At 38.1% G+C, this 72,089-nt stretch overlaps 2 protein-coding genes across 2 annotated transcripts; both read right to left on the reverse strand.

Annotated features, from left to right (window-relative positions):
• Positions 1–5,625: 5,625 nt before the first annotated feature.
• Positions 5,626–6,616, reverse strand: LOC128527212 (cysteinyl leukotriene receptor 2-like). The gene has a single exon (XM_053499585.1). It carries the CDS (start codon positions 6,607–6,609, stop codon positions 5,626–5,628), a length of 984 nt encoding a protein of 327 aa, XP_053355560.1. The 5' UTR covers positions 6,610–6,616.
• A 4,660-nt stretch (positions 6,617–11,276) lies between these two features.
• sema3fa (sema domain, immunoglobulin domain (Ig), short basic domain, secreted, (semaphorin) 3Fa) lies at positions 11,277–58,871 on the reverse strand. The gene is made up of 19 exons (XM_053498360.1): positions 58,541–58,871; positions 57,388–57,554; positions 28,965–29,125; positions 28,275–28,337; positions 27,875–27,994; positions 26,416–26,505; positions 24,620–24,713; positions 24,287–24,406; positions 23,665–23,804; positions 22,480–22,594; positions 19,837–19,906; positions 18,921–19,065; positions 17,610–17,832; positions 16,483–16,571; positions 16,334–16,375; positions 15,232–15,389; positions 14,922–14,989; positions 14,694–14,827; positions 11,277–13,840 (listed from the first exon to the last, which is right to left on the reverse strand). The coding sequence occupies exons 2-19, from the start codon at positions 57,521–57,523 to the stop codon at positions 13,415–13,417; spliced, it is 2,394 nt and encodes a 797-aa protein (XP_053354335.1). The 5' UTR covers positions 57,524–57,554; positions 58,541–58,871; the 3' UTR covers positions 11,277–13,414.
• Between the last annotated feature and the right edge of the window lie 13,218 nt (positions 58,872–72,089).

Below are 72,089 nucleotides of genomic sequence, written 5' to 3' on the forward strand. Positions count from 1 at the left end.
GTGTGTGTGTGCGTGTTTGGTTGGGGGGGGGTTGTCCCAGGAGACTTGACCTGCACGCAAGGCAGGGTACAATCGAGACTCAAACCTGAATCCTGGAGGTGCAAGGTGACAGTGTTAACAACGATGCCACTGTGCCACCCTGTTTTTATTAATTTATTTATTCATTAATTTATTTGACATTAGAGAGTTGTCCACCACCACTATCATTATGAATGCAGTACATAAATGTTAATAAAGTGCTAGAAAGTGTTTTAAAACTCATACAATAACTGTCCAATCAAAAGCTTCCCAGATAGCACTGCATTGTTGGCCCAACATCAGCAAAAATTTGCCAACCTTTTGCCAGGGCGAAAGTTGGGCAAACGGCAGTGTATTTTAAACCAGTTGTCCTAAAAAAAAAAAAAAGTGATGCCTAAATGTTTTTTTGCATCACTTTTTCCATTGGCCCACTGTTGGCCTATTGGTGGGCCCAGAGATAGGTTGGCTCAACATTGGTTAAGTAAATAATAGCAAGGTTGGAAATTGGAAATTAAATTATATTAATGAAGCTTTGTGCAGCAGGCTGTCCCAATGATGCAATCACATCAGAAGATCTTATGAGGGTTGGTTACCAATCTAGTATTGATCGAATGTTGGTCCAATAATGCCTGTGTTGCTCTAATTCTCCCCAATAGGCGGCGACACTTCTCTGTGTTTGCTGGCTGACCAATGCTGTGTGTGTGCACATGTCAGGAAGTATTACCACTTTTCACGTGTGAGCAATGTGTACAAGTACAGACATTGCTTGTATGCTGCCAAAGAACTTTTAACAATATTACTGGAAATATATGTCCTATTATCATAAATTATATTTAAATAGATTTGCTGTGATATCAGCTTAACAATGGTGATAATGTGTAGTTTATTTACATTTATTTTCTTATGTTTTCTAAAATGATGAATGTTAAATTCAGTGTGCTTTGTGCTCAACTGTGAACACTGTCAAACAGCTGACTAGATGGCACTTATTGCTGGGAGGAACCTAAAACCACCACCGAGGCTAGGTGCTGCACATTGGGTCAGCCAAGCTAAACACAAGCTAAAGTTTTGTACCTCTTTGTGCTTAACTACAGCTGGGTTAATATTCTTTCAAATTAGATGGAAATATCCTTGAGTAAAGGTATTGACAAAACATGAATGCAGTTAGTAGTCTTGCTGTAATGTGGTGAAAAAAATGTTTCGCTATGCACTATTATGCTAGGCTTATCGACTTGTTGCCAGTGAACGCAGTAGCATAAGAATCATAGAGAGGTTAGAACCATAGGGATTGTTGCCATAATAAGTGCCAGAAGTGTTAAAGGGTTAATATACAGTACATATTGATTTGCTTTAGGGCACTGCATTTTTGTATGTCTATGTGGTTGTCGAATATATGGCCCCGCTCTTAGGTCAGCTGATCAGCTTCTCCTGGAAGTACCAAGATCCAGGAGGAAGCTTAGAGGGGATAGGGCCTTCGCCATCGTGGCGCCCAAACTGTGAAATAACCTGCCTCTGCATGTTAGAACAGCATCTTCACTGTCAATTTTTAAAATACGTCTTAAAACCCATTTTTATTCTTTGGCTTTTGGCCTCAGTGAGACTTAGTTTCTTTTATTTATGAATGTAGATTGTTTTAGTTTTTAATGTAAAGCAGTTTGTGTCAGCTGTGGCTGTTTTAAAGTGCTTTATAAATAAAGTTGATGATGATGATGATATATGTACTAAGGTAGTTGGCATGTGAAACCTATAATTTGGCAATTTTGCTAGGTTATTTACTGTTTGAATTGCTGTGTTTACTTTGTTTCATCTGGATAAAAAATGTGTGATTGTAATACTGGAACTGCTGGAAAGTTTTTCTCACCATTTTGCTGGTTGTAAAGGAATACAGTGGAACCTCGGATTGCGAGTAACCGAGCTTGGGAGCGTTCCACAAGACGAGTAAAAATTTTAAATAAATTTTGACTTGAAAAACGAGCGAGCCTTGGTTTATGAGTACCAAGTACCATCTAGTACCATGTGGCATTCATGTGCTTCTTGTTTTGACGCCGAGCGTTACGCGATCACAACTGAGCCAATGTTTTTTCTCTTTCTAGTGCTGTAGAATTGTGGGTGATCGTCTCCCATGTTGAGTCTTAGTGCGTGTTTCTCACTCGTTTAGTCAACGAGTAAGTTGACCTTTCACATGCACGTGTTTATTATAACACACGTGTCATTAGAAAGGTTAAAGATCTCTCTCCATACTCTCCATTTTCTCTCTCTCTCTCTCTCTCTCTGTCAGCTACACTGATTCGGTTAGTGTGTGTGTGCGCGTGCATCATTGGACAGCGTGCTCCTTTCCTCCTCTTCCCGCTTACACACACACACACACACACACACACACACACACACTAAGAGCTCTGTTCGCAATCTCTTTCAAGTAAAGTGCAAGTTAACTTGTTTTATTTTTACTTTACAGCAGTGATTTCGTTAGTTAGTGCACACGCTTGAGTGTTTCTCTGTTTATTTCCCAGTAAAAACATGTTTCTGTATATTATCGACTAACGATATATATATCGTTAGTTAGTGTGTGCGCTCGAGTGTCATTAGAGCCAGGGGCCAGGGGTAGCTCAGTGGTTAAGGCATTGGACTACAGTTTGGAAGATCCCAGGTTCAAACCCCACAACCACCAAGTTGCCACTGTTGGGCTCTTGAGCAAGGCCCTTAACCCTCAACTGCTCAGATGTGTAATGAGATAAAAATGTAAGTTGCTTTAAATAAGAGCATCTGCCAAATATTATGTAAATTAGAGAGGTTTCTCTGTTTATTTTCCAGTAAAAACATGTTTCTGTATACAGTATCTCTAAAAAGTGAGTGCACCAATCACATTTTTGTAAATATTTTATTATAATAGACACTGCTAAAGATATGAAACTCAGTGTACAGCTTGTATAATGGTGTAAAGTTGATGTCCCCTCAAAATAACTTAGCCATTAATGTCTGAACTGCTAGCGTGAGTACACCCCTAAATGAAAATGTTTAAACTGTGCCCAGTGTCAATATTTTGTGTGGCCACCATTATTTTCCAGCACTGCCTTAACTCTCTTGGGCATGAAGTTCACTAGAGTTTCACAGGTTGCCACGGGAATCCTCTTCCACTCCTTCTTGATCACGCCATGAAGCTGGTGGATGTTAAACACCATGTGCTTCTCCACCTTCCGTTTGAGGATTTCCCGCAGATGCTCAATAGGGTTTAGGTCTGGAGACATGTTTGGCCAGTCCAGCACCTTTAACCTCAGTTTCTTCAGCAAGGCAGTGGTTGCCTTGGAAGTGTGTTTAGGTTCATTATCATGTTGGAATACTGCTCTACGGCGCAGTTTCTGAAGACAGGGGATCATGCTCTTTTTCAGTATGGCACAGTACATGTTAGCATTCATGGTTCGCCCAATGAACTGTAGTTCCCAGTGCCAGCAGCACGCATGGAGCCCCAAACCATGACACTCCCACCACCATGCTTGACTGTAGGCAAGACACATCTGTCTTTGTACTCCTCACCTGGTCCCCGCCACACACGCTTGAATCAAATAAGTTTAGCTTGGTCTCATCAAACCACAAGATATTGTTCCAGTATTCCATGTCCTGTCTGCTTGTCTTCAGCAAACTGTTTGCGGGCTTTCTTGTGCACCATCTTTAGAAGAGGCTTTCTTCTGGGACGACAGCCATGCAGACCAATTTGATGCAGTGTGTGGCATATAGTTTGAGCACTGACAGGCTGGCTTCCCATTCCTTTAACCTCTGCAGCAATGCTGGCAGCACTCACACGTCTATTTTCAAAAGCCAACCTCTACCTCTGGACATGACGCTGAGCACGTGCACTCAACTTCTTTGGTCTATCATGGCGGGGCCTGTTCTGAGTGGAACCTGTCCTTTTAAACCGCTGTATGGTCTTAGCCAGGTCTCAGTTTTAGGGTGTTAGCAATCTTCTTATAGCCTAGGCCATCTTTGTGTAAAGCAATAATTCTTTTTTTCAGAACCTCAGAGAATTCTTTCCTCAGAGAACCACTTTTTGTAAGCCATGAGGTGCCATGTTAAACATCTAGTGACCAGTATGAGAGTGTGAGAGCGATAACACCAAATTTAACAGACCTGCTCCCCAAGGATACCTGAGACCTAATAACACTCGAGTGTGCGCACTAATAAACAGAGAGAAACCTCTCTAATGACACTCGAGCGCGCGCACTAATAAACAGAGAGAAACCTCTCTAATGACACTCGTGCACTAATTCAATTCAATTCAATTCAATTTTATTTGTATAGCGCTTTTAGCAATTGTCATTGCCGCAAAGCAGCTTCACACAATCAAAAGAATTATTTAGGTTTGTAAATTGTAAGTTCTAATAAACAGAGAGAAACCTCTCTAATGACACTTAAGTGCACACTATCTTACGATGTATATATATATATATATATATATAGTTTGTGGAATGAAAAATTGAGTTTTCATTATTTCTTATAGGGGATATTCACTTTGATTTAAGAGTGTTTTTATATACAAGCACATTTCCAGAACAAATTATGCTCATAATCCAAGGTTTCAATGTATTTCGAAGAACGTATTACATAAAAAAAGTACATTTTTGTATGCATTTATTTTTATTCACCTTGCTGAGAGAGAAAGTAGTTGTACTAGGTGTTTATTTTGTAGTTTATCATGATAAGTGGACAAAATTACATTGGGCCAATCACTGATGCCAACATTGACCCAATGTATACACTGCCGTTAGGCCAGTGTTGACCCTTCAGCAGTGTGTCAATGCAATGTGTAAAAAAGGGGTGTGGTTTTGGTGAGAAGGAAGGGTTAATTTGGTGCTTTTTGAATAAATTTACATAATTAATATAAAGCTTTTACAGGCATTATGCATATGGAAAAATGTCAAAGAGACAAGGAAATCCCAGATGCTGTTACATATTACCTAGTTAAGGTCACAGTGTCCATGTTGTGAAAGAGAAATTTCAGAAAATAATAAACACAAAAGACCGGGAAATGTAAGGTGACTTCATGCAATAACTTATAGTACAATTATTTGCTTTTAGTCATTGTAAATAAGTTTAAAAAGTAAATGGTGCATTAAATAGTTAATATTGCAGTTTAAATCCTAATGTGAGCTTTCAGCAGTAATAGGTGGGATGTGCCTGTTACATAATTTCATTTATCTTTATAAGAAATAAGACAATCTACTTTAATTGGTTCCTCTGGCAGCATCATTAATGCCACTGTTTTTGAAAAATCTTTTCTATTATGTAACTTAAAAGGTTCATAGAAGGATACGTATATTTGAGGATATAGAGTAAGAACAGCAAAAATGCATTGTTAGTCCCATTTAATATGCCTTTATTTATTGTGACTATATACAAAATATTTTTTTTTATTCCAAAAGAAAAAGGCTCATGAAAAGAGTGAAGTGCACTTCAGTTATTCAGTTTAGATTTCTGATCTTATGATTTACTGAGAACCTGAAAATCATCATCACAGCTTTCTTTCTTGGGGATGAGGTGTGTTGAAAGTATAATATGGTTTGTTGTTTCCGTTTTTAGTTTACTTCCAGCTGTTTCTCTGGTCCCAGGACATTTTCATTTCACTGGCTTCCTTTTCATTTGGCTCCCTGAATATTCTGACATGCGCAAACTGTCATTTAAAGAGCTGATTGTCCGTTGTGATGCCCTGTTAAGGCTGGTTCGGAAGTTTTCTCCAGCGAAATAGTATAGGAGGGGGTTCAGACAGCTGTTAGCAGCAGCCATGCACAGAGTGATGACCAAAATCTTGAGCAAGTACGTTTTCTGCTCGGTATTCTCTAATACAGCAGCACGCAGATGAAGTGTCCGGACTATATGGTATGGTGCAAAGCACAGCAGGAAGGTAGTGAGAATCACAACGATTAGGCACAGAGAGCGCCGGCGCTGGGCATTATTTTTCTTTTGTATCCTCTGTCTTGAAAGTTTTTGGATGATGCGCCCATAACAGCCCAGGATGATAATAAATGGCATCAAGAATCCAAAGATCAGTCCCACATAATTGAGCTTTTCCACTCGTTTCCAGTCCTTAGTGTTTTTAATTTCAAAACAGCTTATTTTCGTATTACTCTGAGTAGTCCCTGTCAACAGGGAAGGAACAGACATGACTGCTACGAACACCCAGATGCAAAAACATGCCAAACTGGCCCGCCGTGTAGTCACCAGGGTCCTATTTCGAACGGGGTGAACGACCGCCAGATAGCGCAGTACGCTTAGACCAGTAAGAAATAGCACACTGGTATAGACATTCACATAGAAAGAGAATACACACCAGCGACATAGCACATCTCCAAAATCCCAGTGACATTCCCTAAAGTAGTAAATCAGGCGAAAAGGCAATGTCAAGGTGAAGGAAACATCAGAAATAGCTAGGTTGGTCATGAACACAATGTTGGCAGTCTTCTTCGTTGTCTGCCTCAGGAACACAAACAGAGCAACCAAATTAGTGAAAAATCCAACTGGAACCATTATGGTATAGGTGATGGTGTATGCTAGGTATTTGAATTCAGTGCAGCTGGTTTCATTCAGAGATTCATTTTTCATTGTGATTGATGTATCTAAGTCAGAGAAAAAAAACATGATTAAAACCTAAAACAATTCATCAGCAGGCTTTGTCAATTCAGTTTAATCTGATTTTGGTTGAATAGTGATCTGAACAATAGGCACTGTCACCCAGCAGCTTAACAGAAATGTAGATTTTGCTTATCAAACACTGAGATGACATGAGGGAGAAACCATGAGAGGAACTAGAGTCTAAAATGAAGCCATCCTCCTATACTGTTTGTCACATCTATGTCATATCTTCACTGCCCAGTCAAAATAAAGTCACTGTTTCAGAAGGGCCAAATTATTGTCCTGCATCAAGCAAAGAAAACATTAATATTACTGGAATTATATTAAGAGCTTTTTAATGCATTATTAAAACTTAAAAGGATATTGCTATACCATTAAATTTGTAATAGAAATGTGGTCAGTTAAAAAGAATTATAAATGACCGTGTTTGGACTTAACACTTAGTAAAGTTGCAACAAAATTGAAAGTAGAAATCACAGACATTTTTAATAGTGAAAGTAAGACCACATGCATAATCCAAGGAGAATTCAGAACTGGGACTAAACAGCTAGAAGCTAGAAGCTGGGACTAGAAGCTTCAGTTCCTGCAGCAGGACAGTGATCTAAATCATACAGGAAAAAGGTTCCAATGACCATGGAATCAAATGTTTAATGTGGCTATCTAAGTCCCCTGTTCAGGACCCTGTAGGGTTTGAGAGATTCTGTACTGAGGAGTGCTTTTATATTTCTCGCTTGGTATTCTCCATCAGATTTTAATTTACATTTACATTTAGGCATTTTGGCAGATGCTCTTATCCAGAGCGACTTACATTTTTATCTCATTACACATCTGAGCAGTTGAGGGTTAAGGGCCTTGCTCAAGGGCCCAACAGTGGCAACTTGGTGGTTGTGGGGTTTGAACCTGGGATCTTCCGAACCGTAGTCCAATGCCTTAACCACTGAGCTACCCCTGGCCCCATTTTAATGGACTGGGATGGTCATTATCAAAAGCTTGATTCTGCAATCATTGGACCATCAAGCCGAGGAGGTGACAAAGTGCTATTATAATTGCAAAGGATAGGTGTACAAAGTAATACATAGTACCAAATAGTTCAGTCTTAGTCTCAGTCTTATTTCCTCCAAGGTTTCTTCCTCATGGCTCACTATTAGGAATTATTTTTGTTTTTATTTTTTTGCTCTTGTCACTTTTATTATCTTGTTAATAGTTAAACCACTGTAAAGTAATCTGAAATGTGCATAGAAATACAGAAACTGACAAAAAATATTTCTTTATGTAGTGTAAACAAAGCCTAAACTAATAAAATTACTTGTAGCCTTCTTTAGCCACTGATTTCTTTAACTCCTGTGCCACACCTGTAAGACCAGTGGAATTTGATTAATGTGGCATCTGACATTTTCACTCTTACAATTAGAAGGTGTGACAAGCAGTAATAGCAATGAATAAACATCCCTTACACTTAATAATTTTGCCTCTAAATGAACTAATAGCAGTGGTTACAGACTTGACCTAATGTATGTACTAGGATTGTCAAGCTGTGCTTTTCTTTAATAAACCTCTTACTTTTCAGCTGTTCCAGTGAAACTGTGCTGTGGCTAAGCCTGTATTGCCTGTATTGTGACTCCAATAACAACAAAAATAAGACACCAATACTTTTGGGGGTTTTCTTGCAAATAAAGAAGCAAGTCTGACAGTCAGAGTCCCCTGAAGAACCAAGACAATTTTGCTCAGATGCTTAGTAAAATATACCTGTACATTTCCTTATTGTACCATACACATTGTACCTGCTCAATTGTTTTTAAAGTCTAGGTCACACACACCAAATAGTTTATTTTAGATTATTTTTCTTCATGTAATAGTATTTATTTTAATGAAGAAATGAGGCATTTTATTGTCTGAATGTATCTTTGCTTTACAGCATTTCTTTGCATGTACAGTACCTAAGACTTATAAGACTAATATATTTATTCTCAATTTTAGAAAAACCATCAGCTCTTGAGTGCTTTGGCCGTTCTTGATACAAATCATTTCTGCTTGCATAAACCAAAATAATAGTCAAAAAAGTAAATTCAGGATATGGTCTTACATGATGGATGGATCTTTTTATTTGATTTTAACTTTCTTTTTTTTTTGGACAAATATGTTAGATTAATTTTTACACGTCTCCTCTTACTCTGTAGTAAATTCAATTATAGTTTTTTTCTTGGAGTTATTATATTCATCTTGCCCAGGTTATTTCTTGAGAAGTTGGTAGAACAAAAGAAACCTGTATGCCTAGTAAATTCCCTACAGCTTATACAACAGAACACTGTATGAGATAAGAGTAACTTCCAGGTGTGTGTACTGTATATATGTTCTTCTGAAGCATAATGAATTTCATCTTTATTTCTTAAATAGATGGAGGAGTGTCTATTTGAATCTAATGGAAATACTATTGGTATTGGTGTAATAATTCTGTTCCCTCCTCACGGCTCCAGTCTTGAGCATTAATGTCCATATGGGTTTCTTCTATTTTCCAAAAAACATACCGGTAGTTGACTCCAGCCTCCAGCCTCCAAAATGAGTGTGTTAATGAGTGTGTGTGGTGCCCTAATGGATGGGCAACCCCCACTGTTACAAATCCTCTGGTCAGGATGAGTCGACTATTAAGATCAATGACAATATTATTATTATTATATATTTTTTTCCACTCACCTTCCATTCTTGCTGTTTTCTTGATCCCTCCTTCCTCATCAAAAGACTCTAAAGAGTGGTTAAACCTGTGATGCAAAGAGCATGTCAGAAAGTCCATATCATTAAAACCCAAGTGGACATTGGGTTTACAGATCAGCTGTTTACCCTTTTTGTATGAAATCCTCTTGTCTTCTTTTGGAGTACACGGTGCTGTTTTGAGTCTCCTCTGCTTATACAGTGTGCAGAAAGTTTTATTAGTAAGCAGAAGCACAGGTACGTCCAGTTCACTGGCAGTTCTTTGGAAATGCTTTGCACTCTCCTCCCTTTTTTTTCTACTTTTATTTTGCCAAGTGATGAGCCCATCAGCTCTACAGCCTTATTCACTACTGTAGCAGCACTGTCCACGGACAAAAAGTGTATTGTGGTGGTCAGAGCTCTGTGTTCTTCCATTCCAACCTTGACTGAAGTACAGGAGCACTGTCATGCTGGGACATGTTTGGGCTCAGGACAAGAGAGGTGCCTCTGACAACATGTTGAACCATAACTACAGGATGGATAATTTAACAAGCTAATAACAATAAACACCTTAAAATCAATACAAAAAAGTTTATAAGAACACACACTGATAAACAAATAAGGCAAAGTGTTTCTTTTAACAGTTCTGCCAGGACCATAACCGCTCTACAATCCTGCTCCGGCCTAAAACAGTCAGGAATTTAGATCAGGAGAAAATGATTTAAAAACTGCATGTGTTGAGCAAGTACGTCCACAAGATGGCGCTGAAAACACAGCAAACGTCAGTTTCGTTTAAAAAAATAGAAGCGTTTAAAAAAAATACTTTTAATAAAACGTGGGAGCAGGCTAAGAGCATTTAATGATGGCATACTTAAACCACCAAATTTCTGGGAAGATTTAAGATGTATTTCATATATCTTGTATAATACTGTAACTTAACCTTTTGTGTTATTTTGTCTTATTTTATGTTTGAAGGGCTTTTTTAGGGACAAAATAAACACTGTGCAGACATAAGGTTAAAAATGGTCCGCTTTGACAATTTGAAAACAAGCAAAAGTATTGACAATTTTTTTTTATATGAATTTATTTACCTGTAAAAGTTACATGATTGCCATATTTCATACTGTTTTACTTTGTGATCTTTTCTTTAATTAAAAAAGTATTTAGAGCCACTTTACAGATCTTCTTTGCAGATTTGAGCAGAGCCCAAGTCATGTGACTAATAAACCTTTTAGAAACATTCATTCATTCATTCATTCATCTTCTATAATTCATATTCTGCCTATCGTGGGCACAGGGACAACCGGCAATTTAACACCAGTTAATCTAACTGAAGTCTGTGGATTCTGGGAGGAAACTGGATAACCTGGAGGAAACCCACCAAGCCTGGAGGTGCGAGGCCACAGTGCTAACCCCTACAGCAACGTGCCACCCTTCTGGAAACATTTGCCAAAAAAAATTAGTCAAATTTGCTTTTCTTTTTGTGGAATCCCAAACCTGCAAGTGGTTTGTGTTTAAAGTTGTTTTCAAAACTTCTCCTCTATACTGCTTAGTCCTGTCTACAGGGTCGCGAGGGGCCTAGAACCTGGATTCCAGGAGACTTGGGGCATGATGCAGGGGCAATCTATCGCAGGTCACACACACATACATACACTCATACACTACAGGCAATTTGGGAATGGCAATCATCCTAATCTGCAGGTCTTTGGGAGGAAATCGGAGTACCGGGAGGAAACCCACCAAGCACCGGGAGAACATGCTACCGGGAGAACATGCTCCATGCACACAGAGGTGGGAATCAAACCCAGGCAGGAATCGAACCCGGACCCTAGAGATGCAAGGCGACAGCACTAACCACTAAGCCACCGTGTCGCCACTAGTGTCTGTTAACATTATTAATTATCACATAATAATGTGTAATATATAAATATATAACTGTGTATATATTTTTTTTGTTATAAAATATAGAACTTTATTTAGTTAACAACAACAATAAAGGAAAAAAGCACAGTAAAGTCAGTACCATAACACTGAAGTACATCTATTTCCAATAACATTTTATACACAGAAAGAATTAGAAAAGACAAAATGAAAGACAAACCACAGTGGTATATAATGTATTACAAATAGAACCCCCTACATTGTACAACAGTCATTTGAAGCAGCCTGCTTTACAACATGTCAAGCAGTTACACAAGACAGGCAAGAGAGACATGAGAATGAAGTCCACTTAGCCTCCTAACACCTTGTCTTGTGTGCATAAAGTAGTTCTCGGTTTCTTTAAATCGGTCTCTATGCTCATTTGTGGTTTTCGCATAAAGTGATTTTTACACAAAAGACCATCCATAAACATCTACACAACAACATAACTTGGTTTTAACTAATAAAGCTGTACAGTACAAAAACATTTCATGCAAAAATGAGAACAATTCTTCTAAAACTCTGGGACGATAGTCTAAATGACTGGTTAAGGTGGATAAAAGTGCTTTCCTTGATAGTTTTCTATTACAAAGATGTACAAGGTTATCACAACATGGTATACTTTTTAAAATATGTATTAATTTAGAAATAAAGGAACAATGTCCTGGTTTGAAAGTCCTATGCATTTTGTAAATTAATGTATTTTGTCCTTGTGCGTGCAATACTTTTATGTACTATTTACAAATAATATCTTAACATGAGTAAAAGCATATGGTTTCTATGTGTGATTTCCTTTTGGGTTAGAACCTGACCGAGTGACATACAGGTCTGGTTCTAACCCAACATTTCTACTTTGCACATGTAGTCATATAGACATGGAAGATCAAGATCATTACAAAGAGATAAAGCTGATGTTTTAAACCTCACATGTAGGGCTGGGATGATGTAATCAACTGTATACAGTGCTACAGTCTTATCCTAGTCAAGCAATGACTGTGTGAATTTTTATTTCCTCAGCCAAGTATTCAGAGTTGCCAATATAATTAAGTCTGAATACATAGACACATTCAAACATTTACAAGAACAGCTAAAGCAAGGGTGCAAATAAAGGTTGTGATCTGGCCAAAGAAATGAATTTAGAATTCGTGATCTAAAACAAGATCATTGAGAATCATAACTGAACTTAAAAAAAAAAAAAAAATTTGGTCGAAATAGAGTTATGTTTTTAGGGCCATCAACTATAATAAAATTTTTTCATCTGCATGCTTAAATTTGACATTTAATCTCAATTAAATTTATTTCAGTTCTATGTTGTAGAAGGCTTTTCTATAAAAGGCTTTTCTATAATTAATTGCAGTTTGTTCATCAAATCAAGTGTTTATTCTGTTTACGTATGCACAGTGCAACTTTCAGATCAATGCTGATAGAAAAGCATTTCACTGCATATCATACCGTGAGAATTAAAATTGAAATCTGAATTTGATAAAATTTTGAGTTTGAATAAACACAATTACAAGGAGCTGTTCATTTCTTCTTGGGTCAATAAACTGATCTTTTTTCCCCCGGTCTGTCCCACTTCAGACTTTAGACTTCGGGTAACGTGGCGCATTATCTAGCGTGAGCTAAAGCATACATAAAGTGTGACTGATTAGGAATACAGCTCGTATCCATGGAAACTGCTTGCTGAGTAAAACCACTGGTGTTATAGTCTTGTGGTATATTACCAGGTGGCCTATTAAGAGCGCCTACAAACGAGGCGCAGTGAGTGTTTATCCACACAGTATATACAGCATGTACCTGTGCTTTTTCCTTCCCCTATAATACAGTCACACAGTTCATTAGGACAAGAACACTATATGCTATACGAAGAATAACAATAATAAAATATCTGCACAGAAGAATCATATACACAAAAACTCTTTTGTTTTTCTCTTTTTGTGCTCTCAGTACAAAGGTATCCACAGAGGCTAACTATGTACAAACTACAATAAATACTGCCTACTCTCGCTGCTCTAATGTGTCCATTTAGTCCATCGGTCACTCTGTATTTTAATTTATTTTCATTATGTAACAAGATGGAGTTTTTTTTTTCTTTTTCTTGAGTCTTGTGGATGCATGTCCTTTATGTGTCTCTGTTCCATTTTCCGTTCCTGCTTCCTCAGCCTCATCCTCATGTCTCAGCTGAGCTCCTCTGGGTCTCGTGGTGTCTCCGGTTACGCGGTTTGCGCTGCTCCTTCGCCTCATACGGGTCTTTCTTGTCATGCTCAGCGAATTGCCAGTAGTCCTGGCAGTACTGGTTGATTAAGCCCATCTCAGGTTGGCTCAGAATGGTTAGCAGGTCTTTGTACTGCTCAGCACTCGGTGTCCAGGCACTGGTCTGTAGGGGGACAGCAGGCATGGCAGGTATAGAGGCTCCGGTCTCCATTTGGATGTTGTTGACCGTGCGCACTGACAGCACAAGCAACTGCAGCTTCACCAGTGTGTGTTTAAAGTTCTTCTCTGTGGCAGTGCACTGGTAGGTGCCGGCGTCTGAGAGCTGCAGGGAGCGCACAAGCAGGCCCTGATCTGTGTGCACCACGCGCCCATCTGAACGGATCTGATGGAAACAGTGAGAAAACATAGCAGTTTAATAAAACAGTAATAATACTAATAAAAAAATTATTTTTAATTTTTAATTTTTATATCATCTCTTCCCGTAAACACCAGTTGACACGAGTGGAATGCCTGATCATTGAAAGTTGACAACTTGTCTGCTACTGTACTTGCGGAAGTGATGCATCTGTCTGTGTGAACTGGTCACATAATCATTCCCAAACACCTTATGCACATTGTATAAACTTCGTTCGGAGTGTCCTCATTTGAAGCCGTTTTCACTTGTTTGAGCCAGTGAAGGAGTTCCTGGGAGGCCAGCGATTCAGACAGGGAGTGGCTCCAGTGTATTTAAAAAATGTTCTACCTTGATGGTATCCAAACACGAATGAAATGCTGGGATAAGCGCGTTAGTGTAGCAGGGGAGTGTATAAACAAAGGTACTGTAGTTTTTACTAAAAGCCTCACCTTTCCGTTATTAAACACAACCAATAAGAATTACTTTAGCCAAGCTAAAATACAGTAAAGTGTGCAGGGACTCACTCTGCCTAATATGATTTGTGAAATGATAGTAATAAAATACACTAAAAATTGTATTGTATAAAATACATTAAAAAAACAGCATCACCAGCATTTATGCAAAATCTGTATGATTTATGTGTCTATGCTTTTTCTCATATGAAATATGTTGGGGGAACCAAGCTACAAGCATTAGCCCTTTTTGTACATTTCGGCCGTGAGCACATTTAAAAATGCATGAGACTAATGGACACAAAACCGGCGCTTAGAAGCTGGAAGGTGACAAAACCATAACCATGGTAAAGCAGTGGTGTTTTATATGATGAGGAAAAGCTACAAACCTCTCGTCTTCTGTCACTGTTCTCCTTCTGAAAATGCCATTTGATGGACACATGAGGAGACCTGGCCTGGCACTCCAGAAATGCTGTGCTTCCCTCCACTCCGTACTGTAGTGTCTCTAGAGTGTTTCTATTAGCTGTAAATAAAAGCTCAGTAAACCTCAGGATGTAAGGAAAGCTACAGTTTTACAACACTGTAAATCATTCTTCTGCCTCTAATTCATTTCTCACCATTGGAGTTGTAGCCTCTGCACTGTCGGATCGGGTTGCCGTACTTCACATCTTGCCTTCGACTGCGCCTGGTGGAGCAGAGCATCAGTGCCATACGCGGTCAGAAATGTTAACATTCTCTTTCAGAATTAAAGATGCTGAGCATCCTAAAATGGCATTATTTTGACTTATTAATATATTTTACTTATGAGAAAAAAATGAAAAACCCTTGAAAGAGCAACACTGTAGTATAGTTGGTATGAGCACAGTCAGTCACTTTTAGTGAGTCTTCCATATTTGCACACTTCCAACATATACTCACACCCCTCACCTCTTGTGGTTAGTGGAGTAACGGGAGCAGGACTTGCCATCCCAAGCGCAGTAAGGGTCTCGAGCGAGGCAGCAGTCTGCACACCCCTCTCCATACACGTCACATCTGTGTAATGCCAGATGAGTCATTCCCACTGCTGAACTCACATACAGTTGTTGCTGTAAAAATCAAAACACACACAAACAGATTAGTTACTGCTGCAGAATATTTTGTTCGCTTGCTGTTTATGTTTATCTCCTCTACTGCCTCATCTGCGTCTTCATTTGATCATTACAATGTGAATTTACACCAATCAGCATTAACATTAAAATTGTTTCAAATGAGGACACTCCGAGCGAAGTTCCTACAGTCTGCTGAAGGTGTTAGGGAATGACTGTTTGTACAGTTCACACAGACAGATGTATCACTTCTGCAAGTAGCAGACGAGTCGTCAACTTTCAATGATCATTAAGTTTTAAAACACTTAGGGTTTAGTTTCCCCTTGTACTCTCAGGGTGCACCGGGACCCTCAGGGCGTGGCTCTGTATGGCCTCTGGGGGTTTGTTGTGTATCAGGCAGCAGGACATTGCCAGCGGATCCTTTGCTGTGGGAATGCAGGGCGGTGAGTCAGTGGATGGGATTTGTTTATCCAGTGCATTCTATAGGTGCTCACTCAGACTGGGATCTGGGGAGTGTGGCGTCTGGGTCTCGGCTGGGCTGCGGCTTTGGGCTCTTGTGCATGGTGAACTGTGGTGCTCTGGGTGTTCTGGTGCCTTAAGGATGGTAGACTTATGTGATTTGTGCTGCATTGGCTTTTCTTAGGGATCGGACCAGGGGTGAGCCTTGGGTGCCCATGATCATGTCATCGGTTTGCTGGTGTATAGTTGATGATCAATATTGTTTGGGTGCTAATGTTAAGGCTGATCAGTGTACGTAGTGAACTCAAACTAACTACAACCATTGACTAAAGGTTTTTTTTTTTCAGTGTGCAGTTAAATTTTTGCTAGTAAAAAAAAAAATTACATCATATATAGAGTAAACATGAAACTGGTTAATTTGAACTAATCTTAAAATTAATCTTCAGATGTTTTAATATCACATTTTTTAACTAGTTTGTACTTACTCGTTTTGGAGAAATCTTCATCGTTGTTATTGGTGTTGGAACCTGCAATATGAAGTAATAATATTAATATAATATTTTCGGTAATCTATTATATATATATTTAGAATATAAACCAGGGTATCTACTAAGAGTCAGAGGAGACTACCTACCCTAAAGACCTCCACTTCCTCCAGAACTAGTTCCTCAGTCTGTAGGTCATCTCGAGGAAGAACAATGACTTTCTGCACGGTGCCTCTGTCTGTGTACAGAGCAACACTCATTATTTATGGGCATAATGACATATATACAACATTTTCGATATTATTTTAGGAAGATTGGTGCAAGCTCTGAGTCCAACAGGGATTAAACGTTCTGATCTACATTAATGTTTCTTTATGTTAATAAAAAAAACTCTGTAGTATCAGTAAAGAATAGTAGGACATTTAAATGTTTTCTATCTATTTTAATAACACAATATTAAACTATTTCTATTTGCTATTCTATAGCAGATTAATTATTCTACTTATAATCATCTACTTCAAGTCCACATAGAGTGTCTGGCCACTTTATTAGACACCTTGTTATTTTTGCAGTTATTCAATCAATAATGATTGATCATAATTCAAATGATCAATAACAGTGCATGTCAACATTTAGACAGAGGGCAAAAGCATTAGCTAAAGTTCACATCAAATACCAGAAAAGGGTGAGTGTCAGATCTGTCAATGGAAATGTCTCGACATTATTCCTTCATTTTCAACTATATAGTGTTAGTGATTCTGTGCCCACTGTAGCCTCAGTCTGTCCTTGGCTGACAGGAGGGGAACCTGATTTGGACTTGATTGAACCCATCTGCCTCAACGTTTGACATGTAATGCCTTCTAAAACGCTTTCCTGCTCAACATAGCTATAAAGAGTGCTCATTTGAGTCACGGTAGGCTTCCTGTCAGCTTCAACTAGTCTGGCTATTTTCCCTTAACCTGTCTCATCAAAATGAAATTCACAGATCAGCAGTTTCTATAATACCCAGAGCAGCCTGTCTGGCACCAACAAGTAAGCCATGGTGAAAGATCACATTTCTGATGTCAGCGAGATCACATTTTACCCCATTGTGATATTCAATGTGAACACTAACTCAAGCTCTTGATTTGTAATTACATGTTTTTATGCATTGTCCTGCTGCCGCATAAAGAGGACGGTAATTACAAGTGCTTGTACTAACTAACAATAATAGCTTTTTTGTGACTCATAATATTTTATGGTGCATTTCTCATAATTACTTATGGAGTTGTCTTACCTGTTCCCAAGAAAAGCACCTCATAACTCCCATCTGCTGCTGCAACTTGGTCCACAGTGATTGTGGTGAACTCGTAATCAACGTTGGTACGGACCACCAGGGGGCGCTTGTGCACTGGATACACAGCATTGTACATGGTGGGGTGGTTCCGCATGAAGTTGATAACCTCATCGGGGTAATCTTTAGTGGATTTCATGTTAGGGGTGAACGTCCCTCCTGGACACTGGAATCAAGAGGGCAAACACTTAGTGAATTGGATAGGAAGGCGTGTGTGTTTGTGTGTCCTACTTCTACAGGATATTCGCATCCTTTAAAAAAGATTCAGTAGGTATTTTATGTAACCTGTAAAGGAAATTACATTGTTACAGCGGAAAAACAAAATTGCACATATGATGTAGAATACAGGAAGAATCTTTAGAAAACAAGATTAAAAATGAGACACACAGGGAAGGCAACTATAAGGATAACGCAGAACATCTGCTGAATTGCAGAACACTGTCCAGATGCTTACAGATGCTTTCGTAAGCCTTAAATGCTTAGATTTAACAAAATGAATCTGTTTTTCATTTGTAATAAGCAGAGGAACTGGGGATTTGGATTACTGCTGTCCATACCCAGACTTCTGGATAGGCTGATCATAAAGCCTAATAAGACTCACTCATTCTTATAGTGTGATGATCTCCCACGAGAATACATGTCTCTCAGCCCTAAAAAAAAAAAAAACTCGCTAGTAAATTGTTTTGAGAATGAAATCAATCAACACTACACCCAGAGGCTTTCACTCTGAATTCGCCCGCATAGTAACATATGCTTGGACCTTTTGCAATTGCCACTTATGCTACGGCTTGATGATGCGTTCGGAAATTTGTAAATATCCTTCCCTCTATGTTCCCAGCCTGCCCTCAAACCAACATTTCTCACGGGTATGTCCACTAATGTATTCTTGTTAAAAATCATGTGCAAAATTAAACAGCATGGTCAAAAAATAGTCAAATATCAATTATGTGAGATAAACAAAAACGACATGATGTGATATACAATTTGCAGGGACATACAGTATAATGAATGATGTATAAACAAAAGAGAAAACAAATTGTGCTCTTAAAAGAACTACAACTGCAACCTATGAGAAAAGAAGAGATAATTGCATTTCCCCCAAAACTGTTGGCAAGCTGTTCCTCTGAACTGGACAGCTGTATTAAAAACATATATTTGTTATATTTTGTTGGGCTGTCTCTGTGTTTCGAAATGTCTCTGTGTATGTGCAAAAGAGGTACAAAGATCCAGAGAGAGAAAAAGAAAGGTGCTTACTGTCCCAGGTCGTGGGTAAGGGATTTTCCCCTGGTAGGCTATCCACTGGTAGTTTGGACCTTCCTTGTGGGCGAAGGGGCCGTTAAAGACCATACGCACGTCGGCCATGGAATATACACATATGGCTGACCCCTTAAACACTGACCTGGAGGAGGAAGAGGTAATAACTCATCACAAAACAATCATTTCAAGCTCCTAAAGGTTTATTTACAGGAATTTGTTCTCTCATGCACATTCTTTTGTGGTCTTGTGCATACAAATGTGTAAAGGTACACATGATCATTATGGAATAAACAGAGTGTGTGTGTGAGAGACAGACAGAGAGAGAGAGAGAGAAAGAGAGAGAGCGCAAGTGGGGGGAGACAAAGCGAGCTGTGAAAGCACTCCTGCCCTGCAGCAGAAAGACAACACATTTTTCATTACCATGTAGCAGTGTACGTTTGGCTTTACAAAGCTTAGACAAAGCCTAGAGGCATCACTGATTTAATCTGAAACGGAAGGACTTGAAAATAAACTCTGGCACACTGATCCCTGCTATCCGCTGTATATTTATAAATTTTGTACGTGAGCCTTGCTAAAACTGCCTACTGTTCCTGTTGGAGGCCTCGGCGTCTGTGCTGAATTCCACAGCCATTCATTACACTGATTGCTGTGATATACTGATCCAAAGATCTAAATATTCTCTTTCTCGTTCTCTTGTTGACAGGTGCGCCGTTTCCTTATAAGCCTTCCTCTATTGTCTGAAGTCTGCCAAACCGTATTAAACTGGAAACATTCATAGAAAATCTGCAGTCTGGCAGCTTAGACATGAAAGAAAATACAGTTCACACTCTCCTGCCAATCTGATAGGTCTGATCACTGAATGGCGTTATCACAAGCTAAGACATTATGCTCCAGTCCAATCACTGATACATACCCAGACACTGAGAAGACTCCATAGATGACAGGATTCTTGGTGTCTTGAGTCTTCTGAATAAACACATCCCCTGAAAGAAATGCACAGGATTAGTTCGAATTAGTTCAGATATGGACTAATACTGACAGCCGTCTCTGCAGGGGAGAAACAAACGTATAGTAAAAGAAATCCTATAAAGTTCTCATAAAGTTCATATATTTTCTCCACAACTCTTCTAAACACATGGAGGCAGTAAATTGACCCCCAGAGGACCACAGAGAGTGTCCTGAGCCAAAATGAAAAAGTTCTCCGGTTAAAAGGTTAACATGACAAGAGGGAGAAGCACACACTGCTGGACGTGCCTGAGTACAATAAGACCGTAAAATGTCAGAGAAGGAGAGAAGGACAGTAACTCTAAGAGAGAAAGATAGAGAGACAGAGAGAGAGAGGGTGGGCAGGTAAGATCTAGAAAGTTGGGGTCAAAAAAAAAACTTAACAGATTCAGCCACTTTATTGAGGTTGTATTTTTTATCCCGTTGCTTATGATGCATTCTTGTGTCTTTGTATATGTCACTGTCCATGTTAATTAGGCAGCCTCTGACCTTTTAAATGTCACTAATTATGTGTCGCAGTACATCTGACTAGCATGGCTAAAGGTGTTGGACAATCCACTTTTATTATGTTTTAAAGGAAAGCCCTAGAAACTAGACTGAAGAACCAAACAGAAGGACAAAAAGAAGTGTCAGAGGAGTAAGACATTCCATCAGGCTAAAAGAGGACACAACTGTACATAGACTGTCACAGATAATCAGACACAAATGAATCAGAAGCCTGGACCACATGGAAAGCTCCAGGTTCATTATCTGAAGCAGCACTCGTGCTAACGCATCCCTCGGAAAAGCAAACAGCCCTAAAATCCTCACCGGCCCTGAGACGACATGGGAAAACATGAGGTCAAACGGTCCTTTCAGGAGTGAATTCCTTCCACACAATCACAGAAATAGAATAAACACGAGCAAGGAGGAAAGCTAGAGGCCAAGATGAGGGAGGAGGAAGAGAAAAGTCGGCATGGAATGTGATAACTGAAATGAACCGGGCCCGGAGCGACTGCCTTACCCGTTTGAGAGCCTGCAGAAGCGATAAAAAAAAAAAATCCATGGTTCACACATTTGGATTCGATTGTGGCTAAAGAGAGGAAGACGGCTTGTTTCTGCTGGATTTATTGCCTAATTCTGTTTCACCCTGTCAATCAAAAGCTGGGCAAGACTCCCTTACCTTCTGGCAAGCCTGGCTAAGTAATACATTCACAGATACACACAGTCATATACGCATTCACAGATATAACACATACAAATGGCATTTACACATTAACGTATATAAAGAAGGTCTATGCTTTTTTTATGTCTATGTGCACCTTTCTGTAGTGTACTCTATTCTTATGGGTTTACTTTCTAACTGAATACTGATCACTCCAGAGATTTCCTTTCTGACACTGGAAACCCATTTGGCCTGATATTTTACTTTCAGTACTTAACTTGAAAGAAAAAAAGGAGCACGAAAAGAGAAAAAGAACAGAAATGACTGTTTCCAAATGGAAGACTCTGGAGAGCTATAGCAGTCAATCCATCCAACTTGAATGCTTTACACGAATGAGCTCATAATTCATACTGGAAAATGAATTAGAGCAGAACGCAAACAACTCCAGATAGATAGATAGATAGATTGTTTATATATATATATACATACACTCATCATCAATATCGCTTTATTCGGTATTCAGGGTCGCGGGGGGGCTGGAGCGTAACCCAGGAGACTTGGGACAAGAGGCAGGGTACACCCTGGATAAGGTGCAAATCCATCGCAGGGCACACATATATACTATATATATAGTGTTCAGCAGTGACCAGTGAGATTTGACTAAAGCAGTTTCCCACTGATTTAGATATAAGAAGGTATGAAACACCTCCTTAACTGGGAAAGCACCATTTCAGAAATCATCAGAAACGTAATGTTGTAGGATGATGACTATCACAACAATGACAATGTGAAAATGAGAAAAAAAAAGAAATAAGAAAAACCCAAACGAGAGAGATGTGTGATTTACTGTCACTCAGAGGAGGATAGACTGTTTAAAGGAAAATCTAATGGCTTGAAATCAAACAAATTCTTGGTTTAACATGGACCTATTCCTAATGTGATGTTTGTGAGCCCCTTTTTCTCCACAGCTGGTGGATGGAAGGTGGATGTACTGCAGCAGCGTGGCATGAGGAGTGACACTCAAAGTCTCATGGCACAGTAGGATTTGTGTAAATCCACTTTGACCTTAACAACCCGTATTAACCCTCTGTTGAGACATGCTTTCTTACCAAGGCAACATTTGCATGTTTTTATTCATTAAATATATTATTATTCAAATAAACAATATTGTATACCACTATACAATTACACTATACAATTAAATGTTTATAAAGCCATTAGAAGGTGATGTGATTGGATAGTGCAGCAAAACACATCCCATATCTAATGTCTTCACTGTAACTTAAAAAATAATTTAAAATTTTAAATAATTATAAACTTTAAAAAACTAGAAACAAGAGCAACTGATTTAAGATCCAAATTGTTTCTCTATTACAAAAAAAGAGCAATAAACAAAAAAACACTTACGGAGTTCGTCAAAATGGGTCTCAATGCCATCAGCCCCGGTTACGGAGCAGATTAGCCGAGCCTTCAGGAAGGTGCTCCATTTGTTAACCAAACAGCAGTGACCTCCATCATCATTCTGTAAAAACATAAAAGGTAAAATATGTAAGCTAAAAGTTAAATATATGTGACAGGTCGTAATGTAGAATCTTAAAATGTTGTCATGTTGTCAGATACACATCGTCCAGCGTTAGTGTCTCATGCAATGCTAAGCACTTTTGTGTGCTTTGCTTGTGTATTCTCTCTTAAATATTGTCACTCTTCATGTTTTAGAGACTGAATAAACTACATGCATATGCAATATTGTCTGGTATAATAGCAGAGAGTTTGTGTTTTTAGTATAAAGTCTTATAGATTTAAATTAACGCAAACCATATTATTTCACAAATACAACAGGGTCCTAAAGTGTGAGATTACATAAAAAATCTGAGGTTAAAAAAATAATTTTTTTTTTTCTATTTAAAGGAAAAAATGTAATACCTCTTCATATTCACTAGAGGCCTCGAACTTTGTGTGCAAGTGAAAGCAATGCAGACGTTTCAATAGCGTATTATATTTCCGTGTTTATCAATATTCTTATAATATAACCACATATCATGTGCAAACCAGGACTAAGGCTTTTTTAGTGCAACCCCAAACCAGACCCAGGCACCCCAAACCAAAGACAAATCGTTTGTGTTTCAGCTACTGGGACAAACAAGACAAAGGGTTTTATATAGGAATCTCTCTAGTATATGAGTGGGCTGCATGGGTGGGGTGGGGTATGGTTGTAAACATTGCCTCTGAGCACTGCTTAGACCCATCTGCTATGGACGGCCGCCAACTCCAATAATGAGACATGGCAATGCCCGGTGACCGGCAGCCAACAACTACCCACACGTTACACACATTCAAGCGGAAAAGAATGGATTTGTGGTAATAAGAATAAGAATCATTATTACAATATGGCTGATTAAACATGACCATGGAAAACTATCACTTTCAGACTCATTATATGGTGTGAAGCACTTTACATGTGAGCAGCTGATTCAGTAAATGAAATTTGTGGAATTTCCTTCAATATCTACAGTACATATTTCAAAAAAAAAAAAAAGTTGCCTATATGCAAAATGTGCCTGTACATGAGATGTGTATGTATGTGTATCTCACCAAACAGATCCTGCCAATTCTGGATTGAGTCAATGGGGTCTGACCCATTTCCGAGGCCTTCTCTCGAAAGAAGAAGTATAGCTTGTCGTCATTTTTCTCTGCACTATCTGGTATGAGCTGCGCATGGACGAATGTGGGATCTGAGAAACATAAACATGAAGAAGAAAAAAAAACACAAGAAAAAAGTAGTAAAAAACATTTAGGAAAATTTCACTTTCAGCAAAACCGTATATAGGCAATTCAAATTTCAATAAATTACAACAATCACATCATCAGAGAGACATGCGATATCATATAAGTACAGTGTGTGCAAGCTGGAATGTAGTGGAGAATGTAAAGAGAATGGACCTAATATGATTACAGTTCATATTCTGCAGCTTAAATGCATATGTGCTTTTGGCTACATGCTTATAAACTGGTCAAGATAAAGTCTGATTTCTCAATGTGTGTATTTCCATTTGTGTCACTTATGTTAAATCTTTCTGTAGTGATACTGAACATACAGAAAAAAATACGCCATAAAAATATGCGCTGAATCTGAGAAAAGATTAAGCAAAACACATCATGTTCAGGACAATAGTATGCCCTCATCATCCTCTGGTGTATGTCTCAGTGTGCATACCATTGAGCCAGCGAGAGTTGTACTGGTCAGTCCTCATGGCCGTGTGTTTCCCTAGTGTACGGAAAATAGCAGAGTCCGTTCCCATAAAATCGATGTACACTCCAGCGTAGAGCTGACCATCTGTCCAAAGAGACACCGAGACCAACAGAGAAAGAGGAGGCAGAAACGGATACACAAGCATTAAAGACATTATAACTGGATCCCACAGGGAAAGCATAAATTAATGTGCTTACTTGTGCGAGTTGAGCTAGAGTAAACGAGTAAAGAGAGCTATGAATGCAGGCCAGAGAAATGAAAAAAGATGATCAGGTATGGTATGGCTAAGGTCCTTACTGATTAGCGTAGACACACTGTTTAATTTGGGATCGAATGGACATTTTCCTTTCCCAGAATCCACTTTACCAGGCTCTAGGCGAAAGATGTATTCCTGGAATGGGAAAACATGCAGAGTCCACATTAATGAGTCTATAGTGTACATTAGAAGAAATATTATTGATTGTCTCAGGTTCACAGAGATTTCCTGGGCTGCCCAATGTCAGCATCTCAAAACCCATAAAATAATGTTTCATGTTCCCAATGTAACCTTTCACTTTGCAGGAAGTTTTATTGGACACTGAGGAAACAGCAAATGCAATGGGGAAATGTACACATTGTTTTACACTGTTTAATATTACACAGCAAAGCATTAATAGTTCAGAGCGTCTAAAATCCACAATCCATATACTTTATACAAAATGTGCTTGAACTGCAGAATTGTTAAGATTCCTCATCAGTAGCACTGATAAAAGGTTCAGGTTGCATATTGATCTGTCAAGATCCATATGAGTATGTAAAGCAATCCACCATGCTTCTTGGGTTAGTTACAGATATTCAATTAAAACAAACACAAAATGATAACAAACAAAGTGATGACAAATGCACGCAAAAACAAGAATGACCACAGCAGTTCACTGGAATGAAAATATTCTGCCAAAAAAAATCTAAATTTTCATTCATAGAGTAAAACTCTATGTAAAAATTTAAGTGTTACATGTTGTTTAGTATACATAATGTATAAAATTTGTTTTGATCACACGTATATGAATTCATCATGTTAATATTGCTAGCAGCAGTTTCATTTTTCTTTATAACACCATTTTCTACATATGTGTACATACTGTACCAAGAATAAACAGGTTTCCCACCTGCCACAACATCCTGGTTTTAGCACGAGATCATGGTGAGTGTTGCTTGATACACATATAGTCAAAACAACTTTTATCTACTAAAGCATTATCCAACATGCATTGCTTTTGAAGCACACTTCCCATGAGGTAAATAAAGATTTATCTGAGTGATGCATGATCAAACAGCTGTCAGAATGGAAGTTCCAGTAAAATAAGATTAGAATCTGTTGTGAATGCTGTAAAACGATAGAGAATGTGATGAATGTACAACATCGACATAAAAACAGACATGTAAGTGCCTTTCAGGGTGAATCTCCAATTCAACAGCTGCTATTCATGAAATTCATGCCTCGACAAATCATCTATTATGTTACACCCTTGAATAAGGGGAAACATGCCCGCATTTGGGATTTGCTCTTTACAAGCATGCCTTAAATTTAATGCACTTAACCCAGATTAATTTTTTGGCTGACTCATCTCTTTGAGGTTGTAATAACCTACAATCAGATGGTGTCAGGAGGGTTTGACACTTTTTTACACTGTCTCTAAAGGCTCTGTTTGGGCAAGCGTGGGCAAACCTGACAGGACTAGACTTCTTAAATCAGCATTTTTTTATTCCCTTATTTATTTATGTTTCCCACTGACACATTTAACAGCAGCTGAGAACAGCTGCTACCCTGTGCACGATATTTTCCTTATTTTTTACACTTAACATGAATGGCACATTACTAATGATAATAAAAATCAAAAATGTTCTTTTAAATTGATTGTGAATTAATTTGCGCAATGTGTTAATTTTTGCAGGTAAAAAAAATATATTGTTTCCGTCCAGCACAAAAAAAAAAAACACTGTTTCCATCCAGCACAAAAAAAAACAATGTTTCTGTCCAAGACTGAGAACTTAAAATCTCGTAAGATGCTAGTAAATCTCTCTCCCTTTTGAGCAGGGATGTACTGTCCCACCTTGGGTGCATAAGGCTCAGGTGAGGCGCTGGGCTCTGCTGCACGACTTGTTCGGCCTCCTGCACGAAGATTCTGATTCTGGAGCAAAGCCTATGAGACAAGCAATGTTAGTGGGTTAGGCTTTCACTTCAAACATGTTGCTTAAGAGTGACAAGGCAGTGTACCGGGTTAAAAGACGAAAAAATGGTGTCATGCTTACAAATGACATGCTTTGTCAAACTGTTGATAGGGTTATCCTTATCCTGTAAGACGGAGATCGGACGTGTATGTGAAAGTCTGAAAAATTCTTACTATGTAGCCGAATTCTGACAAATGGCAAAATCCAAACAATACAAAACATAACGAAAGAAATTTGATTTTGGCCCAAATTGGGTTTGTGTCTCTATAACCTCCTTACCTTTTTAAAGAAACCATGAATATTTTTCATCAACCTGATTTGCTTTTTTGACTTGCCTAGAGAATTATCTTTAAAATATTACATTGAGTAAATAGCCATATTAATAAATGTGTTAAAATAAAGTCTGCCTGAATTAACTAAAACCATATCACCTAATCAATTTAATTTGTAATCAGAGAAACTATGGAACAATCAATACAAACAGGAAAAATTTGGACTTGAAAAGAATAGAATTTGAACCTATAATGAGAACCTCTATCTAATTGTTATTTAGTTTGTAAAAGTAAGATAGAGTAAAATTTTAATTTCATTCAAGATATTTAACTTAGGGGAAGATAGATGAGGAACTGAAGGGGCCTAAGACAAAACCTTGGGGAACACCGCTACTGATAGGGAGAAACCGAGAACTGAAATTCTTTGGTTTTACAAACTAGATGCAGTCTGAGAAGTATAAAGCAAACCAAACAAGAGGTGTACCAGTTTAGCAAAATCATGTGTGAGATGGTGTAAATGCTGCACACAAATCAAGCAGGACAAGAAAAATTACGAGTCCTGCATCAGCAACCATCAGGAGATCATTTGTAAACTTTACCTAGCCAGTTTATGTGCTATGTTTGGGAAAGAACCCAGACTGAAATCACTCAAACAGATTACTGTTCTCAAGGGGAGCATGAATCTGTAAAGCAATGGCTTTTTTTGAAAGGTAGATTTGAGATTGGCTGGAAATGATTTAGGTTATTAGTATCGGTGAAAGGTTTCTTAAGGATGAAAGAGGAGTAAATAATGTAAGTAATAAGTAGAAGAGTGATGGCAAACAGGCTTTTACCAGCTGAGTTGGTAAATGTGGAAAAATGTGGAAGATTTAGATTTAAGGATGAGATTGGAAATTTCAGTGTCAGTAGGAAGTTTAAATGAGACGATGATTAGCAGAAACACTGTAGGCTAATTGCTGATAAATATCAATAATTTTGAGGTTGAAGAAAGTTTGTAATATTCCATGACTTAGGAAGCCATAGGTTATACCCAGAGGTTACAGCAGGTCATCTGTGGAGGATGCTTTACCTGTGATTTTTGACCCCTGTCCACGTAGGTACAAATGGGGTTGTAGGCACCTGTTCCACACACATACAGGTGAGTCCGGTTCCATGGTTCAATCAACCGGATGAAGTTCCCGCACTCGCCCTAAAAAATAACATGAATGCAAAATAGAACTTAGATTATTTCAAATAATCTGTGTTTCTATCCAAAACTAGCAAATCTTAAGAAAGTTAGGTTCCGAAAGGCGCCTTTAAAACAACAGCTATGTGTTGTTTCTGTGTGCTCTCAGTCAAAAGTATTGCCACAGTAATAATTCACATCAACTTTTATTGCTGCATATGTGCAAAAAACATGTAAAGTAATAAGGAAATGTTACGAAGATGACTGAGCAGAAAAGGATGTTATCACTTAAGTGCGGACTTACGTTGACATCCTTCCCTGACAGAACACACTCATTCTTTCTCAGAGGAGCCACAGGCCAGTGTATCTGAAAACAAGAGGGTGATATAATTGAGTACAGAAAGTGATAATAAGTTTTGACACTCAATTATCCGAAACAGTTGAATATATTTTATTGCAGTCAAGCATACTGGGTAATTTCATGATAATGAATTAGAACTTGCATTTAGCCGCTCGAATAATCTAATTTTTACAAGGTTTCCTGGCTGCATTTAGCTTGTAAATGAGAAACAGGACTGACAGGAACAGGGTTGAGTTTTTAATTAAGAATTAACTAATACTCAAAATGCCATGACCTTACTAATGACCAGGATACATGACAGACTTATAAAGAAGGTTTTAAAAAACATGAATAGTTGTACCTTGAAAGTAATTATGTCATGTCAATATCATAAAATTAAAAATGAAATAAAAAGAATGAGTGCGTATTTCTTCTTCCTGTAATCTTTAGGAAATTCAGATGATATTTTAACTATTAACTATTAATGCAAGTATAAATTATATTTTTACATAAAAGTATAGCTATTGAGCAGCTATATATTTGTAAATACTGTATATCAGTAGGAACAATAGGCACTCAATTATGGAACCTACTTGTGTTTATTTATTAATGAGACAAAATTAGAGATTGTAATGGAAGACTCTTCCCACTTACTATAAGGGGCTCTTTGTTGATGTCATTTAGGTCTAGGGAAAGGATGTAGTCCTTGCTGCCCACATACATGCGGTCATGATCCTCGTCCATAAGCAGGACCCTGTAGTCTGTGGAGTTGAGCAAGAAAGCGAAGTGGTGTGCCGTGCCAGTAGACTTCAGCTCTGCGACAGAAGAGGAAAAAGAAAAGCAAACACTGGCGTTCACATGCGGTTCAACAGAAACCAGGAATAAAGCCAGCTGAGGCCTTTAAAGAGCCTTTTGTTATGAATAAATCTGTGTATGTGTGCAGTGAAATGATGCTGATGAGCAATATGCATCTATGACTCTATAAACATCCATCATCACCTAAAAAAAAGTGTTTAACTGATAGATGATCAGGATAATAACGATTCTGTTTCATTTCTTTATGTCATTAGAAATAGAAAACTAAGCCAAGTGCAAACCTCGGACATTCTCCTCAGACTAACAGCAGCCAAGTAATTGGACCCCTGCAATAAAACTATTTATCTAAAACTGTCTATACCTGACTATTTTCCAATCCACACAGCACTGGCAGCTGCAACTCCCTCATGACCAGCAACAAAGCCAAAATCCTCTGTTATTATTATTGTAACGCTGTAATTGCTGTGCGGCTTTCTCAGTGGCTTGGGTCGTCACTGGGGATCCATGAAAAAACTGAAATCACTAAAAGCTGTAACCACACGCTGTGTGTACAATAGTAATCTGGTAAGACATGTGAGCAACTCATCCTTGGTTTCAATGTAAAAACTGTGAAATCATTATGGCATTGTGGTTTTCATGAAGATTAGATGAATTTGAGACAATGGCTAATCAGTTGGGTGACTCGAGAAGAATAAAGAAAATGAAGAATGAGAAATTATGCAGCAGAATACAAAATCTGAATGCACCATCAAGGAATAATTGATTTTTTTGTGTACCAAAAACAAAAAATAATAATTTAAGTGTATATAACATTTACAAAGTCTGAAAAGACTTCTTTCACCAATGTGCTGGTGAAGAAGAGTGTAAAACCTTAGGCTGTATTAGATAATTGCCAGGTCAGTGGTTATGGTTTTGTGCTAGTAACGTCAAGGCTGTAAATTTAAATACATGGCTGGGTACGCGAACAAAGCTCGTAAGCCTTTGCACCTAATCACATGCTATTTTATAATAATTAAACATGTTTAAACGGGTTCAAATTGGGTTTTGCAACAAAATTAAATATTCAGCAATTTTACGAAAGTGGATTGGAAGGAATGTACACAATTATCCAATTAATCAATCAAGCATTAAACCTATCAAACAACTACTCAATGAATCAGGGCAGCAGTGCAATTTATAAAAATGATTTAGTTTAAGTTAAAGAAATTCTGTTAACCTTAAGGCAGGCAAAAACGGCAGGCAAAAACGTTTTGATAATGAGAGATGGCAGAGGAAAATGGTCAGACTGTCTATAGTCACTCAAATAACCCACTCTATACAACACCTCACACCACACAGCATGGTGAACCTTGAGGTTGTTGGGTTACAACAGCAAAAGGCCACATTGGGTTTCACTCCTCTCAGCCAAGAACAGAAATCTGAGGCTGTAGTAAGCACAGACTCACAAAAACTGGGCAGCTAAAGCAGTGACTGGACTTTTTCTAATCTTAAGCTTTCCAGGTTTGGGTGAGCCTTTGCCCAGTGTAGCCTAAAATTTCTGTTCTGTGGTCTGTTATAAAATCTGTTACAAGATTTTTTCCCTTGGGCTTTGTCCCTTTTATGTCAGGGGTTGCCACATCGGATTACTTGATCTACAAGATCTGGCACAGGTTTAATGCCCTTCTTATTGGAACCCTTTTATTTTCTAAACAGGCTTGGGCCGATCATTGCATGCAGAGGTTGGGTTGTATTGAAGATAGTGTTAAGGGTCTTGCCCAAGAACCCAACAGTTGCACAATAGGGTTGGTGGGCTCAAACCCCCAAACCTCAGATCTGCAACTCAGAGCCTCAACTACCTGAGCTCTTTTACACTTTTTATTTATTATTTTATTATCAATTTTACTTATCAATAAAAGTTAAAATCTCACTTTAATGCAATACAGTACTAACTAATAAAGCTTAAGTTTACTGTATATTTGAATCGTAAATAATAATTGAAATTTGAATAATATGACATTTAAATAATCGTATATAATAAAACATTTTTCCTGTATTGTGCACTGACTTGTGGTTTCTACTACAAAGTATGCAAATTATAGCGGCTTGTAGTGTTATAGATTTAGTAGTTTCTTTTCCTTTTTGGATAGATGCATAAAGTATATCGCCGTGCAAGCAGGGGTCCATTCTGTACTTTAAGTCATTTGTGACCACAACAGTTTGCTGCAGGGAGACGGTGCACAAAGAGAACGGAATGTTGCGGCTCATGTTACTGTAACCCAACATCATCTAACATCTTGTCCTTGGTGGAAAATGTGAACCTGATAAGACAGTATGAGAGCAAGTTTGAGAAGATTTAGCTGGTGCATAACACAGTGTTTCAATTCTGGGAAAGAATCCTGACAATTCATATCAGAGATGAATTGTACATTCAGGTTCAAGGCTGGAGAGACTCGACTGAGCCAATCCAGATGCTAAAGAGAAAAAAAACAAGCCAGGAATAATTACACCTAAATGCAAAAAAAGTCTTTGTTTATTTGGTACATAAGGTTTTAGTTTTAAAAATTGGTGCAATAAAAAAAAAATTCCTTGGATTTTTACTACTATTTTTTTACTATTAAATTCACTAGAATTGTTATTTCTGTTCCAATATTTGTTTTACTTTCAACAATAAAAAATTACTTGAAATGAAAACAAATCCCATAAAAAGCTAGTATATGCTCAATTATCAATATTTTGTAAACAACTCTGGGAAGCCTTTAACCATTTATTAGTTGGAATTTCTTTTTCTTACATGCCAACCATTGCAAACAGCAACCTTGTAATTGAGTGTGTAAACCTTCAGGCAATAGACTGCTGTGGTCTGGCAATCCAGAAAAATATTTTTCAGTTTTATTAAAAATGAAAAGCTTAACATCATTGCGACGCATTGCGATTGTGATTTAAACTGTGATACAATATAAAACTATTAAATGTACTGTATTTATCTAGATTAACAGCAAATAATAACACAAAAGGTTACAAATAAAACAATGTCCACATTTTAATTTTGGTTTTTTTATGTGATATACATATCTTCATTTGAATATGCTCCATCCAATCTAACTTTTTAGACTAACTAATCAATTCTTTACAACTAAAAACAATCGCATGAGAACATTTTTAATTCTGGTGCATGACTTTCTCAAAACTAGCACCTGAGAACTAGCAGGGATCACATTTCAAATTTTTCTGATTGATTAAGTCACCATTAAAAAAACAAATGAGACAAAAAAAAAAAAAAACACAACTCATGTCACATGTGTAAACACAACTACATGCAATTACCTAAATAGCTTTTTTTATTGTGTCAATATTGTTACTATTGACCTTGTATATATATATATATATATATATATATATATATGTCACAGCCTTATTCTAAAATGGATTAAATTCATTGTTTTCTCAGAATTCTACACACAACACACCATAATGACAACATGAAAAAAGTTTACTTGAGATTTTTGCTAATTTATTAAATAGTATTCACAGCCTTTGCCATGAGTTCAAAATTGATCTCAGGAGCATCCTGTTTTCCTCCTGATCATCCGTGAGATGTTTCTGTAGCTTATTTGGAGTCCATCTGTAGTAAATTCAGTTAATTGGACATGATTTGGAAAGGCACACACCTGTCTATAGAAGGTCCCACAGTTGACAGTTCATGTCAGAGCACAAACCAAGCATGAAGTCAAAGGAATTGTCTGTAGACCTCTGAGACAGGATTGTCTCAAGGCAAAAATCTGGGGAAGGTTACAGAAAAATTTCTGCTGCTTTGAAGGGCCCAATGAGCACAGTGGCCTCCATCATCCGTAAGTGGAAGAAGTTCGAAACCACCAGAGCTGGCCGGCCATCTAAACTGAGCGATCAGGGTAGTAGGGCCTTCCAGGCAGGCTTTGGGCAATGCATGTGGGAGCAATGTGGAAAACATACAGTAGGTGTATGTTACCAAAATATACACTGATTATAAATAACATTACAATGGAAAACATTAGGCTTAATATTGTGTAGCTTCCCCCTTGTGCTCCCTTACGGCATGAATCTGGGGGTGTGCTGTGTTGTCTGGTACTAGGATATTGGAAGCATATACTTTAGTTGCTGTGGGTTGCAGGGTGGGCGTGGATATAACTTGTTTTTCGGTGCATCCCATGGGTGCTCAATCAGAAATGCATCTGGGGAGTTTGAAGGCCAGGTCGGCAGTCTTGGGCCTTTTCTTGCCAGGACTTGTGCATGGTGTGCTGTGGTGCACTGGGGGCTCAGGTGTCTGTCTATTGACTTTTTTTAGTGATTTGGGCTGCATCGGCTTTTCTGTGAAATTGGACCAGATGGGCTGCCCTTTGGTCCCCATGGGCATAAGTGAGCCTTTGGTGCCTATGAGCCTGTCAAGGGTTAACTGGTTTATAATCAATAATCAATGGTAACGTTATGTGGTGTTAATGTTATTGCTGATCTATACCGCATATCTGTATCTGTATCTGTACTCGATGTACAGTATGCTATTAAATCTCTGTAGCTACGTTGATGTGGAAAATATCTTCTCAATCCTATTGGAATCATTCTGATCATTCTAACTGTTTGCTGAGCTGATAATAAATGCGCTTACATTCTTTAACCATTTAATAAAAATATAACTTTTTTGACATTTGCAAAGTGGTTCTGTCTGCAGTGAAGTGTTTAAGAAGACAACATTCTTTTAGCTTTGACGTTAGGTTAGACTTCACATCTTTTCCGACAAATCCCACCCTCTGCTTTATGAGTGGTTTTAAGAATTCATCTATTATTGGTTAGATTGGTTACATATGAAATGTGAAGCCCATCAGTGTCCCTTTCTCAAGCAGGGATGCAATGGATGAAAATCCGAAGTAAAGACAGTAGAGAGTTGTTTTCAAGGAGCCTAAGGGTAAAACTTCCCACCCCGAAACTCATCATGGCACCTGATTTTACCAGAACATGGGCCAAACATGCGCAAAAGTACGTATATTTATTACAGCAAGAGAGAAATTATCAGATGAATTAACACGGCTAGTATTTACCTATTGATCAGATTATCAACTGTTCAGACTGAGGTTTTTGGTATATAATGCATGAAGAGTTCTAAGTTCTGGAGACAGCAAAAGGGATATTTTTAGGTAAGCTTGGGACTGTTTTTTTGGCAAGGCAGTATACTGTATGTCTGTGTATATATATATATATATATATATATATATATATATACAGTTTGTGTGTGTGTGTGTGTGTGTATGTATGTGTGATGAAAAATGAAGGCTATTGGCAGGGTGAATGGGTCTGCAGTACAGGGTAACATGGATATAATAGATTATATTCAGCTACACCAGCATGAAACAGCACTACAAGAAGACATGCTCTCCACACATGGAGTCTCTTAAAGCACAAATACAGACACAAAAACCGTCTTTTACCTGTGCGGGCATTTCAAGAGCATAGTTAAAATTCCTCCCGCTCTCATTTCAGCATTCCAATTAAAACAAGGACAGATTAAGCTTGTTCTGACAAGTCTAGTGCCGTGAGTGTGTCATTACCAGTGCTAATAAATGCAATGCAGGACATTTTGATTGAAAATGTGCCAGTGATAAGTTGAGGCAGTATTACATAAAAATGTAAAACACACCTCAGGCTAGACAAAAAAAAAAAATGCAGTTTAAGCTTTTTTTTTGTTGCTATGTTACAATATCTTGAACATGTAGACAAATACACAGAAATCATGTACACAAATGACTAACTGAGGATAAATGACACCAAAACTTGTACATAGCTTATTCAGTAAAACAAGCGAATAATTCTGGACTTATTCAATCTCTATATTCAATTGTGTTTAGTTAAAAAAATATTATTTATTATGGGTTACTGATTGTACAAACAATGTAATTAACTTTAAGTGTATTGGGGAGAATTACTTTCACGAAGGTCCAGAGGGAAGTTTTTTTGACCCAGAAGTCTGATAGAGACTGCTGGGATATTTGAAGGACATCGAAGCATCAGAGAGAGAGTGAGAGAGAGACAGAGAGAGAGAGAGAGAGCGCGAGAGAGAGCCTTCTATGCCCATAATCACCACAAGATTAGATCTTATCTCTGGCTTTCCATGGACTGTCAATCTACTATGTATGAAGAGGGAAAAACAGAAAGAGAATGTGATGGTATGGGAGATTTTTAGTGTGTGTGTGTGTGTGTGTGTGTGTGTACATGGTACACACTTGTTCTTTGATCTTCAAAGTAAACAGCCTATATGAGACATCGATCTTGCCAGCCTTCATCCTTGACAAAGGATTAGCACATCATCTTTATCGCTCCTTGATTTCTCCGCATGACAGGAGGGCCTGATTAAACCTGAGAAATTTAATCTAACAAGTCAGATAAAAATGACTTTTCCCCCCTCCCTCCTTCAGTCCATCAAAGTGCATGGATGAGAATTCAGAGCAGAGCAAACAGAATAGTTGAACAGATGTTTTCGGCTTGCAGTCTATGAAGGCACTAATGATAAATGTTTAATTTTTTCATTTATTAAAAAAAAAAAAAAAAGCCTAATGAAAAATACATTAGGTTGCTAATTAACAATGAAAATCACAGCAAATAAACTAAGCATTGAGCAAGTATTAAATCAAAGTATTATAATTAGAATTCATTCATCTTCTATACTGCTTATCCTGTGTACAGGGAGGCGGGGGGCCTAGAGCCTACCCCAGGCAGGAGGCCACAGTGATAACGCCTTATAGATATAATGTTCGGTTTCAGTTTCGATTAATTTGAATTCATTTCATTACACTTTGGTGATGTGGTGCATTGCAAATTTCAACACTGTAATGTAAATATTCCATAAAGATATATCTACAATATCTGTTACTGCCTAACATATTTTCTAACATATTGACTCAATTTTATCTTCTTAATTCTTTACGCAAATAAAGAATAGAAACTTTTTAAATAACAGTAGAGAAAAAAAATGGTACATAATATTTTTTGTTTTATATAAGATATCTAAAAATCTGGTTTATCCCTACTAAACAAACAGTGCAGAAAACCATTCAGAGGATTACAAGCTTTTTTATTTAATGCAAGATCAAAGGACATTAATAGATTAACTATTGGTAGTGTGATGAAAGTGAATAAACAAAAAAAAAAGGTAAGAAAACAAAGGAAAAGAAAAGAAAATTGAGAGAAGTGTGTGAACAGGTGCCCTGACATCTGTGCATCCTTAGGGAGACAGAGAAAGCCACTGTTTGCTTTGGATCATGACTTCAGTGAGTGTGTGGTTCATTGTACTCATACACAGACCCACAGACACACACAGACACACTGTCTTAAGCGAATCCACCATCACACATTACTCTGACCTTTGCAAACCTTTATAATAGCGTCTAGCTCAAACAACAGGCCTAAGAGCAGACAAACATGGCACTAATTAGCGGTAACTCCATTTGGCATGACGGCCCAAAGTGGTCTGCAGCACCATAAAGAAGCTTATTGAAGTTGTCAAGTTATGTTATCACAAGATCGGGTCTAATAATAAGCTGGAGTGACGTCTATTTATTTTTCATTACGGCTTCATATGGTACCATTTTTATCCAGTTCCAAAAGTTACAGCTCCTTCCTTTAGACTTCAGTGTTTCATCTTTAATGGCGCCAAGAACAACATCTTAATTTCTCCCTTCATATCGTTTAAGGTGTCAAATAACTCAAGCGTGGCGAACAGATGGATGGGCGGTGCTAGCTTCACCAATGGTTAAAGAATATTCTCTGTGTATGTGCATGTGTGTGTGTGTGTGTCTGAGATTAGTGGCTTCCTTTCAAAAAAGACTGAAGACTAACATTTCTGTACAAGGCATCACAACCTAAAAAGGCAGAACTGGCGATAAAAGGGCGACTGCATGATTGTCAGTACATTACATGGTAGGCATGAAGTAGACATAATGTGTTTTATTAGTAGCTCACATAGAGAAAAAATAAAACAAACCCAAAATACTGCAATGAACTGCAACTGTTTTACCCTAATTCTTTTTCTCGTGACCAGTCAAACATTTCCCGTGTTCCTTCTGTCCATTCCTCATCATCGCTCCTCAAGCGTCTAAAGTATTGTTTTCAAAGTGCTAGAAATCGAAATGGCGAAGTGGTGGATCAGTGGATAAAGGCTTTGGGTTACTGATCAGAATGTTACGGGTTCAGGCCCCTAACACTGCCAAGCTGTCACTGAAGGGTTCTTCAGCAAAGCACTTAACCATATCTGCTCCAGATATGTTGCATCATTATATCACCGCAGCTTCCTAAGAGACTAGGATATGTGAAGGAAGAATTTCACTGTAATGTTGATGTGGCAAATAATAGCTTCTAATACATATATAGTACCTACATATATAATACAGTATATTATATATGTAATATCTGATTATGTATCTTAAAGCTACAATATATTAGAATTGAGTGTTGTACCCTCTCCGCGTTGGCCTGAAGATCAGATCATTCTCGATTGATAAAAAAAACAAAATATATATATATATATATATATATATATAGATACACTCACCAACACCTTGCATTACATCTCTTAAAACAATATAAACTTTGTTGGTTGACTCTCAACAATCATTTGCTAGCTTTCCATCAAATTAGTGAAACTAATTATTGTTCAACAATAAAACATAAATGCCTTTTTTCTATTACACTATCATACTTTGTTTACTCTCCTCATTTTCTACAGCACCTTTCAGCCACCATGTTCTTGTACTAATCAATATTACATACAGGATTGTCCTGTTAATGCAGAACAGCTCAGAAATGATCAATAATTGAGTGTACAAAAGACTACCACCTCATAGAGAACTGGTTTGATGTAAAACTTTTTTTTTTTAATCCTATTGCAATAGTTTAGATGAAATTATTTAGGTGTTAATGAGCAAATCAATAGAGAGGAATTACTTTCAAATGTCAGATTCTGCGCTCCATTATTATTCACTGGCACGCAGTGGACAAAACCTTTAATAAAGAGTTTGGGAGATAATTAAATCTCTGTCCTGCTTGTAACCTTGTAGTCTTTCTCATTTCCACTTTGTTCCTCCCCTATTTCATACCAGCATGGCTCTTAATAAAAGGAATCCTTACAGGTTATCATCCTTGGCCGAGACCTCTATTTCCCTCCACCCGGCTCTGCATACCAGAACCCAGATTACAGGTAATGCCAAGTTCTTTCTTTTGTAACTGACTCTCATCTCTTCCGTCATCTTGCTTCTTTAATCTAAAAAAGTGGAAGATAGCAGACGGGAGTGCGAGGTAAAGGAGCATGAAGGTGGTAGGGATAAGATTTTCCTTTCCATGTTATACATTGCAACATGCCAGATTTAGCTAGTGTTCATCAAAGAAAAAGGAAACAATCCCCTGTGGTGCTGTAGGAAAGAGCAACCCAGTGTTTTGTGTTTTTAGTTGTTGGTGCTGAAGAAGTTCCATCATGTCTTTCAAACATGCAATGCCAGCTGCAAACAATATGAAACAAATATGTAACAATATAATTGTTTTACAACATATAATAGATATGAATTTAAAAAAATAAATATGTTGTCATAAACTTAGTTGTTTTCATACTGCTTGAGCAGCCGTTAGTTTCAGAGATGAGAATAACGTCTTTTTATTTAATTATATAGCATGTTGACATAATTAAGACCGAAGCAAAGTGAAAATGCGTTGAAAAATATTTGAGCCCAGTATCAGACTTGGGACTTTTTGTTTTGTTATAGTTTATATTTTGTAAAACCAATTGGGATTGCAGTGCAAAAATTATTTAAAAAAAAAACCTAATAAATAAATAAAAGGAAACCTGTAGTATTTCTGGTCTAGAATTTTATTCTAACATTGCTTTTAATGTCTTTTTAGGAAATCTGTTTTAAGTCATTACACCATAGAATATGCATGCTTTTAAGACATATCATATATCTTTTTTTCCATTCAGACCACAGAAAAGATTAATGATATACCTTGGGCCAGGATTATGACTGCTGATAGCGAGCAGTAACTGCTCGACAATGCCAAAATATCATCATTAATAATTCTATCATTGCATATTTTTTATGAAAGGCGACACCTGGCTGTAACTAGAACGTAACACAACGTAATAAAATCTGATTGAATCTGAACATTTTGTGCTACAAAAGAAAGTGTTTACCTTCTCCTCAGAAAAGAGGCCTATGACTTCAATACATTTCTGGTGAACACTGCATTAAAAAGATATTTAATATGTGCCAATTTTCTATAATCATCATAACTGATTAATTATTGGAGTCCTGACATCAGGTCACGTCAACAAGAGAAAAGTGAAGGATTTTGTTACACTATCAGCCTCTGATCTTAACTCAAGGAGCTATGCACAACCATCTCACCCAAACAGGAGTGGTTAAATTGTTTAGCAAGAGCAAGGTCTAAGGGTCAAGAGTGTTATCACAGCCCACAAACCACTAGCAATAGCTCAGATGGCCCTCTTTGGATTGTTTACAGCAGGAATGGAGGTGCTGTCCAAACCCCTCCTGAATGCTCAACGTACAGCCTACTTGACCCCTGTCAAATGGAAACAAAGAAGGATCACCGCCTGCTAGTCCGAGTGCAGCGCAGCGTGGCAGTCAAGCCTAATGTCATCTGACAGGCCAGAGACATGCACTTTACAACAGCAGCTGGGTGCGTGTGAGCTTTCAAGGAGCAGGTGAGGGTCCACTCGCCTTTATGCTCCCTGACTGGGCCTAGTCTTAAGTGTGCTTAAGGTCTCTTCACTGTTTAGTGGTAATCTTTCTATTGAAATTGCACAAATGAGAATTAAGACTTGACCAGTTCATAATTGCTTGCATTCCTATGGCTACAGTTAAACTAAATTAAAATTACCCTGCATTGTTCACATAAGTGAACCATACAGTAGAGGCTTAAAACATTAAGGGGAAGTTCTTTAATGGTTATTGTATAAAATTATACTCTCTTATCAGTGGCCGAAAAAAAATAGATGAGCAATTGGGATTTAATTTGTCTAGCCATGCATTATTCAGTAGCAGTGAGTGAAAACTCTCAATAACACAGCATGCAGAGCACCACGGTACTCCAGGAACGCATCTGTCTTCTTCACTCCCTCTTTCTTGACACACACACATACACAGACACAGACACACACACAGTCCCTAGGGAGAGAGACACGAGAAAGAAAACCATTCTTCTTCATGGGTGGTGTAAGTCAAGATGCACATTAAGCATATAACAGTTCAGCATCATGGTAAAGTAATCCCACCTAAGTGTATTCAAGCTAATATTAAAAACTTATAAATGTTAAAAACACATAAATGTTATTTGCGTTCCTTCTCAGAAACTGGCAATTATACAAAAACCATTAAAAGGTCTCTTTCTTCCAGAAATAACTACTTCTTAAGTGTCTTAGTGGAGGCCTATATATGTAATAGATGCATGCATGCAAGATTATTGCAATATTAATATTTCTTTGGAACGCCTTAAAAAATTCTGTCAATAAAATAACCATATACATACAAGTATTTAATTATTTTACTAAAGTTTTAGTTGAGTTTTAGCTGTATGGTCAAGCAAAATATTCCCAAGTCAATGATAGATCTCATGCACTACTAAAGGACAAGCTACCCATGGAAAAAAATCAAACACCTTGAGAGTCGTCATAAATAAGTGTTTTTTTTTTTCGTTATTGCTTTTTACCGGCTTGTGATTTAATATTAAAACACACACATGCACAATAAATGACAGACCCAAAATAAGCACTTACAAAATTTAATGTTCAAAACACCTGCACAAATCATTCCGGATTCATGTGTCACCTGGCTCATCTCCTGTTTTTGCTCATGATTTTTTAATGGAAACTAATGATAGCATATTTTGCTATTATGCACAGGTTGACAAGTCTGGTAATATAATTGGAGTCGGTGTTACTGGATATCATGGTTCTGTAATATCATGTAGAGACGATTAAATTGTTATATTGCACAAGACTTTGTAATATTTGTGCTGCATGCATGTGCTTGCTGATAGGTTCCTTAATGAGGAAGGGGTTGACAGATGCTAGCCAGAATGGAGCCTCTAAAAAACACATCTGAAAGCTGAAGGTAGTCTGTAGCACCCCAAAGATCAGGAACAAGCACTGAACTTACAGCTGACAGATGAGGTTCCAATGCACTGAAGGATTTGTCATGGACTTTCAGAGGGACTAGCAATTATACAGTCCCATACGTCCTTGCTCCAAAAACAAAAGGGTTTCCCATATGGAGCATATGAGCAAGCTGGCACTGCATGTGCTGAGAAAACTGATCTAAAAATGCAACTCGATTCTTGTAAGTGTCAACATCATTAAGCAGCATATAATATTATATTTTACAGCAACCAGCTCAAACTGATACATTGGAATTTAACACATTTGCAAACCCATTTTACAAAAAAAAAAAAAAAAAAACTTAACCATGATAATTAATTACCCAGCATTCCATGCCTGAGTGGTTGTCTAGACCTCTACAACACCCAGCGCTCAAATCTGACAGAAAGGCTAAAAGATTACTACCCCTTCGACAGCTCATGGTGTCTAAAAAGGTAACAGAACCCAGGTCACATGCAGAGGTAGTGAACGGAAATGTGTCCCAATGCTTCCCAGACAAACATCAAAAAACAGCCTAGACCCCAGTGATTCCACAGTAATTCTTTAAAAGCATCAAATTTTAAAAGAAATGCGTCAATAAGACTTTCTGTATGCTCATTAAAAAAATATATTTTTTTGCATTCATGGCCTTGATGTTGGATTTCTGAGCATATGGTGGTATATATTCAGCTGTCACATACTGCAGCTTTATTAGACATAATTTCTTTATTAAAGATGACATATTATGCAAACATTTATTTTTAGACATTCAGTTGGTGTATTCAAAGAAAAAGTTGAGCAAACATTCAGACCCTTTGTAACATCACCAATAAGCTTCCTGAAGAGCAGTTTTTAGTAGACTGGTAGTTTGACACAAGGAATGCAGCTGTCACTCAAATTAGCCACACCCCTAATTATGAATAATTCGATGGCTTAAAGTCATTTTAACGGATAAGTTACATAAACGTTTACCATTTGTACAGCTGTCATTAATGGGAAATCCAGCGATGAAGACCAATTTGTTTTTTCTTTTTTTTTTCTTTTCAATATGGGGATCTATGTGGATTGACTCATTTCTTGGAACCAGCTCATAGTTGCTAGTTGTCATTCATTAAACTGCACGTTTTCACACTTATGTTTTGGACGTATTTTTCAGAACTGGAGGCTGCCTCATGGCTTAAGCCAATTCCTCCTAATGTGACCTCATATAAGGATAGCCCCTCTCCTATCGTGTTGCTGTTCTCTGGCATGGCTCGAGAGTAGCCCATATTTGAGATACACATACAGTAAATAGCAATTTGTCTTTGCTGTCCATGTATGACTCAATTTTGTAAGACAGATATTTAATTGATGCTTTAACAAGGTGGTTTAATTGGGGGGAAGCAATTCCTGTAGTGTTTAACCCAGATATTGTGGCAGAATTTTCTTGGTTTCTTTTGGGGATTCCTCAGAACATTGGCCACAATAAATAAACCCAAATTATTCTTTAATTCCTTAGAAAAAGACAATAAATATAGATGGCTGACAATCCTAATAAGTATAGGAAATAGAATATAAAATACAATGTAACTGTACAATGGACTGGGTGGCAATCCAGCGCAGGGCCTTGTGTAATACAAGTCATGATCTATCTTAACCAAATAAACCCAACCAAATTTGTTTATTTAACAAATTAAATAAAATGAACTGAAAGTTGATTAGGTGATTACTTTGTAAGTATTCAAGAACAGCAAGCAAAATGTACTTTGTGAAATTCAGATCATTTACACGATGGCTTCATTATCAACAATTGATTGCTATGCTTTTACAGCTGGTTTATAGCAAATGGGCCAATGTGTTGTTTTAATGGACCTACTGATCCGTTTGGGTTGTAGAGAGTTATCTACAAAGCAGCCATGAAATTGTATAATAGGATTTCCACTTGTTCAGAATACTAATTGAATTCATGTGCCAACTGGAACAAATTTGCCAAAAGATAAAGCCAGGATTTAAGAAAGGAGTAAATGGCATATGATGATCTCATACACAATATTACAATAAAAGCAGAGGCTGCAATTTTGCCTTTTTTTTGGTATTTTACTGGTAAATTATATAAAGTACTTTACTTGCTTATGGCATATTTCTAGGGAGCTACTAAACACAATATACCTCCACACAGGTGCATGATCACAGCCCCTTTTAGAAACCTACTGTATACACTGTGTCCATTATTCCTGAATAAATGAAACTGTACAACTTTGTTTTTTTGACCAAATGTTACTTCATGTACTTAAAACTGATAAAGTAAAAAGTTATGCAACAGAACTGCCACAGACTCCATCCTTGTTTTTGCATCATCAATCAGACTTACTTACACACACACACACGTTTCCGTGACTGGACTACAGACTCCCTGTCTGTAACCAGCAGACAGTTTACGAATCATGTTCAGAAATCCTATGGAACAGATGCCCACCAACTACATACTGTATGAACCATTATACTCTTCATACACTACAATTCATAGCAGGGCACAAGGCAGGAGACATTCTTGGTGGGGCATACTGTATGCAGAAGATTTGTGCACTCAATCATACACTAGGGCCAATTTGAAAATACCAACCTGGATACAACATGCTGTACGTCTTTGGACTGTTCCTCCAACAAAATGGAACCAGTACGTGAAGGAATCCCACAAAGCTTGGGGAGAACATACACAGACCAAAGGGGAGATTTGAACCCCCAACCTCCTTATGCTAATTCACCTTATGACCATTCATCAGATTCTTTTAGATCATTAACCCAATTCAGACTTTAGACTTTAACTATAATATATTGTCTGATGCATGTTATTATTATTATTATTCTTTTCTCATCCTCGGATCATTCTTATTCCTTTCCCTCTTTCACAGACTCTAGAAAGGTGGCTCCTACTCTCTCCGCTTTTCTACACTGTATCTATCCATTATATTTATTCTCTTGAGGTTCAATTTCCCACAGGGACTAATGTGACACGGACTCATGATTCAATGTGAAAAGCACTGCTCTCGAAATCCCATCATTATACCTTCACACTACCTTCACGCTAACAACCTAAAAATGTCTGGAAGAAGAATGGATTTCACCTTTAAACTCCTTGTCACTGGTTTCTTTTTCCATCTCTATAGAACAACCTTCCAGATGTCCTCCAAAAGACTCCTTTGTTCCAACAGACTTCTTGTTATTATGCTTTTCAGAATAGTAGCTCAACCTTAAATTACTTTAGCTTTTAAGCAACACATTATCACACTTTTTTTTCTCTTTTCCTGTGTAGCTTGCTTTCTGGAATGTCAACAGTTTCATACGCTCTTAGTATTCTTCACTGTTTAACTAATCAATACTTCACAGTGTTTTAGTTTTGAGTCAGTATTTTTTTTTTTTTAAACCCAAGCCTGCGGTTCCTCACATAATCGTGCATGAAATTTTGAGTGACAGTGTCTTTTCATTTAAAGTGAATTTCCTGAGTAACTATAGCCGAGCTTGCTTTAAAGAAAAAAATATAATCCTGTCATCTCTCTCTCTCTCTCTCTCTCTCTCCATTTGTGTATACACAGAAATCTGAGCTCAAAAGTGTAGAATCATGTTGCAGTGCTTTTATTCAGTTTAAGCCCAGTCCATAAAGATCATCAGAAGGATGTCATTTTCAGTCGTAATGTTTGGACTTTATTATGGAGAGGAGATGAAATTACCAGACACATTCTGCAGGCAGAGATGGAAAGCAACTGACAAGTGTGTGAGACTGAGAGAGAGAAAGAAGAGCTCGAGTGGAACAATGAGTGACTCTGAATATGTGCCAAGCAAGACCACCTTGCACTTATCCAAGCACACTTCCACAAATGACGGTGACATCATCTTTATAGAGAATGTGAGAATGCCAATCTCGTATCCCTGGCCATTACAGAGGACAACGTGATTTTATCCTCACCACTCACACACTCATACACACACTCCCATGTGGCTCACAAAGAATAAACACGGCATTCACACTTGGTTGAGGGCGTCCCTAGAGACCGGAGCTCAATCTGGCCTAACCGCAGGCCCCGTTTTCCCATAGACAGGCTGCCTGAGCTCCAGCCCACATGTGGCGCTCCACGCTAGCTCACATTTCTCCTCACGCAGATGCGCAGCTGCTGAATTGAAGTGCACCATCTGGACAGCATCAGGCATATTACCTGGGAGATATAGACACTTGTGCATGCAAACTCACACAGACCTTTCGTCACATTTATGCCAGCACACACTCCGCCAGAGGCGATGTACTGTACTTACACACTTGCACAAACACTTGAGGCGCACATGTGCATTTTTATGTCCAAAACGTCTTCGCCAACCAAACGTTCCGATCTATGTAACGTTATTTTTCGGCCTCGTCTTTCTTCTTTTTTTTTGACTAGTCTGTACTATTTCCCGTTTTAAATTCCGCACTACATGTATTCTCATTAATGTTCACACTCAAACAGCTTGCTGCTTTCACCCTCTCTCTCTTTCTCCTCCCTGTGAATCAGTCATCCCTTCTTTAGTATCAGAGCTCTGATTAGAAGAGTCTGGCTCATCCGTCACTCTGTGATTGCTGATGATTTTGCATTTCCAAGAGCCCCAGTTATTGCCTCCAATAGTGTTAACCATGCGCACCTCACCAGTGTAATGATAACCTACACTCCATTAGCGTTTGCTCATTTCTGTCTCCCTGTTGTATAATTTTTCTCTTCATTATCTCGCCGAAGACTTCGCTCTCTGTCAAATGAATTCCTCATACTGGGATGGAAGGATGGATTTTTCCCCCCCTTTTACCATCCTTTACCCCCTGCTGTTAGCCAGCACTTAGTTGTCTTCCTTCAGCTCCCAGGTTGGTCCACACCCCCTCTTTCTCCTGCATGTAATAATGTTTTTGGTCTACTGGCACGGATCATTGGCTGAGCCGCCGCACTGCTACGGTAACAGCATCCAGTGTTGACTGACAGATGGTAATAAATGGTGGCAGCCAAAAACAACATACACAGAGAGGCGCCCTTGACCCCACCACCCCCCAGTCTCAGGACCAAGGTCTGGCCCAGTCTGCTGACCTCAACAGTAGGACTCCTACAACCAGGCAACACATCAGGAGGCCCCCGTGATGACAGATTATGTGTATAATTTGCTTGATGTTTGCAGTAATGCTTATAATTGTTTTCCTGCTACAAATAATTTTGACAGAGCCAAACTCACTACTGTATGAGTAAAATATGTTAAAAAGTGCTACTGGATATTAAAATATACACTATTTGTGTTCATAGGATGCACTTTTTATGTTTTATGTATTATGAATACAAAGCACACATATCACAACACACACACACACACACACACACTTTTCAATCACCACCATCAATTGCTCACTGGTTCTTTATTTTAGTTCCACACAAAAGGTTCCACACAAAGGTCTTTGATAGCTCAGGCACGGTGGTTCAGTCCCGGGCTTGCTTGTGCCAATGCCTTTTGTAAACCTGGCTTACAAATAAACCTGAATGTGTGCGAGTTTGATTGATTTGCAATGTGCTAGACCCCACAGCTCTTCCTTTTTTTTTTCAAGGCTACAATAGAGAAAGTCAAGACAATTTCACAATTGTTGACATAAAATTCAGCGGAGCCTAGAATGAAATGTTGAGCAAAAGCAGGATGGCTGTCTGGGAAACTTTATCTGACTGGTATTAAAAAAAGAAAAAAAAAAAAACATATGATGTTCGACTGTGGGAAATATTTCCCTAATCTGACCAGCAACTGGACGGGAAACATGGATGACTCGAGTCTCGATTCAAACGCCTAGAAAAGGAGTAGAATGAAAAATGCACATGTATCTATTTTCAATTTGTCAGACGCAAGACCATCTGGAGATAAAATGCCGTCATTGTGAAAGAGCCATCTTTAAACGCACTCGCATAGACAGATACACATGTGCTGTTTTATGTCTCGACCCAGAATTCGAACTGTTGCCTTATCTTTTTTTTATGCCTCCCAGCATTAATCACAGTTATACAAAATGACAGAAAACATCTGTCTGCTGCAGATAACCTGCCTAAGACTGTTGAAATCTACCATGGACCAAAAGAATATAGCAACCCAAGCAAGTGAAAGAAAATGATATAATACACACTAAGAAATGTGTTTATTGCATTTTCGTTTGTAAACTACATGCATGAAATAAGTGAAATTGAAAAAAAGAATTCTGTACATAGAGTTTTCTTTTTCTCCTGAGTCTGGAGTAAGACTGAACATAATGTTTATCATATTGCATGCTATCATACTGTAGTCAAGTTTATGATCATTTAAATAATCAATGTGGTTATACCCCCCCTCCATAACTTAGGAGTCGGGATGAATTAATCCATTAAAATATTTTGGGTACTATGCTGTGCTGCTTATTGTAATATGCTAGAGTATAATATACAATGGTAATACCCTTTACAAATCTGTGAACTTGATAGTTAAATATGGTAAATAATTCTTAAAAAGCCATATTGTGCTTTTTTTTTTTTAGAAAAAGTTTGACAGCATTTTGTGTTTGAATCATCTAGAATTATTTAAACTGACTGTAGAGAAAAGCCATGCAGTAAAAGCTTATTTCTTAAATTATTAATCCATATTTCAATAATAAAAATGTTAATTTCGTTATTTTTTTTATTTTGCAAGGTGTGTTCAAGTCAAACCGTGACTTATGATGAACTTTCTCATGAGTGAAGGCATAAAAACTGATTGACAGTTACAGAAGATTTCATGCACAGTATGGTGATGAGACTCTTAGCTGCAGTAAAATGTCTGAATCGTGTAAAAGTTTTAAAGAAAGCCACATGTCTGTGAATGAAATCCCGGCTGGGATGGCTCAGAGCCCACTGCGGCCGTTCCTGTGAACATTCAATGAGTGAAACGCCTGTTCCTTGAAAATCGACGGATAATTTGTCGCCAACTTGCGAAAGAGACGCATCTGTCTGTGGAAACTGTACACATAGTCGTTCACAAACCACTTGTTCATCATTCACTTGTTCATTACAGGAACTTGGCTGGGAATTATTGCCACATCCCCCTACAGACCTTAGACCTCGCTCTAAGCAATTTGCACATGTTTGGGTCATTACAGAAGTTCCTGGGAGGCCAGCGTTACAGATGTGAAGCCAGCAGTCAGATCATGGCTTCTGTGTACTGAGAAAACCTTCAACATTGAGGTAGAAATACCTCTAGTTAAACGCTAGGATACATGCATTATTATAGCAGGGAGTCATATAGAGAAATAAGGGTAGTTTTTGCTCTCATAACTGTGCTGTTATTCTGCATAATCACAAGTCCTGGTTTGACTTAAACATCCATTTTAGGTTATAAATGTAGGTATATCCTGATATTGTGTTTACACAAGGTTTTTGGGTGTCTAATGTTTCTAGCTGTCAAGCAGGGAAGCTGTCAAAGCAAATAAGTCTATATGGTAGTAAATATTTTGTCTAAAAAAATATATTTTTTTTTTCGCGTATGCTATATAATAAGTAGTTATGAGTCAGCGTGTTGCAAAACCCTGCCTGTCAGCACTCATTCCATCGAGTTCATTGAAAGATTTGCTTAATCTTGGCAGCACAAATATATTTGGTCTTGCACAGAACTCTAAAATGGTTCATCCAAATACCCTGACATGCAGAGTTTCCAATAGATTGCCACATCCTAATCTAAAACATATTGTCTCTTGGCATGCTTTTTCTCCATGTTAAAGAGACAAAGAAAACTGATTAAAAACTATTGGTGAAAGAAAAATCTTTGTATCTGTAGATGAAAGGCAAGTTATTAGTGTTGTTATAAACCATCTGCCACAGTTAAGCTCATCAGCACAATCTCCACACTGTTCGCACACAATGCACTGGGTCCATGCCACTGACATTTCGCTTGACGCCAACCTCACTTTTTTCTCCCATGAAGACCAAAAGTGCACAGTGAAGAAGTTCTTATTCCTACAGATGAAACGCCCAGCCTCCGGGCTTTTAATCAGGCTATTTGAAATGATGGATGTTTGCAAGTTTCCCATTTACCACACGGGTTCATTTGTAAGTAGGCCCAAAAACACATGCTTGGAACGACTCATCCTGGAAGCGTTGCCTTACCCAAAATGCCTCTCACGGGAATGTTCCCATGCATCCCAAAGCATGCCATACACAACTGCGGTAATAGATATGCATTATTGAGTCAAAATAAAGAAATACGATGATCAAGATAGGATAAAATGACCAAGATGAAGAAGAATGAAGTTGATCATGAAGAAGGAACAAATAAAAAGACAGAGATTGACAGATCAAGGAAGAAAGGAAGAGAGAGAGACAGGAAGAGGGGGGGTGTGAGACAGTAGGGTCTCTATATTTAGCTGTGCCGCTGTCACCTTCACTCTTCCTCCACAGAGCATACTGACTGTGACAGCTCAGATCCAGTAAAGCAGCTCACGATCCCAGGATGCACCGCTACCTTGAAACTAACAATTTTTTGGTTGCAAGCTTACACATCAGACATGCTCCCATGCTCGCACACATATTGATCTATTTACAAAAATCCAAAAGAACTACAGAATGTAACTATTCCATTCATGTCAAATAATTCCACAGTGTGTTATATATATATATATTTTTTTTTACCAAAACACCCAATTTCAACAAATACGATAAAAAAATCTTATGCTTTATAAAGATGTCTGACACAGCAACGAAGAACTTTAAGCCACTTGTGCTCATGTATATCTGACAGAGCTGTGGGGATTCTTGCAGAGAGCTTGCAGAGAGAGAGTCTGGAAGGGTCAGCAGGCTAAGTTTATTATGCTGCCAAGAGCTCCATTAGAGTGCAGCCCATGGGACGACCCCAGAAAAATGTGCAGAGATGCCTCCCAACTCCCAGGGTTATTAATATCGCTCTGTCACATTTCTGTGGTTGCAGCTACAAAGCAAGAAGCCGACTGGGCCTGTAAGTGGAGCCTAATGATGGGCAATCATGATGTCACTTGGGGGCAAATATGTTCAGTTCAAAAGCAAAATGATTCAAGACAGTGTAGGAAAAAGATTTTGATATAATGGGATCTCATTCATGCTGTCCAGACGTTACCCGAGACAAAGAGACAGACGGAGACATGGAGAGGCAGGCAGGTAGACAGATACACAAAGGCGGATTCAGACACGCACACGCTCCCTCTCTTGCAGTAACACCTTTACTCAAATGATTCAGGTGAAAAGTGAGCGAGCCAGGCTGTGGATAACTAGGTACCTGTTTTGTTGTCCTTATTTATTCTGTGTAGTGCATGGGACAGACAGGCCAGGGATCATTTATATGCCTCTAACCACAATACAAAGATTTGTCTTTCATAGAGACACTAGCTCAAAGGGTGTGTCTGTGTATGTGTACAACCTTTTTAGCTCTTATATTCTGTTTTTTTTCTTCTTTTTTTGTATTATTTCCCTACCTGCAAACTACCTCGATTATTCACGGTGCCTCTCATTGTTTCTCTTGCTTATTACAGGAAGACCATTTTCTCACCATTCATGCCTTCAAAATATCTTTACATGCATTTTCTCCTTTCTTCCTCCACCTTGTTCCATTAACGCGAGAGCGAATGCAACGCTCTGGGGCAAATTCATTTCCATAAATATCACCATTACAACAGGCCAATTAAGACAGAGTGCTGGGAACATAACAAAACAGCACTATTAGTTTGAAGATAGAACTGCCAAACACTGCCTTCAGACAGAAAATTCAGTCTCTAAGGCCAAGCAGCTAAAGCGCAGGAGTAAATTTCTTTTGCTCCAAACCATGTTAATACTTAGTGAATTAGAGTAATTGGAAAGTCAAAGGTGTGAAGGACACAGCTATTGGTGCTGTCAACTGCCTGTCCAATGTGTTCCAGAGACCGGAGTTGGACAGAATGAGGTTTTACATCCAGCTCTTTTATCTTTATAAAATACATAAAAACTGGAGTGATAAAAAATCATCTAAATATTGAGAAGGTGTACATTTTGATCTGTCAATCAAAAAGCGATGCAACAAAGAGAACTGGAAACTTTTTGACTACATGATGACAGAGCTTGTTAATCACAGTGCTGAAACTAGATATCTCAAAACATAAGCATGCCCACAGGAGTCTCAACTTTTTTTGGCTTGATTAAATGAACAAAAGCAACATCAAATATCGCTGTGACCCTGACCAGAATTTAAATATTGGAAATTTGTTCAGCGGAAGAAAAAAAAATCAGGGAAAAAAGAAAAATATTTATAGATGCAACATATTTATACAAAAGTGATCCTGGATCGAAATATAAATTGAATCGGAATCTAGATCTCATGAGAATACTGTACAATGTGATCTCTTTGTGATTCCCACAACTTGTTTGCTTATGTCCTTTCCATACCAAGATGAAGTTGGAGTTTTACAGTATTTTCTCTCTTTTCATGTCCAGAGAACATTAAAACACATTTTGGAAATTTGTGTTGAAAAGGTAAAGAAAAAAAAACAGAGAAATATGTAATGATATTTTTAAACAAGGATTTGAGTCTGTCAGAGTTAATACTGCAGCTGGAGGTCTGCATGGTTCATTACTTTTTTAGATCACAGACAAATTATGGTTCCAGGTGTTTCAATGACCAAACAGGAAAAGGGAGGGGGATGAGGTAAGTGTTCCAACTTTAAGTGACTTTAAGCAAACAGAAACTGAGAGCAATTAATACTGAATCGCAGCCTCTGGCGCACAGAAATGGGTGGTCATTAGGGCTTGTTTGGGATAGAAATGGGTGCCCCTCAAATTCAAACACACACAGACATAATGGCCTGAGATAAGGTCACACATATAAACTATGGACCCTAATTTCACACACACACACATACCGACTGCCCCTGATGGGGTCACAGATGTAAACCCTAGGTGGTGCATTCTGCTTAAGCCTATTAGAGCTTACTACACCGCTGAGGGATAATAAATCATTTATTCTCTATGCTGTGAGGCAGACTCGTCCCGCTGTACCACCACAAACAAGCCACACAATACAAATACAACTGTTTACACAACTTTATTTATAGTTCCTTCCATAAGTATTGGAATGGCAAGGCCAACCCTTTTCTTTTTTACTATACACTAAAGACATTTGGGTTTGAGATTACAATGAATATGAGGTGATGGTTCAAAATTTATTTATAGTTTCACACCTAGATGTATTCAAGAATACACATGGAAAAAAGCTCATGAAAAATATGTGATCATGTGACTGACAGGAGGTCAGTGTTGACCAGGTGTCTCCTGATAAATCGATTGTTTCAACAGTTAATAGCTCCACATGTCTCCCATGGGGTTGTGCTTGGGAAAACTGCATCCAAAAGGATAAACCAGTATGAAGACCAGAGAGTCTTCTGTCAATGGTGGGAAAGCAAGCCATTTCGAAGATGAGAAAACTGAAAAAAGAACCAACTGATAAAGGTATGGAACAGGTCAGTGTAGACAAAGAAAAAACAGCAGCTGAAGATAGAAATACATACATACATAGACAGGGTTGAAGGTACCACAATCCACTGTTCAAAGAAGACTTTGAGAGCAAAGAACTACAAGACGCTAACCACTCATCAGCAGTGAGAATGGACACTGGAAACTGGAAGTCAAAAATAAATACAGTACAGAGATGAGAAACTACAATTCTGGAACCAATATTAACCTCAACCCAAGTTATGGACCAAACTGTGGAAAACAAAAGGATCTCATCAGTCAAGCATGGTGTAGATGAAATGGTGTCATGGTTTGGGCTTGCATAACTGCTTCTAGAACAGGCTCACTAATCTTTATTGATGATGTAACTCGTGATGATAGAAGCAGAATGAATTGAATGAATGAAGTCTTCAGAAACATTATGCCTGCCAAAAAAAGAACTTCATCAGATAAAAAAGTGGAAGGATTTAGACTGACTGAGTCAACCGCCAGACCTTAGCCCAAATAAACAAGCATTTCGAGATGAAGATTACATCTAGATGTAAATAACAGGAAATGGAAGCTGAAATGCTCTTCCAGGTCATCCAGAAGGGACTGTATACAAAAACAAAATTTGCTATTTTATGGACCCAGCAGCCACACAGACACTGGGCGATAATAAATGCAAGAAAAACAAGCCTTAAATCGGTTCCTAATAACCTTGAAGGCTGAGCACTTATCTCGGTGACAAGCTCTTGAAGGGCAAAAAGTTGAAGCAGCTTTTTGTGGGAAATCTATAAATCTATTATCAGGTCTTATCTTGCCTCCACCACAAGTCAGTGGGTTATTTGGATCAGACACAGACAGGTTTATATGCACTGTCACACACACACACAGATCAGTGGAGCCCCTTATGTTCTCTTATCTTCTTGACCTAAACACTGTCAATGAAAAAATATCGCAGAATATTTAGAAAAAAGTATTCCTAAAGTTTTGGGGTGGAAATATATCATAAAATACTTTTATAATTGTGATCTGGTCATGTCACGTCACTTATGCCATGTGTAAATGTATTGCCTATTCACCATATAGTGCACTAGTTGAGATGCAGCCTTTTTTGCAGTGTTGTTGGAATTCTCAATGTATATATATAATACACTGTATTTTCTCTGATTAGTATATTGCCCATAATGCACCATAAATCTACACCTCGACACAAATAAACACTCTCATTTCTTTAAACTTAAAAAAAAAATTAGATAGGTACTTCATGGAGTATTCTCCTTGTATATTTTGTGTGGTTTCAGGTTGGTAGGTAATTTGCAGCATACCAATTATTTATGTAACACCAGGTCATGATCATGAGTTTTCAGGGCATTTAAACTAGCGAACAGTAACTTCAGGCTAATGGCAGTTACTGCTGCTCCATATAACACTCTATATAGAACAGTCTATACAGTAAACAAGTCAGTAAAAGTGTGATTCCACACACAGCATTAGTCTGAGTGTGTGGTCAGTCCATCAATTTCTCACATATCACATATAATACAGCGGCGGCTTCGACACTCCCACGTCTAAAGAAAAAACAATAGGGACCTTCATAGACAACAACGTGGTTGAGACGGCGCTCTTAAGCAAGCTCAGGCTGCAGCAAACATTAAAAGCTTACACTGGAGAAACCAGAAACACTTACACACTTAGACGAGCACTTAAAGAAATTCTGCAGCAAGCAAGTCTTTCATTATTATAATCCATGCACCGCTCTGGACACAGTGCAAACAACTGTATAACTCTCAGTGCTGCCTTTTTCGAGAATACACAACCTAAATATCCCGGTTGTCTATTGCCACTTTAAAATTCTGAGCGCTTGATTTCACTTTAAAACAATATGCACGCGATTTGCTCGAAGCAAGGCTTTCAATCATGAGCAGAGCATGCTTTTTATTTTCCCAAACTGCTGAATATGCCTTAGGTGCTTTCCTAACCATTAAACATGGATATGATATGCAGAAACATGTCCATAAATCCACCAGCGTGTCAAAACTGAGTGGTTACACGGACGCACACGCTCATAGGTCGCAGTGGGGCACATGAAAGTTCTCTAGGCTATCTTAGAGGAAAACCGAGGGAATTCTAAAAACAAAAGGAGAAAGCAAAAAGTGTGTGGGGGATTTGTGTCAGGGTGCAGAAAAAGTAGAACAAGCAAGAATGCACATGAAATAAAAACCTACATGAAGGCATACACCTAACCTTGAGCTGGCGGTGAGATGATAGAAGGATCGAAACCCCTGTAAATAGGAGCCCTGGACCTTAAGGTTCACACGTGATTTATCTTGGCTTCCTAGGATGTATCGCTGGCCCAGGCGACATGTAATGTAAAAAGGGGCAATAAAGACAGGGGCATGTCTCCCTTCTCAACTTGCCGACACCACCAGAGGTGAAAACTGACTTGACCTGGCAGGGTTCCTCTTCATTCAAGTCGAGTCAGTTTTCGGCTCCACATACAAACACGGTGGTGTCGACTAGTCTCTACCCACATCTACAGTATGTAAACGCTAAAGGGAGTGTTAGCCATGGATAATCCTCTAAAAGCTTCTTGTTTACTTTGCCAGTGTTGCCTTAATGAAAAGCTGAATTCAATGTTCTTTTTAAATCAAAAATGAAACACCCTCTTTATTGTTTGATGGACAACCTTTAAGCTACACAGCAATACCTGGACCACCAAACATGTTATAACCATCTTTTGCTCACTGTTTGAACGTTTTACTCATCATTCAACTACAATCCTAAAAATCAGCACTAAAACCAGATAAGAATGACCAATGTCTTTCTTGAATAAAAGTGTTTAATAGTTGTTCTGGAAATAAATAATAAGCTAAACAAGTACAAAAAATAACAATAAACCTAAAAGGCATAAAAGGCACCTTCTATACCACTTCATCTTGTGTTTAGGGTCGCAGGGAACTGGAGTCTATCCCAGGAGGCTTAGGGCACGAGGCAGGTTACACCCTGGAAGGGTGCCAATCTATCGCAAGGCACACACACATACACACACTCACATGCCCATTCACACACTATGGACAATTTGGGAACACCAATTAGCCTAACCTACCTTCCTACCAGGAGGAAACCCACCAAGCACAGGGAGAACATGCAAACTCCACAGAGACGGGAATCGTGGCTGACCGGGAATCGAACCTGGACCTTGGAGGTGCAATTCGACAGTGCTAACCACTACACCACCACTTTCATTTTACATCTTCAACTTCACTCATTTATATCGGCCTCTTTTACTAACAGTGCAAGCTAGTGAAAATTTCCAGACTCCTCTGTGAGAAATTCTTCATGCTTGTTGCCAAGCTGAGTTGGCCTCTGAAACCATGTAACTAGTATGTTCTCTGATATAGATTTTGGCACATGGTGCCAAAAATGGTGAAAAAAAGGCATAACTGAACGAACAAGATATAGACAAAGAAAACCTGCAAAAACAGGAAGCAATAGCAGAAAAAAAATTCAGTCGTCATTTAAAGAAACTTTCAGCAGAGGGGGTCACAATAGCAAAGTTTCTTTTGTATTGCCTCTCAATGAGAATGATTTATGTTGACTTGTTTTAACAGCCTCTCAACAGCAACTTTTAAATCTTTATAATTTTTTTTAAAACTCCTGCCGTTGTTATGCCTGGACTTTATAAAAGAACATCTGATCTTTTTAAACTGACATTTTTACATAATCCATAATAAAATCCCTGCATTTGATTTGACTGCCCATTCAAACCTCTAATTATTAGAAAAAATATGAAATTTTATATCATATCATGCAAAAAAAACAAAAAACAGTGAAGGCTACAGGAGAAAATCCTGAAATACAAAGCAATCTAAAGAACAATTAACCAAAATGCAGTGCTTAAATCAAGCAAGCACCAAACTGCCTCATTATGGTCTGAGTACAGAATCTCCCCCAAACCACATGTTTAAACACCAATTATAGAAACTCCACAACCTACAGTTCAAAAGTCATTGCAGCAGACTGACTGACTGACAGAGACGTTAAAGCATGCAGGAAAATGAGCAGAGCTGCCGTGCTCAGCACATTATCCACATACGCAAAGAAATCTAAACTCTATCACAGAGGACGTCTCTGACCACAGAAACACAAACTATGGAAATGGTGCAGAAGCATAATTGGCTAGGAGATACACACTCATGACACATGTGTGAAAAGTGTGTAAAGTGTGGCCTTGATTGTACTGAAGCCTGAAAACACAGCAAGTGCTAACTAATATTGCATGTTTCCCACACCATCTCGATCCAAGCAGCCAAGACACTCGCCAAGAAGCAGCCTACTAAGCAGTTGCACAACCAATTGAAACAGGAAACCACTGAATATTGCAGCTTCCTCAGACGACATAACCGCACCAACAGCTTCCAGATTGGAAAGAGTCATAAATCAGAAACGTCAGAAGTGTGGCAAATCCAAAACCTCTGAGTAAGGAAAGATCAGGCATAGTCTCACGATTGCAGACTTCTATGACAAACTACAAATGCTCATGATTATAGTGAGGGGAGCCTATTGCTTATTTTCCCCCCCTTGTGACTCCATGATAAGAAAATTTAACAAAAAGTATTTCACTTATTAGAATTCCATTAGGTCAGGTTTTGCATCTTACCTTTAAAGGACAGGTAGATCCGGGGAGCAGCCAGAGGTGATATGGAGGCAAATGGGTTAGTCTGGACTGATACTGCTGAGAACACAGAAATCAGAAGAGTCCCCAGTAACAAATCCCTCAAGCTCAGCGCAATCATTGTGTCCAAAACCAAGGGGAGACAGTCAGCCCTGTAGAGGACAAAACCCGAAGAGTGGTGTTAATGCTCAGACAGGTTACACTAACTTGTGAAAACTGAAGCCTTAATTCAGAAGTAGAACAATCTCAATCTAGATTTGCTCATCCCTTTGCTCACACTGATCTGTTTTGTATAGTTTATTACACAGTTATTTAGATAAAAGGAAATGTTTTTTTATTTTTTTAAAGAATAATAGTTCTTTAAGGTTTTTTTTTTGATCGATACATTTACCTGACTGCATACTGCACAGAACAATCTGAAATCTACACTCTGCTCAAGACACCTTGCCAGACATGATCTAGGGTGCATAATTCAAACTTTTTCATTTAGGTTTTTACTAAATACTATCCAAATTATGTACAAGTGATCATGATGGTCCAGCAAATAGACCAGTGCTGCTACAGAGTCTATAGTGTTTTTAATTCTGTCTGGAGGCAGTAACAGTTACTTGCAAATCGTGGATTTGCCACGAACACCAGGTAAAAACTGACCGTCAGACACACACACACACACACATGCACACACCAGAAGACTTAAGTGACTGCTGGACTCGCCCATGCAACTCAGTGTAAGATCCGATTGCACCTGTAACTAAATGTAATAGTGAGATCCAGCGCGCGCGTGCTTGAAATAAGGAAATACGGGAAGGTGTGTATAACGCATCGTTATTACTGTATGTATCGTGTGTTATAGCAAACACAATCGCATGCTCTTGACTTACTGACAAAAATTATAAACAATGCAAAATAAAAAAATAAAATAAAAAAAAGTAACGACAAAAAAACAGGACAAAAAAATGAGGGACATTTATTATTACCCATAATTATGATGATTTAATTATGCATGGCTTAAAAACAATAGATTTTACGACGGATTAAAGCAGAAGAATAGAACGATCCCTGGCTATATAATCAAGAAATCCCCAGACAAGCGTGAGATGTGCGTGCTCTCCATGCAGTCCCAGGCTTCAGCATTCACCTGCAAAATTATCCCAAGTTTATCCTGGTGTAAAACCCCATTCAGAATCCAGTGAGCAGAGTGAGGAGAATTCCCGCGATGCGCCCTGCTGCTCTCCTCAAGTCCAAATACACGCACACTCTCTCTCTCTCTCTCTCTTACACGCACACCCGCTTACTGCTCACAGTCACACAGCCTGCAAATGCGAGCACAGAGACACAGCGCGCGCGTGTGAAAGGGTGTGCGCGCGTGTGCGGGTATGAGGCGCCGTATAGGGCTTAAATCAAACTTCACTTACGCACACACACACACACACACACATGAAACACTTGCATACACCTATATGAATTAGTCACACATACATCATGGACAGCGCGCGCATTCACTCCGCTTAGAGCAAGGCGTCTCTCTCTCTCTCTGGCAGGTGGACGCAGCGCCTCCTGTGGGCGGAGTCTCACCTTTACAGATTAAAAAAAAACTGCCGTGCCCCGCCCACTCCAGAGCAGCAAGACAGAAGCGCACGAGATGCACAAGCTCTCTCTCTCTCTCTCTCTCTCTCTCCATATAAGGGATAACATTAAAACCACCTGCTTAATATTGTGTAGGTCCTCTTTGTGCCTCCAAAATAGCCATGGGAATCAATAAGCCCCAGGACCCCTGACCCTCACCAGTTGTCCTTCCCATGGACCATTTTAGTAAGTACTAAACAGTGAACACAGGAACCCTGCCAAGGTCTGCCACTTTGGTGATGCTCTTACAAAATCATGTAGCTATTACAAATCTATATATCATATCATATCATATCATATAAATTGAAAGATTTCTAACATAGTTAATGATCTACATCTTGAATCTCAGGTCTGTGTGCATTGGGTTTGCATGTTCTCCCCGTTTCCTCCGGGTACTCCGGTTTCCTCCCATAGTACATCCATGTCAGGCTAATTGTCATTCCCAGAATTTCGTTGTGTGTGAATGAGTTTGTGTGTGTGTGTGTGTGTGTGTGTGTGTGTATGTGGGCCCTGCAATGGATTGGCACCCTGGCTTGTGCCCGAAGTCTTCTGGGATAGGGTCCAGGCTTCCCAGAATGAATAATAGATCTACAATCTTGTGGAGTCCATATAAGCTTAGTACCATAAAACAAAAAGATTCTGCTTTTCTTTTAAAAACGAATGCAAAACTTTTCAAATTTTTTACGATGCTTTTAAAAATATCACCAAATAGTCCTTTTTTATGGAAAGTTTGCATATTAATACAAAGCACAGAGGATTATGTGAGACTTGCTGCAGCTTTTTAGTAGAAGGCTGGTAGGGACTTCACTGCAATGCTGCCTTTTGAAGTTTTGATTTGAAGTTGATTTTAATGCATTGTGTGATTTCAAAGGGCCCGAAGGCAGTGTGTGCATCTGTGACAAGCATTTTCAGGTTTGCGCAAACAACTCAAGCTCAACCAAAAGGATGCCAGGAATGCATCAGATGAGTGGATGAAGTAAAGTGAAAATGCCTGTTTGTGTCCAGAATGGAATTTAATTTAAGAAGTCAGATAGCAAGAGAAGGGGAGGGGAGGTTGTGTGTGTGTGTGTGTGTGTGTGTGTGTGTGTGTGTGTGTGTGTGTGTGTGTGTGTGTGTGTGTTGTGGGGAAACTTTGGCTCAAGTGCTCCTCTGACTCCATAAATCTGCTTTGGAAGCAATCTGTTGCTGTACCTAAGGTTCACATATCTTTTCAATACAAATATTTTAACCCCTTAAACAGCTATATTTATTATTTAATTATCATTGTCAACCATTTAATACTTAATGATGAGTAATAAGTTAAGTTAGGGCGGGGTAGCTACAGTAGGGGGTCCCCTGTTTGAGTTCTGACACCGCCAGACTGCCACCCTTGGACACTTGAGTAAGGTCCTTCACCCCAAGTGCTCAGATACACTTTGGCGTCGAGCTGGCAACCCAACCCCGTAAGTAACTGCCACAGAAATGATGGATATATTTCTAGGGTGGGGAGTATCAGTCCCCCGATATGCTGGATGGCACGTGGACAGGTTCTATGCCCCTAATAAGACAAGGTATGCAGCTAGAAAAATAAAAAAGGAAAAAGAATATAAGCCTGGAGCTGATGACAGGTTCTGGGATTCATTTATTTCATCAGTACTGGTATTGGATAGATTTCTTAGGAAATGTAACCCAACACTGATTAAAAATTCCATCACTAAACATATAATCAGTAATGCAATCTTTAAAATTCATAGCAAATGTCATATAATATGATTACTTTTGGATTGCTTTGGGATACCTGATCTGATGTGATCGGATCCCTTGGTATTATATATTCCTGTTTCTGTTTAGAATAAGCTTGTATTGTCCTGAAAGCACTGGAATAAATATGAGCATGTAATGTACAGTACTTCAATAATTACTCCATGCATTACCTAATATAAAATGTGCATAGGTGAAGTTTATTCATAGACAAAAAAATGAACATAAGCAAACATAAGAAAATGCCCCACTCCAAACAATTTAAGACTTGGACTGGCTGTTTGTGTTTCAGCTAGGCAGCTATAGTATCTATATATATAGTATTAAGTAATAAGTATTTGATCAACCTTTGATTTTTCAAATTCTCTTACTTAGGAATCATGGAGGGGTCTACAATTTTCAGCATAGGTGCAATTCCACTATGAGAGACAGAATCTAAAAAGAAAAATCCGGAAATCACATTGTATAATTTTTTAACAATTTATTTGTGAATTCCTGTGTCAAATAAGTATTTGATCACTTGCTTATCAGCCAGATTTCGAACCCTCAAAGACCAGTTATTATAGTCCATATGCTTCTTACGGAGCCACTCCTTGGTTTTCCTTACTGTGTGCTTTGGGTCATTGACAGTCGTCCTGTCGTCCTGTCCCCTGTTCCTGATTTTTCTTTTTAGATTCTGTCACTCACAGTAAAAATGCACCTATGCTGAAAATTGTGGACCCCTTCATGATTTCTAAGGAAAAGAACTTGCAAAATCAAAGGGTGATCAAATACTTATTGACCTCACTGTGTATATATATATATATATATATATATATATATACAGTGGTGTGAAAAACTATTTGCCCCCTTCCTGATTTCTTATTCTTTTGCATGTTTGTCACACAAAATGTTTCTGATCATTAAACACATTTAACTATTGAACACAAAATGCAGTTTTTAAATGATGGTTTTTATTATTTAGGGAGAAAAAAAATCCAAACCTACATGGCCCTGTGTGAAAAAGTGATTGCCCCCCTTGTTAAAAAATAACTTAACTGTGGTTTATCACACCTGAGTTCAATTTCTGTAGTCACCCCCAGGCCTGATTACTGCCACACCTGTTTCAATCAAGAAATCACTTAAATAGGAGCTACCTGACACAGAGAAGTAGACCAAAAGCACCTCAAAAGCTAGACATCATGCCAAGATCCAAAGAAATTCAGGAACAAATGAGAACAAAAGTAATTGAGATCTATCAGTCTGGTAAAGGTTATAAAGCCATTTCTAAAGCTTTGGGACTCCAGCGAACCACAGTGAGAGCCATTATCCACAAATGGCAAAAACATGGAACAGTGGTGAACCTTCCCAGGAGTGGCCGGCCGACCAAAATTACCCCAAGAGCGCAGAGACAACTCATCCGAGAGGCCACAAAAGACCCCAGGACAACATCTAAAGAACTGCAGGCCTCACATGCCCTAATTAAGGTCAGTGTTCACGACTCCACCATAAGAAAGAGACTGGGCAAAAACGGCCTGCATGGCAAATTTCCAAGGCGCAAACCACTTTTAAGCAAAAAGAACATTAAGGCTCGTCTCAATTTTGCTAAACATCTCAATGATTGCCAAGACTTTTGGGAAAATACCTTGTGGACCGACGAGACAAAAGTTTAACTTTTTGGAAGGTGCGTGTCCCGTTACATCTGGCGTAAAAGTAGCACAGCATTTCAGAAAAAAAACATCACACCAACAGTAAAATATGGTGGTGGTAGTGTGATGGTCTGGGGTTGTTTTGCTGCTTCAGGACCTGGAAGGCTTGCTGTGATAGATGGAACCATGAATTTCACTGTCTACCAAAAATTCCTGAAGGAGAATGTCCGGCCATCTGTTCGTCAACTCAAGCTGAAGCGATCTTGGGTGCTGCAGCAGGACAATGACCCAAAACACACCAGCAAATCCACCTCTGAATGGCTGAAGAAAAACAAAATGAAGACTTTGGAGTGGCCTAGTCAAAGTCCTGACCTGAATCCTATTGAGATGTTGTGGCATGACCTTAAAAAGGCCGTTCATGCTAGAAAACCTCCAAATAAAGCTGAATTACAACAATTCTGCAAAGATGAGTGGGCCAAAATTCCTCCAGAGCGCTGTAAAAGACTCGTTGCAAGTTATCGCAAACGCTTGATTGCAGTTATTGCTGCTAAGGGTGGCCCAACCAGTTATTAGGTTCAGGGGGCAATTACTTTTTCACACAGGGCCATGTAGGTTTGGATTTTTTTTTCTCCCTAAATAAACCATCATTTAAAAACTGCATTTTGTGTTTACTTGTGTTATCTTTGACTAATATTTAAATGTGTTTGATGATCAGAAAACTTTTGTGTGACAAACATGCAAAAGAATAAGAAATCAGGAAGGGGGCAAATAGTTTTTCACACCACTGTATATATAATACTGCTAAGCATTATGTGAGCAATTAAACACAATAGGATGTGCTTAACAGGTAGAGTTATGGGAAAGTGTTTAAAAGGGGAATGCTGGAATTTTAAGTTGACATTCTGCCCTATTGTATGTCTATGGTCATTTCAGTTTGATGGGTTAAAAAATAGGAACAAGTATACATTTAAAAACTCTGGCACACAAACTACTAAAAATACTTGATTTTATCTCTTTATTTTGTGTATCTGTATACTAATACCACTTTAGCCATTGCAACTGCAGTTAAAGCAGAGTTAAATGTCTGGAGAGCTTCAACACCCTCAGCATCCCATGACCTGCGTAACAGAATAGCATCCTAAACTGTTTTACTCCTTTTATATACCACATGAACGAGCACATCACTCTTTAATCCGATCATCGTTACACACTTTATGTGAAGCATTTGTCACATAGTCTCTGCGTAAGATATTAGAAACAATAACATATCAAAAGATTCATATAAACCCGCGATTTTCCTGTTTTCTGCTGGTATAGAGAATTATTCAACTCCATCTGAACAATCAGAATTAAGAATTTTATAGAGATTGCTCTAGAATAACAACATGAAAGAGGCTCATGTAGATCTAATGCAAACATCACATAACCTAAGGGTATAAGAAAGGCAAACAAAGCTATTTAAAGTGCTGGTCCTGTATATTAGACCAATATACAGTATACAGCAATTTGTAGGATATAGACAGAAAATATGCATTAATATACCAAAAAGTATGTTCGAAATGTAACTGAAAACAACAGTTTCTAAAATAACAGTTTAGAAATTATATTTATGATTAGTTATTTTCAATCATAGTCCACACTGATTAATCACTGGTTGCATTTATAGTCCATTCTTATTCACCTCTGTCATTATTAAAGTTAATTTTTGTCATTTACGTTGTAAGACGCCTCAAGACATCACCGTTATTTAGCATACAGCGTTCCAGCCAAAAATAAACTTGTGATGAGTACATTCAACCGAACCTGACAACTACTGTCAGTATTTCATAACAAGTGCTGACAAAGTGTGAAATAAACAGGCTTACCTAACATGATGTGCAGCTCAAAATCACAATATATCACAACATTTCTGACTTCGACAGCAAATATCTCTGCCCTGTCCCTTTATAGCTGAAATGTGGGTACATGTGTTTCTCATTCTTTTTCTCTTTCACATAAGAGAACTGAAGAAAAGCCAAGATGGAGATAGGATGGGGGAAGGGTTGTCCGTTCCTTCCACACCTGACTGTCTGGTGTGTGTGTCTGTGTGTGTGTGTGTGTGTTTGTGTGTGTGCATGTGAGTAAGAGATGCTAAGTGCTAGAGACAGAAATCTCATGTGTTCATAAGCAAAATGACTCACTGTGCTTGTGTTGCAAATGTGCTAGAAGTGACAATCCATCAGAGGGATTTTAAACAATATATATATGTGTGTATGTATATATATTCGAATGAGAAAGAACTGGATTCCAGACAAAATCCTGCTTCACTGTTCCTATGAAAGAGCACATTTTTGAGCAGAAGAATGATTCCTGCAGGGACACACAACAGGTGTGAAACAGGATGACAGTGATACAGGGACATGGAGCGGCCTTGATCTTCACACACCAGCCGAGGCAATTACCACCCAGAGCACGCTAAAGTAGCTCATTATCTCCGAATCACTTCTCATTCATCTGACTGCTGAAGAAGAATGATCATCCCATTCTGTTTTACCTACACTTAACTACACATGACCTGAGTGTATGAGAACATATTGTCATTATGCTGGTGTAGGTATAGACGTTACAGTTTCTCTGTCACATGTCTAAGCATCCAAGTTAGGTATGATGCCATACCACGCACGGTGATATTGCTGTGCCGCATTTTTCTAAAAATGTAAATTTATGTTGCATGGCTCTTGCATGACTCTTCAGAATCCAATTTTCAATCTTGATCTGTTGGGATGATCTAGCCAGCTGTGCACTTTAGATCGAATCAAAATGGGGCTTAAGATAAGAGACATTTCTTTCCCCCCCGACTAAAGGAAATTAGATTTGTCAGTAAGTGCATGCTGTAAATGGAGATCTGCGTTTTCAGAACGATTGCTTGCGCTAGTGGAATAGTGGAAGGATCCAGTGGGAAACAGTTCTCCCATTAAACTGTCAGAAAGTGCATGTTCACTGGAAAAACAAATTCCAGGCTCTTGTAAGTTGCATAAAGATTACATGACTGAACTAAAGTGTGTAACATCAGAATGGAGGATGAGCATGGTAAGACCAACAACAGTTTTACAGGATAAAATTAACTTAGAATGTTAGTAATAATGCATGTGTGCATAGTGAGACATAAATATGCACATGGGCCTGCATAAATCGGTTGTATAACTTTTATTGCAATAGATGAGTGGTGTGTGTGTGTGTTTAGGTCAAAGTATACATTCTGCTAACATTTTAAAGATTATTTTATCAATCTATGAATCCATATTTCTACATATATAAAAACATTTGATGGACAAATACACAATAAAGATATTATACTTTAGAATAAAAAAGAAACAAACTCATACACTCAAATTACATTTAGTTTTTCAAACCTAGCACACTAACCCAACATTCATTAGCATTCAAATGTGTAAAAGATAATACAGTAGCAAGCTGTTTGTCCTTTCTGTGCTAAAGCCAGCAGTCTTCCATGGGATTCTCTTAAACCTCCTCTGGTGAGAGTCCTATTTCAAACAGCTGTCTCACAGCCGACTAAGATCAGATCACTTTGGCCTAGTGCTTAAAGGTTCCTATGATATTACATCATAGACTTGTTGCTTTCTATCTATCTATCTATCTATCTATCTATCTATCTATCTGCAATGCAACTCTTTGGATGCAATTCAGGTCATCAGCTGACTTACTTTCCCCCCCATACTGTTGCTGACTTGACCACAAATTGTAGCATTTTTCTGGTTAGTCTTACTAACAAGTGGTTATATTATTGCCATACAGCTGTTTAGTCCCAATCCTGTAAGCTTTCATCACATTATGTGTGTACGAAAAGCTCTGACTTTAAACACTTAGCAATTGTACATAGCTACTGTATGTGTTTTACTTTTGGTTTTTCACTATGCAACTTCGCCAAGTGTTTAAGTGATCTCCATTCATTTTTTTTTTTTGACTATATTTCTTCCACAAAGTTAAAGGTTTAGTACTATCCTTTCAAGATTTTATATAATATATTGATGGTATACAAAATACAATTTACAACCCTTAACATTATGCTCAATGTCATGTGTGTTTCCGTTGTGCTGCCTGGGCAGTTTTGGCCCTAGGGTCATGACTCTGCAATACTTCTGGTGGTGTGCTATGGTGTCTGGCACCAGGACTTAAGTGGCAGATCTTTTGGATGGTGTGGGTTGCAGGGTCTCCATAGATCAGATATGTTTGACACACAAATTGTAATCTGGGGAGTTTGGAGGTCAGGTGAAGCCAGGTTTGGGCTCTTTACCCGCTGGGGCATGGTGCACTGGGTGTTCTAGTGCCTATATATGACGGTCAGCATTGACTTGTTTCAGCAACTTGTGCTGCATAAAATTTTCCATGGGATCGGACCAGGTTTGCTAGCTTTTGGTCCCGATGGACATGGATGAGTCCTAGCTAGTTTATATATAATGGTATATAATTAATAATGCTAATGTATTAATGTTATGTGGGGTTAATGGTATGGTTGATAATCGAATACTTTTATATTTAATGTTTTTCAATTTTTACATTAGTATATGTTAGAGTGGTCACTATTCCTTATGTACATAATACATAATAAAACTTTGATACTGGTATACTTTTTTTTTTAGGTACTGTATATGTGCTGTGGAGAGTTATGACATGAATTATCCTTTAAGATGAGCTTCATTGACCTCTAAACCACTCATGTAATAATGATACTTCTGTGTGCTTGATACTTATGCTGTTCCATCTGTAGCTTTGTAAAATTCTGGCTTCTAATTTGAGTGGTCTCTGTTATTGCAGTATATGCAACTATGGTTTATCTATCTAGGTTTTTGATGTGTACATTTCTTAATTTATGAAACACGTAGCATATTGAGGGCTAAAGGCTGATCAGCCCTAAATAAATAAAAAAAGATGAAGCACAATTTGTCGAAATTAGGTCTCTAATTTTTTAAGTGGGTAAATTTGGAACTCTGGAATGATCTTTTTACTTCTTAACAGCCATTAACACAATAAACCCCAGCTCATCCCCATGCCGCCCCTATTCCCACCCATTTACACAAATCTTAGCCCCACAATCTGATTTGCTGCTGTGATATCAAGAAAGGTGGTTCATCTAAACCATTGCTTTGCCTGGCTATAAAAATTTATAAAGTTATAAAAATGTAAAAACTTGATTTGATACATTAGGCCAGCTATTCAAGCAATACAAAGCATTATACAGATTAAAAAACAGTAAAGACGGAACATTGCTATTTTCTCATCTGACTTTATTTTAACATGAAATAAATTTCTCCATCTTTGAACACCTTTACCAGTGTTTATTTCAAGTTTACTGTGTTTCCTACTGTCACCTTTATTTTATTATTTTTTGCTTTATTTATTTATTTATTTATTTATTTATTTTTTGCTTACAGGAGAATTATCTGGCTTCACTGGCCACATTTAAACACTTTCTGAACAGCCTAGAACGGGGTGGAAAGGGGTGTTAGTGTCTATAAAAAGACTGCAGACTCCTATCTTAGACATCATCCCATCCAGAATGTAGTCCTGTCTTCCACCCAGTGCTCCTGAGATAGGCTCTGGCTCCAGCGTGACCCTAACCAGGAGAAAGCACTTGCTGAAAATGATAAATAATGACTTTTATTACTTTAATGAGTGATGTGCATGTTTATTTTAACACATTCTTTTTGAAATCACAAATGATAAAGTACCTTTAGAAGAATCGAGGCTTGTTTAAGATGGCAGCATTTATTTCAAAGATTTTTTCTAATTCTGAGAGACAGTAATATTATTAAAATATATTCTAGTTCTTTATATACTCTAGTTATTCTAGTTAGGGTAAAATATCTTGTCAAATATCGTCTTTAATATTTTATCCAAGCATTTTGCCTGTTCTCCACAAAAAGATATTCTACTGTATAAAATGATCACTGAAAGCAAATTACAAATACAGCTGTCTGGTTCAGTAGGGTTCATTTAATCATCGCATGGAAGGACTGTATTCGTTTCCCATCTGATGAAAACCTGAATATATTACTGGACCATTAAAGATAAAGTGGTTCTGTGGGAACAGTACAAAAGAGTTGTGTCTGTTTTAACTTTGGCTTTGCTTGCACGATGAAAGCCTTTGAGCATTATATGCATTTTCTCATATGCCTATTACTATATGTAGTAGATGTTGTGAGGAGTATTATTGTAGTTTCACATGAGGGCCATTTATAATTGCAATGGGATTTCCCATGGCAGTGAGACATACTGTATATGTACACAACAAAGTACAATAGAATGAATGTCAAAGGGAACAATAGTTCTTCTCCATATAAAACCACCATCAGAAATTTTTTCTGCGAACACATATGGATCTAATCATGGCACATTTAAAAAGGGTGTCTCCCGAATGAAAACAATAGCTTTGTTTTCAAAATGTCCCACCATCCTGTTTGGGGAATCACTCTTCTCCCAACTGCGTTGTGTAATCCTCTTCCTGTCAAAGCACCCATCACAATCCCCATGCGAAACCCCTGCCACGGCTCATTGTCTCCCCAGGAAATTACAGACAGACCCCCATTTGGACCAGAAACCAGTGTTCAGTGCAGACACATGCTCGGCGTATGAGCTGCAGACTCCATCTACAAAATTCCATGCTTTAATGACATGGGAAATGGACTGGAGGCAAGAAAGACCAGCTAAACCAAAAATTTCAGACCAGAAAATATGTTGAAATCATTTCGTTACGGCATGAAAAACGGAAAGAGCACTAGTTCAGGCTCTGTTCACTTGAAATAAAATGAATTGAAAACACTAATATGAGGTGAAATTTGTCAAATATATGTAAAATGTTCAGAAGCAAGTATTTGTACAATAAGATAATTTGTATAATACAAGTCCAGTGCTGAACTAACAATTGTTTCTGTTAGCTTTGGGTCTTACTTTATTTGAACAGCCTGACAGATGATGAACAGCCTACATTTTATGCTATAGTAATATAATTATGTTGGTATTAGCGATGCAGTAATGTTCTGGAAAAGATACTGTAAGTGAATGATTAACAAAGATCCAACTTAAAAGGTGAGTTATAATAATCTACAAAACATTTATTCTGGACTTATCCATAGCATTGCTTGTCCCACACATTTATTTTAAAATTATGGATTTTGCTTCAAGTTGGATTTTTTTTTGTCTATTTGATATATTATTGTTTTGTTGAGAACAATGTGTTTACAGCTCCACATTTTGTGCAGTGACTGTAGAATATGCTCTAGCAAAATTCAAGACTGCAAAACTGTGATTTTTTTTTTTTAAAGTAAAGCATGTAAAATTATTAATTTGATTGGTAAAATATGGTCAAATTTAATAATACTGTTAACCTGTTTTATATTTAAGTATTAGTGATGTAAACAAATATGACTACATTACATAGAAAATATGTATATAAAACCTTTGGAACAGAAAATGGCAATGCAAAAGTGGGCATAATGTTTTTTTAATTGATGTAAGGCGTTCAAATTGGACATGTTGGTAGAGTAACAGTTCCTCTATAGTAACTCTTCAAATAAAATGGAATTGAATTGAATTGAATTTCATTAATGTATAAAAAAGAAGGTATGGCTCTTCATGTTGGGTATTTCAGCCTGGTCAGGGTCATTGTGGATAAAATTAAGACACTAGTCTGATTATGTTATTCAAAATAAGGATATATCCAAGACCAAAGTAATTTATATAATGCTGACAAATATGGTCGTTTAGAGTTTGAATAAGCATACGTGCTAGTCAAAATAAAATAAAATCAAATTTCTACCTCAGGACATGCTCTGTTCAGATTCAATTGCAGATACACATACAGATATTTGGAGCACTAAACAGATAGTGTAACTGTGTTACACCCTGACGTGTATGACAAACTGACATAGCTGTCACACAGCCTTGCCAGGACGTTCCATCAGAATTCATGCCTCAGCAGCACACGGTATCATATTATCTGATCCAGATGTTGGCTCTCAGTATGGGGTACTTGGGTGTGTGACAGTATTTGTGTGCATGCTCATATGTGTGTGAATGCTTGCTATGGTTAGGATTATCCTCTTTATCCAAAATAATCAAATGACATACAGTATTGTACTGATCCTGTAATGATGTCACATGGGTGTCTCTGATAGATTCCATTAGCATATCAGGACATCGTTCATCATAATCAACTCATCTTTAACCTTCTTAAAGAAAAGGTTTTATCAAAGAAAATATGAAGCCAAAGTTGTTGTATGTTGTGCAGATGATTTTGGGTGGGAATGAGGTGTAAACTGGGTGGGAATGAGGTGTAAACTGCACAGGCTTGCACAAGAAATATTGATAACAATATGATTTCCCGTAAAAGCTGGAAAAGATCATCCTTCTTTTCACATCTCCACAGGTTTTGCTGAATAAGCCCAAATAAGCATGTAAATGTTATTATTTTACCTGATATCAAAAACCCATGTAAAAATCCCATGAATCCATTGTTCAGTTGATTTATGATAGGTTTGTAACGTAACTGAAATCTGAAAAAAAAATGAATAATTCTTTATGCTTTTGATGGTTACAGGGTCTAGCCTTTACAGAAATCTTCTGTTGTTGTGACATACATACATACATACAGTAGAATAGGGCTACCCGATAATGTTGCAAACATTTCATGTTTAGTGTTGCACAGTCAGCATTCTAGTTCATCCCAAAGGTGTTCATTGGGGTTGAGGGCACGACTCAGTGGAGGACACTTACATTCTTCCTCTGCAATCTTGGCAAATAATGTTTTTAATGGACTTGCGTTTTACACAACAGGAGGAGGATTACATCTTTACATTGTAGTGAAGGGAAATCTTAAAGTTATTTGAGCCAATTGTGTGCTTTCAGCTTTGTGGCAGGTCACTTCAGCAAACCATTAGCCATATAGTGTATTAGAGCTTTTTCAAAACTCTAACTGTTAAAAAATGTAGATATTTATAAAAAAATTTTTTTTACATATTTTACAAAGTATACTATGTGGTGTATGAAAATCCAAGCATCATATTATAGGATATTTAGATTTAACAAAGATTCAAGATATTTTATTAGCATTTTGTACACCGGTATTCCGGCAGTATGGATGCACTGGAATTTTTTGTGCAGCGATATCTTTATGCCTGCACAAGCTTAGCATCTGTAGGATAATTATTGTGAATAACATATTTGAATTTATACACACCATAAATTAAGATATATGTTCATATTAAAGAAACATAACAATTTACTATATATAGGACTATTATGTGGCTTGGAAGAGACGACGCCTTCGATCAAATTATCCCCTTTAATTAATCGAACTGTGTCTTCTCTGTTGATTACTTCCCACCTGCTGAGCTACACTCTGTGTCTTTGTGTGTGTGTGTGTGTGTGTGTGTGTGTATGTGTGTGTGTGTGTGTGTGTGTGTGTGTGTGTGTGTGTTTTCTAATCAATCAGTTGCTCCCCAGTAAGCCAGCATCAGTGTTAGAAGAAGTCTCTTATTAGAATCCTCTCTGGTGGAATTTGTATCTTGTAGCTTTGAAAAGCCAGAAAGGATTGCACGTCCTCTTAGCAGTGACAGATATCCATAACACACATACAATACAAAATCCCTGCTTGTCACAAGCCTTATTTCTTGCAACAGCCCTAAAACATATATG

This window comes from Clarias gariepinus, chromosome 6 (genome assembly GCF_024256425.1).
Source record: "Clarias gariepinus isolate MV-2021 ecotype Netherlands chromosome 6, CGAR_prim_01v2, whole genome shotgun sequence".
NCBI lineage: Eukaryota > Metazoa > Chordata > Actinopteri > Siluriformes > Clariidae > Clarias > Clarias gariepinus.

Excerpts from the sequence above, each read along its gene's own strand:
- LOC128527212 (XM_053499585.1), bottom strand. The coding sequence starts at position 6,609 with ATGAAAAATGAATCTCTGAATGAAACCAGCTGCACTGAATTCAAATAC.
- sema3fa (XM_053498360.1), bottom strand. The coding sequence starts at position 57,523 with ATGATTGCGCTGAGCTTGAGGGATTTGTTACTGGGGACTCTTCTGATT. Across the intron at positions 16,376-16,482 it reads AGGAAGTGGAGGTCTTTAGG|GTTCCAACACCAATAACAAC; the intron begins GTAGGTAGTCTC and ends TTCATATTGCAG. Across the intron at positions 15,390-16,333 it reads TGAAGATTTCTCCAAAACGA|CAACAACTGTATGTGAGTTC; the intron begins GTAAGTACAAAC and ends TGATTTTTACAG.